A 52,389-nucleotide genomic window follows, 5' to 3' on the forward strand; every position below is an offset into this window, starting at 1 on the left:
CTCCTCTACCTCTCGATGGCGGAAGCCAGACTGAGGTGAGGATTGGAGGGAGAAGTGTCAAGCTGCCCAGCCCAAATTCCGGAATCGAGTGGTATAGTAAGTCGGCACTCTAACTTGCCCCTCCACTTCCCACCAGACCGCAGGTTTCCTGGGGAGACTTCCCCACTTGACGGTTGCAGTAGGCATTGGGAAATTCTGGTTACATAACCAAGCCTTCTACTCAGTGGTTAGATCTGTGGAGTCGGACAGACGTGTATTTGAATCCCAGTCAACCACTTAGAAGTGGACAAATCACTTGACCTCTCTCTGCCTCGATTTCCTCATCTGTAAGATGGAGATGACAGTGGTTTCTACCTCACAGGATTGTTGAGAAGATTAAATAAGGGAACGTTATATAAAGCTCTGAGCACACTGTCCAGAACATAGTAAGAGCTCAACAGATATCAGCTACTTGTTATTAATAATAGGCTTGATTCCATTTTGTAGAGAAGAAAACTGAGGCTGAGAAGGGGGCGTCTCTTTGAGCAGCCTCTGATAGCTGCAGAGTCTTTATGGCCCTCACCCTCACAAAGCTAAGTGAAGAAAGAAGATAACTAAACAAAAAAAATCAACCAAGCATGCAGTAGCAAGGAGCGAGCAAGAGCGGAGGCCAGAGATTAACCACAGAGAGGACTGGAAAAGGAGCATTTGAGAGGCACTTCAAAAGACGGATAGAAGACTCAAGAGTAAAAACTACCGAAGGAGGAAGGGCAATCCAGGCATAGGCAACAACTCGAGCAAAGGCACAGAGGTGGGAAACGGAGGCCATAGGGAGTACTTGCGGGCCTTGAGCACCCTAGCCAGTATGAGAGGAGGCCTATCAAGGAGGTCAAGTAAAGTACTGAGTCCAGTGTGGACTTCACCCTCCAGGCACTGGGGAGCTCCTGAATGTGTTAGGGGTGGGGAGAAGCATGATTAGAGATGTCCTTTCGAAAAATGGCTGTGAGGGCCAAAGTAGAGGAGGAGACAGGACTAGCGGCTAGGAGACCAGTTGTCAGACTTCAAGATGTGGAGGGATGAGGCCATGAGCCAGGGTAGAGGTAGCAGAGGTAGGGAAAAGAGATATTGAGAAGCAAAAACCAAGGAAATGGGCCCTGACCTGCTAGGAGAAGGGGACGTGAGGGAGGTAGATGTGAAGCCAGGTGTCTAGAAAGATGAGGCATCATTACCTGGGAATTTAAAGGCAGGAAGTGCTTTTAAAAGCAGGACGTGAGGCCAAAGGCCCCTGGAATAGGCCACCCCACTGCCCTCCTCTCAGCTTGATTAGGATCGATGAAGCCCTAAGCCAGAGCCATCTGGGAATGGGCCCTACCCCCAGGCCCAGCAGTTCTAGGAATTTCCACAATACGCATTTCCTTCTATGGGATGGTTCCACTCCATCCTCTCAACCACCACTATCTGATATTTTCCCTCCTGCCTACTGTGCTGCCAGCTGCAGCCAGAACCACCCCCACCACCCCCCAGCTACCCCATCGGGGCAGCCATGGACCTTGACCTGGAGATAGCAATGGGCAAGGGTGGGAAGGCCTGATGGGAAAGCAGGGAGGATTAGGAGTCAACATGGAGACCCTAAGCTTGTGCCGGGCCAGCAGTTTCCATTTCCATTTCCCATATACCCAGCACCCACTCAAAGTCTGTAAATACTCCTTGTCACACAAGATTTCAAATCACTGCCAGTCATCCCCACAGGGACACATACCACATATACACAGAATCAGAAACACTGCTGGTAATACAAAGGCACACACTCACACACACACACACACACACACACACACACACACACACACACACACACGCAGAAACAATTGTTTGCCACATAGAGAAAGTTATTGGACCCACAAAGATATTGTCCATATACACACTACTGGCCACACAGGAAACATCTCACACAAGTACCCATACTAGCTCTTTGTCCACAATGGGGCACGTCCATGTTCATACTCTACTGGGCAGGTTTTTGTGTAGGTTCTTCAATAGGAGAAACAATCAGACCCTACTGAGAGCAGACTTTGGGCCTAACTGTCCTGGCTTGAGCTCTAGTCCTATTTGCTGTCCTGCTCTAGAGGGACAGGCCAAGCTCCCTGGAAAACCAGACATAAGTGGAAGCAAGTCTTCCCAGTGGTAGTGAGGCTCAGGGTGAATAAATCTTAAAGAGGCAGGAGAGAGAGAGAGAATCTCCCTTCAAAAGCATTGACCTCATTCCATCCACTTTTCCGGGAGTGTTCTAGAAGCTGGCAGTGAAGGAGTTAACAGTGCCAGCTGCCACACCCCTTTCCATTGGGCCATGGGAAACTAGAGTGATGGGATTTGCCCAAGGTGAGTCAGGGTCGCTACCTTCCCGATGCCTTTTGGCTATTCCCAGGATAAGACTTCCCCGCTGAGTGAGATGGAAACCTAAAATGAAACTTTGTTAGACTTCCCGGACCCAAGCCTCATCACCAGTACCCTCAGCAGCAGCAGTAGCAGCAGCATCAAATCCATCACCATCATCACCTCTCCTGAGGCCTGGTTTCCCCTTGAGGGTGGAATGCACCGCTTTCTCATGGGCAACTCACCGTCTCCTCGCTGGGCCTCAGGCTCCCAATTTACCTACCTTGGAGGCTGTTTTAGGCACAAAATGAGATTAAGCATCTACAGAGCCTGGCATGATATCCGGCATGCTCGGGACACTCCGTCCCTACTACTTGCCTTCCCCCTTCCCATCTTTCCAAGTGTCCTCTTGTCCTTCTCCCATCCTGGAGTCCGGGTTAATTGGAGTGCAATATTTGCATAGACATGAGACCTCACCCGGGGAAATTCCCCCTGGTGACCAGGCTTCCTTTCTGAGGTCAGTCCACGTCATCAGACACTGCTTCTTCCTCTGGAGCGCGTCCCAGCCACGCGCTGGTCTCAGCCCCTGTCATCTGGCAGGTGTAGATCCAGGCCTACAGATTTAGCTCCCTCCTTTGACCTTAGGTGCTATCGAGGAGGGCAGGGGTATGGAGGGTGGGCTGGGGATGGGACCAAACACTGTGAGGTGTTCCATGATTGAGGAGTAGAAGAAAGGGCAGCAAGCAGAAGGTGGTCAGGAAGCCTGAATTGTAGTGCTAGTACAGTTAGCAACTCCCTGCCCGATCTTACATACCTACCTTCCCCTCCCTGGGCCTTAGTTTCCCCTTTCGTTAAGTGAGGGGGTTGGTCAAGTTCATCTCTAAGCTTTGTTCCAGCTCTGATGGGGCTAAGTCACTTCCTTCGACTGCACAGTCTTGCAACATTCATCCTTGGATCCTTTTCCTTTAACAAGAGTCTTGCAACATACTGCCCTGTGTCTGCTTCCTTGGAAAGCACAGTTTTGCAAAATGCATCCTTGAATCCCGTTTTTCAAATGCTGATGAGAAGTACATGGACCTCTTCTCCCCATAGTGACTTATTTTCATTTTTAATTTTTCCTTTCACATCCACTGTGTACGATGTTCTGTGACCTACAAAAAGTGGGATAGAGCTCTCTTCTCTCCATATTCTAAGATTTGTCATCCTCACGGTCTTTGCCCCTGGAGCTGAGAAAACACCTTCCCTGGTACAAAAGGGGAATGAGTGGAGGAGACCACAGTGGCACAAGAACATTGAGATCCTGGAACCACCTGCATCAGAACCACCTGTAAAAACAGCAGCATCTATGGCAGCGGTCCCCATTTTGCCCATTAGAATCACTTGGGGAGCTTTTTAAAATACCAGTGCCCAGGCCACACCCCTGGAGATTCTGATTTAATTGGGCTGGGGCAGGGCCTGGACATCTGTATTTTTACAAGGCTTCCCAGGTGATTCTAATGTGCAACCAGGATTGAGAACCACTAATCTAAGTGGCTGATCTAAGGAGCCCTGGTGGCATAGTGTGTAAGTGGCTGCTAACCAAAAGATCAGCAGTTTGAATCCACCATCCACTCCTTGGAAACCCTATAGGGAAGTTCTACTTTGTCCTATAGGTCCCTATAAGTCTGAATCGACTGGACGGCAATGGGTAGGTAGCACGGGTAGGATCTAAGTAAGGCCCCATCCAAAACCAAATGGATCAGATCATTCTCCTGGGCAGTTGGTGAACTCTTGGCCTGTGATATTGCTGATGAAATTATCCTAATGGCACCGCTTTTATACACACAGCTATTCCCAGTTTATATATGGGCAGTGTTCACAGATGAGGAAAATGAGGGACCAAGAGGACATTACTGTGAAGGCCGCACTGAGTGATGGCAGTGGGCCTGACACCCAGAAGATGCTTGTGGACTCAGTGTTTTTTTTGAAAATGTCCATCTAATTGTTCATAGTCTGAGAAGTGTTGCTTCCAGCTCTTCAGACAATTATTTGCAGGGCTGCCCAAAGTGTATCAATAAAACAAGGAGGACTATTTTGTGGATTCGAGGTCTAACTCTGTCACTAACTGGTCAAATCTCCTTTCCCTGGACATACTTCTCATTGTCCCCAAATCTCTTCTTAAGATGCCAGTTTGATCAGAGAATTTGCAGCCTCAAAAATCTTTTGTTATCGGAAATAAAGCCTTCTATGGCTCCCTATTGCTCACAGAATGAAGACAAAAATCTCCTTATCCCAGTACTGAAGATTCCTCAAGCTCTGCCTCTAATCTCTCCCCAGTCTCACCTCTCACTACGTGTCTCCCCAGTCCTCCAGTCTCCCCAGCCTAAGGGACACTATACTTTAGCACACTTGATGGAGTTCTAACGTTTTCTTCAATAATCCATTTTCCTCCTTCGGTGCCTCCATTCTTTCCTACTTCCCTTTCATAAGCATTTGTTGAGTGCCTACTGTATGCTAGGCATTGGGAAGATAGTGAAGATCAAAGAAAAAATAGTTCCTGGCCAGGTGGGGTTTGCACTCTAGCACAGTTTCTCAACTGTGGTCCTATTGACATTTGAGGCCAGAAAAATCTTTGTTGCAGGGATCTTTCCTATGCATTGTAGGGTGTTTAGCAGTATCCCTAGCCTCTACCCACTAGATGCCAGTAGCACCCCACCCCCCAGTTGTGACAACCAACAAAGTCTCCAGACACTAAGAAATGCCCCCAGATATTGTCAAATGTCCCCCGGGGGGAAAAATGGCACCCAGTTGAGAAGCACTGCTCTAACAGACATTAAACAAACCATCAATCGTCATTTTATTACAGTTGTTGTGAGAGAGACAGTGTGGAGGCCTTGAAAGTGTAGAACAAGGCAACTGTCATAGCCTGGAGAGGAGCCATAGGGGTGGGGAAGGTCAGAAAAACTTACTAGAAAAGGTACATTTAAGTCGAGACATGAAAAATAAGTAGACATCGGCCAGGTGAAATGCATAGTGAAGGGGAGAGTGTTGTAGCCAGAGACCAAGGCATGTGCAGAGGCCCTGTGGCAGAAAGGAGCTGGCACACTTGAGGAACAGAAAGCTGTCAGGCATGGTTGGTTGAAGTGAAGTTGGGAAGGGATGGTGAGTGGAGGCCAGACCACGCAGGGCCTTGTAAGAGTTTGTCCTAGGAACAATGAGCAGCCGTTGAAAGGAGGCAGATCTGAACTTTGTGTAAGTGAGAGCTGACTAACAATGCAATAGACCACCTGTGAGGTAGTGAGATCCCCATCATTGGAATTATATCAGCAGAACTTGGGTGACCACCAGCCAATGGGGAGGACACACTTCTTTGGGTGGGCTATTGAGCCAACGGACATTTGAAAATTGATAATTCTATGACCTTTTCTAGCTGCCTGCCCTCAAAATTTAGATAAGAAGGTTACTTTACTGGCGTGAGTGGGACTCTGCAAAAGTCATGAATTTGATGTCTGGGTGACCTGGAAAGTACAAGCACACTTGTTACCTCCCACTGGTTCATGGCAGTGAGTTCTCATTGGCTGCCTGAATATAAGCAGGTAATTCTCACTTTGGAGTTGGAAGATCCAACCCAGGGAGCTGGGGCTTCTCAAACTCCCCTGAAAACCAGTGTCGCCCAGAGAACTTGTTCAAAATACAGCCTCTAGGGTCCCACCCAACAAAGAGTCTGATTTCTTAAGTCGACTTTGGAGCCCTGCAGAGTCCTTGAGCTAGGTCCTAATGGTGTGAGGCGTTCTTGCCCCTGGGGAGCTTTCAACAGAATTGGTGAATCAAGAAACCCATGGAGTCCAATTCATTCATTCACTAAATAAATACTGAATGGCTGTTATGAGACCGGCCCAAAGCTTTTCCTGCAACATAAACAGCAATCCAGAGGTATCGGGGTAGAAGAGGTGGGGCTGAATAATTAAGTATCAAAGGAATGGCCCTGTGAGAATTTCCCTGGGTATATCCAAGTTTCATCCATCTTTTGAGGTCCAGTATAGGTCTCATTTCCTCCAGGTGAGCACTGGAGGCATTACCTGAGTTTGAACTCCAGCTGTGCCACTTATTAGCTGTTGACTTAAACCACTATGATCCTCAGCTTCCTCATCTGTTAAATAGCAGTATCAGTCTCATAGTGTTCTTATGACGAATGCATAAGGTAATACATTTAAGAGCACTTAGTTCTGTGCCTGAACATAAGAAGCTTAAAAATTAACTATTAGTGTTATTATTTCCTGACCACCTTGGCCCACCTTGATTTCTCCTTCCTCTGAACTTTTGAACTTACTTACAGTATCAGAATAGAAGGTCCCTTGGTGATCATCTGGTCTGATTTCTTCACATTATAGAAGGAGAAGGTGAGGACCAGAGAGGGGAAGGGACTTGCCTAGGGTCACACAGCACAGTGACCATAAACTCAGCTCTTTTGAGGCCCAGTCCAGGGCCTCTTCTTTCTTGATGTCTATCTCGTGGCCTAGGTAGGGAAGACAATTTCAAACGATCCATAGCTGGAAGAGGGAAGAGGAGGGAAAGAAGGTAGAAGAAGCCGATTGCTCTTGGCAGTTCAGCAGGGAACGCCCAGAACTAATCCCCCAGGATGTGCAAGTAAAGTGTTCCTAACTAGAAACTCCAGTCATGTTGGTCCAGCTCCTTGAACCTGCTTAGCCCTTCGAGATCCCTCCACTATTTAAGACTCATTGGACAGGAACTGGAGCCCTGGTGCTGAAGTGGTTAAGAGCTGCAGCGAGCTACAGCTGCTAACAAACAGGCCGGCAGTTCAAATCCACCAGCTGTTGCTTGGAGACTGTATGAAGCAGTTCTACTCTGTCCTATAGGGTTGTTATTAGTCAGAATGGACTCAACGGCAACAGGTTTTGGTTTTGGGGCAGAAAGCAGTCCAAGCCAGGCACCCTGAAATCACGGAGGGTCCATGATGACCATGGCCTCTAGAGAGAAAATACCACATTTAGAGACGCAATCGTAATCCAGTAACATCAGGGCTGAATTATACCTATGAAGAACCTGAAATTACGTTTCCTCAAGGAAGGGACAGTCTTAAATTTCACGGAAGGCTCTGGCTGACTCTGGGGCTGATCCCAGGCCACCAAGAGGCTTCACCAAGGAAGCCAGGGACCAGGTCTCTCTCCCTAACCACTGAGTCCTGCCCCCATTCCAAATGCTTGTTTATGAGCTGTTGGGGAGGGGAGTCAGGGAGGCTTTGGGACTTGGAATTAGAGGGCAGAGAGGGGGGCGTGCCGACTGTGTAGGTGTGGGATGGCATATTTTTACTCCCTGTGGAGAAGGGTCTATGCGCAGTGAAGTGGATCATGCTTTGCCTCTAGCCTAGCTCAAGGGTTTGTGCCATTCATCCAATAGAACTTTCTGCAATGATGGAAATATCTGTGTGGTCTGATATGTTAACCACCACATGTGGCTACTGAGCCCTTGAAGAGTGACCAGTGTGACTGAGGGACTGAGCACTAGACCGGGAGTCGTGAAGTCCCTCCATTTACTCACTTGATAAGTCACTTTCCTGCCTGGCCTTCACTTCCTTGTCTGTGAAGTGAAGCCTTTGGGCCAGGTGGTCTCTCTAGCATTCCCATGCAGTCCCAGTCTGAAGGCACAGAAGCAGGTGAGCGAAGACTGAAGTCGCTGTACACTCCCTCCCCAGTGCTGAATGTAGGCCCTAGCAACCTGGCCTTGCTTTTATCTCCAGGCCTACCTCTATTACTACCCCCTCACCCTGCTTCAAGCCCCATGCTCCACTCAGAGTGAACAATTTTCAGTTCCTTGAATGTACTCTCTCTTCTCTTGCATATTCTTTTCCCTTTGCTGAGAAAACCCTTCTTTATACTCTTTCTTGGCTACTCTCAGGTCTCAGCTAAGGTGTCACTTCCTCCAGGAAGACTTCATGGGTCCCCAGATGCTGACCAGATACCGCCTTGTCCAAGCTCCCATAGTTGCTCGCGTTTCTCCTGTCAGAGCACATCTCTACCACACTTTACTGCAATTACCTATTCATTTGCCTACAGCTCCCAGAGCAATGCTGTCCAATGGAACTTTCCTTGATGTTGGAAATGTTCTGTATCTGTGCAGTCCAATGTAGCTACTGAGCCCTTGAAATGTGGCTAGTGTTATAGAGGAATTGAATTTTTAATTTTTTTCAATTTTAACTAATTTATATCTATATAGCCACATGTAGCTAATGGCTACTGTATTTGGAAGCGCAGCCCCACAGTCGTGGGCTCTGAGAGGGAGGAAGCAGGTCTGACTTGTACATTCCTGGATCCTCATACATAGTTAGTTGTAGTTGAGTCAATTCTGACTCATGGTGACCCCATATGTTTAGAATAGAACTACTCCATAGGGTTTTCAAGTCTGTGACCTTTTGGAAGAAGATTACCAGGCCTGTCTTCTGAGGTACCTCTGGATGGGTTCAAACCACCAACCTTTTGGTTAGTTGTCAAGTGCTTTACCATTTGCACCACCCAGGGACTCTTCTGTATCCTCAATGGTCTATAAATGTTGCTGTAAGAATGAAGGAACTCTGGGAACCAAGGATGGTAAAGAAAGACCAGCTCAACCAGATGGCCCCCACCCCAAACCCTTCCCGGGCATTTTCTCAAAGGATAACGAACTGAGGCCATACGTATGTTTGTAAAGTAGTCAACAGTTTACAAAGGGCATCTGCAAACCATCATTTAATTGCCATTGCAGGAGGTAGGCAAAAAAGGACTCTTTGTCCCTATTTTACAGCAGGGGATTACTGAGGTTCAGGATGGGGAAGTGACTTACTCAGGATCACCAGCTGCTAAATGCAGAGCTGGGCCCGCTGCCAGACCCAATGGTCTCTAAGGTGTCACTCAACCTCCAAATAAGACCAGGCACAGAGGGAAGCAGGGAGTTCCTCCTTCCCTGCAGAGAATCCACGAGAATAAGTGGAAATAGACAGAATGGGAATAGGGGCAGGAAGATGTGGTCTGGGCATCTGAGGCGATTTCCTCCAGGCTGTGAGGACTGGAATCCCCCGCCTTAGGCAAAGGAGGAAATGGAGGTCTTCGGGAGAACCCAGGGAGGCAGGCTGTTTGCCCTGGCCCCTGCTCCTGGGCCAGTTCCTAGTCCAGCCAGGGATCTTTAGGCTTCTAGCTCTGCCCCAGAGCCCCCTCCCCTCCCTGGAATTCACGGAGAGTGACAGCAAGTCTGGGAGGTGACAGGTGGGGAACTGACAAAGAGGGGCCCTGTGCTCTGCTTGGGGGGCAGGATGGGGCCTCAGCTGGGCCTTCTGGGGCTGCCTGGAGGCTGGCTCCTCTATCTCGGGGAATTCCCCTCCTGCCTAAAAGTCAGCCCAGCCCAGCCCTCCTTCCTGCAGAAGCACAGAGGGCAGAGGAGCTTTCACAGGGACAACAGTCCCCTCTGCACATACCCGCCTTCTCCGTCCTTCTCCAGGTGAGTGACCCAGATGGGCAGGTGGGCCAGGACAGCGGGAAAGGGCCCCTTGCACAGGGGTGTCTGGCCACCAGACCCTCCCAGCTCTGTGCCAAGAGCTATCTGGCCTCCCCTTCTCCTGCCGGCTGGGGTCGGTTGCTCCTCAGCTGCTCCCCTAGCCCAGCTTGCTCCTCCCCACTCAGGTCTTGAGCCCGGAGCCCCTATCTGCTTGCCTGGCCTCATTCTCCTCTTTGCTCCTTGCATCTCTTGCTTCCTCTTCCCGCCCTCCTCTTCTTGCCCTGTCTTCTCAGCCAATCTTTCTCTCTCCAGTTGCTGCTGGTTTTCCCAAAGGGAAGGAAGAGAAAGGGCTATTTTTGTCTTATCCTTCGCTTAAGAGAAGACAGTAGGTTCGCAAGTGTAATTGTGAATGTGTGTGTGAGAAATTGTGTTTGTGAGTGTATGTGTCTGATTGAGGCATACTTGTGTATGTCTGTGTGAGTATAAGTTTGTGAGCGTGTTTATGTGTTGTGTGTGAGAGTGTGTCTGTGTGTAGAATCTGTGGTTGTGTGAGTGTTTGGATCATTATGTGAATACAAGTGTGTTTGAGTTTTTCAGGGTGTAGGTGTATGCTGGGCGCTTAAGAGGTCTAAAGGGAGACAGGAAGAGACCAGGTGGGCGTCCACCCCTGCCCACCTTGGGAACAAGATAGAAGGCTGGGACCTTGTTTAACTTCTGGATCTCTCCTGCTGTCTTCCACTGCTTTACTTCTAGGGCTGGCTAGGCTGGACTCTGTGGCTGAACCTTTAACAGTGAGCCTGAGGCCATGGGAGTGGGAGAAGGACTGGCAGACAGTGCCTGATCACAAACAGTCTCGATTTTCCAAAGCTGGTCACAGTGTCTCCCCAGGGAAGTCCCTGGCTAGGAGGGGTGAGGAGTGGAGGCCAAGCCTGCAGCTTCTGGGCTGGAGAAGAGTAGAGGGAGACCCAGGAGGGGCCCCAGAAGAGGGGAACATGGGAGAGGATTCCTGGAGACAGGTGGGAGGGGCTGAGAAGATTTCTCTCTGCGCCCTGTTAGGGCTTCCCAGGGTTAGGAAATACTCTGGATCCTTTGGGTCTGCCTCCCAGAGGGGCTGGGCTGGGCCTGGCTGACCTTTTCCCACCTCCACGAGGATGACAAGGGGTGTGCTTGGAACTAAACCCAGATCCAGGCTTGACACTCCCACCCAGGGACAGGGAGGCCAGAGGGAGAGAAGCAAGAGCAGGGGCGGCCCAGAGCTCCTAGGAACTGTGGGAGGGGCCTGGCTAGGCCACGTAGTCGAGGAGGCCGGGAATTCCCCCCAGTGTCACTTTGCCCTTTCCTCTCCTACAGCAGTGCCCTAGAAACCATATAGGAACAGGCAGGCCCAAGGACCCAGGGGGAAAGAGTTGGGATGGAGAAAGAGGAAAACAGGAAAGACGCTGCAGAAAAAATCAGGAGGAATGCCTTCTAGGCCTGGTTCTACCAAGAATAGTCAGGGAGGTCTTGGAAAACTTGCTCCACGGCACTGGTCTCCTCGGGGTCCTCATTGGATAAAGGAGATAAACAGTGCCAGCCCACCTCATAGGGTTGATGATTGTAATTATCATTGCTACCTCTCCCTCAGCACTTATTTAATTCTCACTACCCTGTGAAGAGCGTGGGGTGAGGGCGTGGCCCGTGGTGGTTCGGTGGTAGCATTCTCGCCTTCCACGAGGGAGACCTGGGTTTGATTTCTGGCCAACATACCTCATGCGTAGTCACTACCTATCTGTCAATGGAGGATTGCATCGCTGCAATGACGAACAGGTTTCAGCAGAGCTTCCAGACTAAGACAGATTAGAGAAAAAGGCCTGGCTAATGAAAACCCTATGGATCAAAATGATCTGATCCATTGTGCATTTGGTTGCCATGAGCTGGGGGCTGACTCCAAGGCAGCTAACAACGGTATCAACACCCTGTGAACCTGGCATTATTACAACATTCACCTTAATGAGGAGACCGAGGTGCGGAGCTGTCACAAGGCATAAATGTCAGGGATGGGATTTAAGCCCAGGTCTGTCTGGCTCCAGAGTCCACACCTTTAGCCCCTGTGGGACGTGCCTCTTGGGGAAACAAAGTGAGATTGTGGGTATAAAATGGTTTAATTTGCCACAAGGTGGTGGTAAGGCACTGAATGATGTTAATCTTGGTGTAGTATTTAGTTAATCAGGGTGTGCGTAGAGAGAACTAAAAACGCCTTCCCAAGCTGAGGAAGGGAAGCTGGGATCAAAGACTCTAATCATTTACTGACTACTTACAAAAAATACCATGACTACCTGGTACAATTTCAGTCAAAACCATGTGCTTGAGGTACATTATCTCATTTAACTATCACCAAAACATCTCTTCCATATACATACACATCCAACACCAAAAAGCACCTAGAGTCCACTCTAGGTTTTACATTCCTGAGATTGCCTCAGCCTGTGGAGAGCTGGGACCGGATCTGAGGAAAGGACCCAGGAGTGCTCTTTTCCTAGTTCATTAGAGGACACATCCTGAGTTTCATCCACCCCTAGCCACCCAAAAAACCCACTGCCATGGAGTCGATTCCAACTCAACGACTCTATAGCACAGAGTAGAACTGCCCCATAGGGTTTCCAAGGCTGTAAATCTTTACAGAAGCAGACTGCCACATCTTTCTCCCCTGGAGCAACTGGTGGGTTTGAACTGCCAACCTTTTGGCACCACCAGTGCTCCTTCCCCCTAGCCACAGCCCCTGTAAAAATGGTGGTGTGGTGCTATCTGACCTCCTCTAACTTCACGAAGGGGAGAAAGAATCATTTTCAGCATCAACAGCCCAAAGCTGAATCCTATGAGGTGAAACACATACCTCATCTCCTCAACCTCTTTACCAATTCTGACACAAGCCCCCCCTCCCAGGTACTCTCTACTTCTCTGCTGGGTTTGATAATTCGTTGCAATAGCCACACAGAACTCACAGACCATACTCAGAGTTACAGGATTTACTAAGGAAGTAACAGGTTACAATTTAGGATCAGAAATGATTCAGGATCCAGTTCTTTGATCAGCACAGCTTCTTCTCAGCCGTGCCCACAGGCACACCTTTCTTGGGCCTCCTGGGCCTCTGCTTCTTGAGACTTTCGGCCTCTTGGCCTTCTGCTTCTTGGGCCTCTGAGGCCAGCCCGGCCTCTGCCCTGCTTGGGCAAGTGTTACAAAGCTCTTTAGATCCACCTATAAGTGCCTGCAAGCACCCTACCCTGCCAGCAAGCCTCCTGCCCAAAGGCACTCAGCTTTCTCACTCTGTGGGCCGTGAAGCCCACTGTACCTTTTCCTGCCGATTTCCTGATTCTACTGCCTCTGCTGCCACCATTTCTCTGCTGCTGCTTCTTGCCATATCTTGCCGTCTCCGGTGTTACAGCTGTCTCTCTCTCTGGGTCTTCTGGGTCTAGGAGGTTCTCAGCATAGGTACCCCAGGTCCAAAGGACACGCTCCACTCCTAGCTCTTCTTCTGTGGTGTTAATGAGGTCCCCCTCTCCACCTCTGGGATGGCTCATTTTTAGCCTAGCAGGATAGCAAGGCTGACCAATCTCCTCACTAGGGTTCCACACACCTTATTTGCATGGTCCCAATTCCCACAAGGGTGCCATGCACCTTATTTATATCATTAGCCAGCTGTCCAATCCCGTTGGTGGGCAACAAACACCTTATTTGCATAGTCCCATCCAATCTTTTGGGAGTTACAAGACCATGGCTAGAAAGGCCATGTAAAAGCAATTCATTGCACCACAGCCTCATTCATGAATTCTCTTAATGGAACAAGGCATGTGAGCATTTGAATTAAGAAGCTCCATTTCCAGTCAGTGGGTGTGTGGAAATTGCACGGCTCTGGGAGCAGGTGACTTGAGTTCTAGTTCTGAATATTAGCCACGAACTCCCTGGAAGACCCCCTGCAAGCTCCTGGCCCTCTCTGGCATTCAGTGCCTCCATTCCCACAAGGAAAAGACTGCCTTTGGTAATTTCTAAGCACCCTTTCAGGAATGACGTTCTGAATTCTCAGTCTTGCTAGCTGGCAAGATTCCATAGCATAATATTTCAGGGCATTAACAGTTTAAGAGACTGGATCTTCATGCTCCAGGTACCCGCTGGCTGTAGACCTTGGGGCAAGTCACATAACACCTCAAATGGGGATGTTAATGGTGCCGACCTCATAGGGTTCTTGGGAGATAAGTTGTATAAAAGTGCAGACTTGGCACACAGTAAATGTTATCTTTTAATGTTTTCTCTATAAATGTTATCTTTTAATGTTTTTATTATACACTTGGTTTAGAGCACTCGTTTTTTTATGGTTTTTTTTTTTTTTTTTTTTTTGGTATTTAAAAAATTTCCCTCCAATATAGATTTGGGTCTGACTGGAGCAGCCTCAGAGGTGGTAGACGGGGAGGGAGTGGCAGGAAGGAGATTGGGAATTTGCGTGCTTTAAAACAAAACCCAGGCGGTTTGGTTCTCCTCCCAGGATGGGCTTTGTGAGGGTGCTTGTCATCACTCTGGAAGAGCAAGAGGTTCCCAGCTGCTTGAGTCACTCAGTTCCTAGTGTCAGGCCCAGCTTCCTGATTTGGAAATCCCCTGCCAGGCCTGGGGTGGCGGGGGTGCCAGGTTAAGGGCCTATCTCCCACCCCTGCCCCTGGGACTTTGAGTCTAGGGTCCCACAAGGGATGGGGATGCTGGGGGGTGGAACCTGGTGAGGTTGCCTTCTGGGTTTAACAGTGAAGTCCTACCCAGTGCATGCAACCCAGGTCTGTGTACCACTAAGTGTCATTTCTCCTGTGTCTACTGTGTGCCAAGCCTTGAACTTCGCTTGTATTATCTCATTTATCCTCATGATCACCTGAGGGTCAGGTACAATTGTTATTCCCATTTTTCAGAGAGGAACCTGAGGCTTAGAGAGGCCTCCTAGGTAATAAGTGGTTGAGCAGGGATTGGAACCCAGTTAGTGCTGGTAATGACTGAAGGTGCTGAGTTTCTGTAAGAAGGTGAGAAAAATCGTGACAATGTAAAGACAACACAGTGCAGTGGAAAGAGCTACAGGACTGGGAACCAAGGTCCTGGGTTCCGATCCTAGTTGTGTTATGCAATGTATGTGGCCTTGGGCAAGTCTTTTTCTACATTAAGACCTCAGTTTACCTGTCTGTCAAACAGGGGATTGTGATCAGTGGTCTCTATAGTCTCTAACATGGTGGAATGTTCTGGAACCATAGCAAGACTTAAAAGGATGGAAGGGATAGGGGTGCTCCTGACTCTGAAGAGAGCGATTTTCACACAACTGGCAACTATTAAGAAAAATTACCCAAGTTAGGAAATGAGGCAAAAAGAAGACTGTGTCATGTTTTTATGTTACGCTAGAACACTGTCTAACGAGCCCACCTAGGAGTCATCGGACATGTTGAGGAATGAAACTATTTGCCCAGTCCTCTAGGGTCAGACATTTTACCAAAATAGTTGAACTAGTTTGAAGACAAAATGCAAATAATTGGAGACCCTTCATTTTTAAAGCAAATTTCAGTGTTGGTGGGCAGGGGGTGGGGGTGGAAAAGACTTGGGTTGTAATTAGGAAGAAACCATCCCGGGAAAAGGCAAATGAGGACGCAGAGGCAAAGAGCAGGAAGAAAAGCAGCATTTGGGCTCTCATGGCTGGAGGTGATACCCGAGAGCAGCTGTGTGAACCCGGTCCAAGATTCCCAAACTTCCTCCCCCCTCCCCCCTCTGCTGACTGACGCTCAGTGGCGCTTTGTTTGGTGTTTGCATTCCTCCCTCTCTTCCTCCCTTCAGAATGCAAAGTATAGATGTACTTATTTTCATAATTACAGTGAACTAGGATTAATATTGTTTTGAGAATCTGACAAAACTTTGAAGAAATTAAGGCACTCTAAACCCGCTGCTGTTGAGCCCGTTCTGACTCAGGGCCACCCCCTGTGTGTCAGAGTAGAACTGTGCTCAGTAGGGGTTTCAATGGCTGGTTTTTCACAAGTAGATCCCCAGGACTTTCTTCAGAGGCACCTTTGGGTAGACTCAAACCTCCAACCTTTCAGTTAGCAGCTAAGCGTTAATCATTTGCACCACCCAGGAAAATCCCTGGTTTAGGCACACACTTGAATAGGTAGGTATATGTGTATGTGTGTGTGTGATCATAGTCCAGTTGATTATCAGGTCTCTCCTTCTGTAAAATGAGGGTGTGTATGAAATAGTTCCCCAGATCCTCTGAGGATGAGGGCCTGTCAATGACTAAGTTTTCAACAGTTCCAATGAGATGAGTCTTTTGCAATAGGTTTTTCATAAAGCTAAATTTACCTAGTTTATAGAGCTGTCCTTTATTCCAAGGTTATGTATGCCCTTCCAATTTCAGAATTAAAACTTGTCCTTTTTTTAAATAAAATGATGGGCTAAAAAAAGAAAAAGTGTTTCCAACCTTAAAGCAAGTTACTGCTCCTTGCCTGTCTGTGAATTCCCATAGCCTATTGGGATCTTCTAGCCCACAAATACTATAGGTAGGGGTAGGCGGCAGGCTCTGGATTTCCCCACTGGGTTTGAATCTTGGCACAGTCACTTACTGAGGTCATCTAACCTCTCTGTGCCTCCTATATTAATTTATTTATCCTAACAAAGGAGATAAAACTCACCTCACTAGGGGAGCTGTGTGAATTAAATAAGGCAATGAATACAAAGCACTTATGTCCAGAGCAGTATGTTTGCAAAAAATGTTAGCAGTAACAGCAATGAGATGGAATGACACAGTGGCTGCAACAATGGGCTCAAACAGAGCAACGCTTGTGAGGATCGCGCAGGACCAGACAGTGTTTCCTTCGGTCGTACATAGGGTCGCTATGAGGCGGGACCGACTCCACAGCACCTAGTAACAACAGCAATAAGGAGTCTGGGTGGTGTAGATGGTAAACACGCTGGACTGCTAACCTTGGCTGCTGACCAAAAGGTTGGTAGTTCCACTCTACTCAGAGGTACCTTGGAAGAAAGGCCTGGCGATCTACTTCTAAAAAAATCAGTCATCAAAAACCCTATGGTTCTACTCTGACACACACGGGGTCACCAAGAGTTGGACTCAATTACGTGGAACCGATTTTAACAGTAATATGATTCATTAAGTGTTCTTTCAGCTCGGAATTTCTTTGGGCCCTGCTAAAAAGAATCCAGGAGAGTCCTGGAAAGGACCCTGGGGACCTGAGCTCTAGCTCTGGTTTAGCTCAAATGCTTACGTGCCTTTTGGCAAGTCCCCTGCCCTCTCTGGCCAGTATCCCCCTAGAAACAGGAAGGGGTTGGGTGGTCGTCTCCGGCTCGGAAAATCATGGTTTCAAGTTGACCCCAGGGGCATGGGATTTCCGGCGCGGGGAGAGTCGCGAGGGGCTGCCCCGGCCCGGCGGCTGGCGACAGGGCTGGGGAAGTCGCTGCCCGAGGTAAACGCCGAGGGGCTGGGCTGCGGAGTGGGGTAACCTGGCGGCCACCAGGCCGGCTCTCAGGTCCCCCTACAACCTCTGGCGGCCGCTGTTTACCCGGCTCCGTCCCATCCCGGCGGCTGCGGGCCCGCCCGGAGGGTGCGGCGTGATTGGGCGCGCTGCCTGTCAATCGCCGGGGGACTTTCCCAGGGGTGGGGCGGCCCGGCCCCCAGTACTTCCTCGTTCACCGGCCCATCTCCCTCCCCCGAGCGGGAGCGCGAGAGGTGCCGCGGCCCCGGAGTTTGCCCCGGGCGGCTCTTCTCCCGAGCTCTCCCACCTCCACCACCCTCTGGTAAGGCGGCCTGGCCGGAGCGGGGAGGGAGGAGGAGACCGGGACCAGGGCCATTCAGAGCCTTGGCAGTGGCCGGGCGTGGAGTGGGGAGGTCAGGCCTGGTGAAGGTGTCCTGGGCCCTGGTGGCTCCGGCGCGCGGGCCTGTTGGGCGGTTGTCTCTCTGGGCCCGGGCCGCACCGAGGATCCCTGCCCCGCGGGAGGTGGTGGGGGGCGCGCGTGCGCACTGAGTGGGCAAGCTCGTCTGGGAACCGCGTGGGGGTGGCGTGTGCGGCGTGCGGACTGGCAGGGACGACGAGCGCTGTGGGCGTGTGTGTCTGTTTACAGTGTGGGACCCTCGTCTACACGGCGTTTGGAAGCAGTGTACACATGTAATGATGAGAGAAATAATAACTTATTGGGCGCTTTCCCACTGCTGATTTAAACGCTTTTCACATATTAAGCTCATTTGTCACATCAATCGTAAAAACAGACTATTATTGTTAATAATTATCCGTATTTTACAGTTGAGAAAACCAAGGCGCTTGGAGATGGGGATCACACAGCTAGTGAGGATTTGAACTCAAGCGTTTGGCTCCAGCGCCCCTGCTATTCTGTTTCTATTGAACATATTTTGCACACTGTTGGAGAAGAAATTTGTGTGTTTGTGCAGGGAAGATGTAGTGAACTTCTGGGATCGATTTCAGGGGTGGGGTTGTGTGTGTGTGACAGAGTGATTGCTTTATACATTAAGTGGGAGTGGATGGGAATTTTGTGCAGCTGGGTGAGAGAGTGTGTATTGGGTGGGGGTGGGGGCTTTTGTGGACGATGCAGAAGAATTAGCAGCGTTCATCCCTGCCCCCCTTGCAGAATGACAGTGCAAGGAAGTCTCTGGAATACTAACCAGGTCTTCAACCTGTTCATTCTGGTTGGACCTCCAGCAGAGAATCTGCATTTCCACCCCAGCTATACTGAATCAGAATCTCCATTTTAGCAAGATCCCCAGCTGATTCTTACGTGAGAATTTGCATTTCCACCCGAGTCTGAATCAGAATCTACATTTTAATAAGACCCTCAGGTGATCCACCCCAGATTCAGAATCTTGTTAAAATGTAGATTCTGATTCAGATTCTGGGGTGGAAATGCAAATTCTCACGTAAGAATCACCTGGGGATCTTGCTAAAATGGAGATTCTGATTCAGTATAGCTGGGGTGGAAATGCAGATTCTCAGCAGGGGGTCAAACCAGAGTGAACCAATTGGAAGCCCTGTTCCTAATGCATCACTTTTATTTCACGGTATCATCAAAATGGGATTTAATCAGCGCTTACTCATTTTCCAGACAGTGGGTGGTGGTGGTGGTGTTAGGTGCTGTCGAGTTGCTTCTGACTCAGCGACCCTATGTGCAACAGAATGAAACACTGCCGGCTCCTGTGCCATCCTCACAGTTGTCGCTATGTTTCAGCCTGTTGTTGCAGCCACTGTGTCAATACAAGTGGTAGAGGGGAATTCAGCATCTGATGAGATGTCAGAAAAAGGGACTCTCAACATTTTTTTTTTACCCCTGACAATGAATGTTACGTTAGGAGGGAGTAGTATTTGTTACTACAAACTCATAGCAACTCTGTGATGTTGTATTAATATCTATATTTTACAGAAAACTGAGGCAGTGAAAAAATCAATAATGAGCAAAATAACAGCTTACATTTATGAACACTTACCATGGTGCTTAAGGTGCCCTGGTGGCGCAGTGGTTAAGCACTCAGCTGCTAACCGAAAGGTTGGCGGTTCCAACCCACCAGCCGCCCTTGGGGAGAAAGATGTGGCAGTCTGTTTCCGTAAAGCCTTGGAAATCCTATGGGGCAGTTCTACTGTCCTACAAGGGTCGCTATGAGTCAGAATCGACGGCAACGGGTAACCATGGTGCTTTATATTTAGTATCTCATTTAATCTTTCCAGCGACCCTAGGAGGTAAGCACTATGAGTAATTCTAATTTTCAGATGAGAAAACTGAGTCCCAAAGAGGTTAAGATTTGCCCCAAACCAGTAAGGCTTGAACCTTGGGGCCTGTGCCCTGTCTGCTGACCAAGTCTGCTGTCCTGGCTGTGTCCTGGGGAAATGAATGTGATTGGGGACTGACACTTCATAGGAGCACTTGATCATGCCCCTCTGGAAGCTGCAACTGTGAGTGTCTTGTGTTGTACATACATCTGTCGTCATGTTTTCCCCCACCCTAGTGACCATTCTCTGGGTGTCCCATGGGTATGGCGTGGCACTCATGCTGAGGGTTGGTGCCTGCCCTTAGATGCCCACACCAGTCCCTTGGGTCCCCAGGAAGCCATGGGGTCAGACTCGTGCCATTACCCTCAGTGCTGCCTGTGACATGGGGCCTGGTTGTCCTGGGTTGGGTAGGGCCGGCCTGATCTGAGCACCACAGAATTGTAGGAGGTTGTCTGCCTCCCTCTCCGACCCACTGGTTACCAGTTTTACTCCTGGGCTCACTGTGATTTAGCCACGCCCCCTGCTTCCCCCACCCCCCAGCATTCCAAGCTTGTTCTAGCCTCACAGCCTTTGTGTCTGCTGTTCCTTCTGACCACTTTTCCCCATGTCTGGTTCCTCCTTATCTCTCAAGTCTCAGCTCAAATGTCACCTCTTCAGAGGGGCCTTCCCTGGCCCTCCTATGCAAAGTAGCCCCTTTTTTCACTTTCTGTCACATTACTGTTTCATTTTTTTGCATAGTATTTATCATGCTCTGAAATAATTTTGCTTATTTTTGAATGACAAAATATATGTAAAGAATTTAGGATCTGGCACATGGTTATCAGTGTGCGTTTGTTGATTGTCTTTTCCTAGAATATAAGGATGAGAGCAGGGACCTCTTTAGTCCTCATGTGTGTACCCATAATAATGGAGATGAGGGTCTGGAGTAAGGTCCAGGGTTTGTTGAGTGAATGAGCCAAATAGAAGAAGCTAGAATAATGGTGCATCTAACAGATGAGGAAACTGAGGCCTAGGGATGGGAAGCGATTGTCCCAGGGTGTTGTGAGAGTCAGCATGAGAACCAGAGCCTGCTGTCTCTCCCCGGCATGGTTTTTCCTGATGGCTTCTTGTGCAGAAGGTACATAGGTGCAGAGGGAACTGGCTATGCCCTCCAGGAACTTGCCGTCAGACATGGAGAAATGTGCTGTGAGCTCTACCTAAAAGGCCTTGATGCCCAGCAGGTGCCAGATGAGTCTGCCCAGCAGTAACTGTGGCAGGAGGGCAGAGCGATTGGGAGGCACCAGGTGATGGTGGTGGTGAGAACTTCTGGAGGGGCGACTTCAAGGCCAGGCCCTAGAAAGATGAGACGTTGAGCAGAGCCTGCAAGTCTTCTGGAATTTAGTAGACTGGGCAGAGGATTTGGGGTGAGGCTCTGTTGGACTGGGGAAGCTGATCAGCTGGGCTGGAAAGACTCTAAAAGGTTTTTTGTTTTTTTTTGTTTTTATTTTACTTTAGGTGAAGGTTTACAGAACAAACAGTTTCTCATTAAACAGTCAGTACCCATATTGTTTTATGACATTGGTTAACAACCCCATGGCATGTCAACCCACTCCCTTCTCAACCTTTTTTTTTTGGTGAAAATATACATAGCCAAAGATACACCATTTCAAAAATCTCTACGTGCACAGTTCGGTGACATTGATTACGTTCTTCCAGTTGTGCTCCTATTCTCACTTTAGATGAAGGTTTACAGAACAAAATAGTTTCTCATTAAACAGTTAGTACACATGTTGCCCTATGACAATGGTTAACAACCACACTACATGTCAACACTATCCTTACTCAACCTTGGGTTCCCTATCACCAGCTTTCCTGTCCACTTCTGCCTTCTAGTCCTTGTCCCTGGACTGCTGTGCTGCATTAGTCCCATTTTGTTTTATGGGGCTGTCCAATCCCCGGCTGAACGGTGAACCTTGGAAGTGACTTCACTACTGAACTAAAAGGGTGTCTGGGGGCCATACTCTCAGGATTTCTCCAGTCACTTTCAGGCCAGTAAAATCTGGTCTTTTTTTTTTGTTAGAATTTTGTCCTATATCCTTCTCCAGCTCTGTCCAGAACCCTTCCAAAAGGTTTTGAATAGCAGTGTTTCCCTGTTGACAGCAGTGGGAAATCATTAGAGCCTTGGTCTCAAGCTTGAGCATGCATCACAGTCACCTGGGGGGCCTTGTTAAACACAGCTTGATGGGCTGTGCCCCCAGGGCTTCGAGGTGATGCTGATGCTGCTAGTCTGGAGGTTGCTTCTTTGAAAACCACTGGTATGGTGCATTGGCGTTGGGCAGACCTGGGTGGGTGCTGCCTCTGCCGCTCTCCAGGCCTCTGCTTCCTCAGCTGTAAGCTCGATGTAATGTCAGTGCCACCTTCTACATTGATGCAAATAATGAGACAGTGAGCATCAAGTACTGAGCACAGGGCTGGCATGGTGTAGGCGCTCAGTAAGTGCCAGCTGCTGCTATTATTAGTGATAATACTAATGAGGATAGCAAAGGGTGTTCAGTAGGAGATGGTTCGGATGACCTGACTTTCTTTGTTTCTGGAGAACTTGCCTTCAACCTTCTACCACTCCCCAGTGCTGCATCTTCTCTGTATTGGTCATCTTTTGCTTTGTCGCAAACATCTCTCCGTCCTTGTTTGGAATAGTGGAAGCTCATATGAGGGAGGGCCTCAGGGTACATCTGGCCTCAATTCCCTCAACGGCACCTAGCCCCCCGGCAAGTGATCGTTCAGCCTCTGGTTGCCCTCCGTGCCCCCCAGAGTCAGAGGGTCCCTCTTTTCTTACTTCATTGTTTTTCCCTCAGCTCATACATGTCTATTCTCCTCAAGACTGCTTTGAGGGACAGTGGTGTGGTGGTGAAGAGAGTGCACACTGGCCTTCAGAAGACCCGGGTTTGCATCCCCTGTGTCACTGCTATTCGTGGGACCTTGGGCAAGTCTCATGCCTTCACCAGCTTTGGTTCTTAAGCTGGAAGATGAAGGAGTTGCACTGGCTGGCATCTTAGGGCATTCTCTTCCGGCTCTCATGCCTCTGTAACTCAGTGACTGCCTGCCCTCTCTTTGGCTCCAGCGGTTCCCAAGCTCTTCCCTCTGGGCCAGGCCTTTCTGTTCCCACCCTCCTGGCTTCTCACTGCTGCTGCTGCACCCCGTCTCCCTGAGGCATCTCGCTGCAGAGTCTGCCCCTCCTGACCATGAACCACTTTGCAGGGACGGTAGCTAGGGGCCCTCAGAGAGTTGCCAGAGGGAAGGCACAGGGAAGCAGGGAGCAACTCCCCTTGCTCTGCGGGGGCGCTAGCGCCCCAACCCCTAGAGTCAGGCCTTGGCAGCCACCATAGCCAGTTGCAGGAAGTTCTGATGTTTTTCTCAATGACTGACCCAGGACAGTCACTCTTTGGATAGGAGTTTATGACTGGCCTGAGAAGCTGGCTCTGTCTGAGGGCTGTCCCCCTCCAAGGACCTCACCATGAGGCTGTTCCTTGAGAGGCAGGAGCTCTGTGTCTTTGAGCACTTACGAAGTGGACAAGCCTGAGAGCAGACTGGGTGTCCGAGGCAGATATGTGGGTGCGTGCGTGTGTATCTGTGTGTGTGTTTATGTGTGTGGGGTGCTGTGGGTGTTGTGTCACCAAAGCGTCATGCTCAGGGGTCAGGGCTGGTATTTTTAGGGTGGCATGGGGGTGCCCTATGAGTCAGGGGCCTTTGGTTTGGTCTCTACCCTCTCTCGAGGGTGCTTGCTCTGCTTTCCACTGGCCCTCAGACCGCTGACGGGCCTGCCTTTGCCTTCACACAGCATTGTCAGTGCTTCCTCCCTGCCCTCTTCTGCCTCTGCATGTGCCATCCCTGGCTGATCCCAACCTCTGGAAAAAGAAGGCAACATGGACCTTCACCAAATATTAGAGAATCGTTCAGATATTGAGGGTAACACACAGACACCTGGGCACCCCCACATCTGGTTTAAGACACCTGAAATTTCTCCCTGATCACTTCCTCCCCTCCAGAAGTAACAAGTGTTTGGAATATAGCATTTATTATTCTTTTGCATTTCTTTATAGTTTTATTATAAATGCAGGCATCCTTAAACAACATGTAGTATTGCTTTGTATGTTTTAAAATGCTGTTTAGATGCTATCATACTGTCAGTATTCTTATGCAGTCTTCTCGCTTTGCTTCGTATTTGTGAGATTCAGCCATGTTTTTATCTCTAGCTCTAGTTCATGCATTTTCACTGCAGTGTAATATTCGTTGGTGTAAACTTGCTACAATGTATTTATTCACTTCATTCTTCATTTAGGAAGCTTCCAGACCTTTGCTGTTACAAACAAGGCATCTTTTTGGCTTTGATCTGTGTAGTCTCCCCCCGTGCAGCTGGTCCCTTCCTGGCCCTTTAACCATCTCTCCTGTTTGGGTAGCACCTTAAGGTTTATAGAGTTCTGTGGTTCCTAGTTGATTCTCACAACATTTCCATGGGGAGAAACAAGGAGAGTGAGACCTGCTCAGGGTCACCGGTGAGGGAGCGGAGCCAAGATCTGAATCGTTAAAGCCTCTTGCCAACATATTTTGTTATAAGGGGGATTCTCAAAACTTGGCATCTTCCCTGTTGGAGGGGATAGTTACAGGGACCAGTGTTGGATAAACCAGCTCCGGGCATGTTGGGGACTGTGGGAAACAGGACAGTCAGTCCCCTTATCCCTCGTGTCCCAAGGTTGGGCCAAGCACCCTTCGTCCTCCCCCCAGCTGACAGTTGAGACATCTCCTCCTGGGCTAAGTGAGGACCAGCTGCTGGGAGAGAAGCTGGCCTTTAAGCATGGAGTATATTCTACCTCTGGATCCTAGGAGCTGAGAGATGTGCATAGGGTGAAGGCCAGTGGATTAGGGGTTGTTGGGGATGGCTTCTCAGCTCTTCTTAGGGGGCTGTTGTCAGCCGGGGAGTTCAGGGATTGGACGAGTGTTGTGGTGCCCATGTCTGGGTTCTGCTTTGTGGATTTGGGAACTGTGTGAACCTGAGCCACGTTCTCCCCTGTTAGGTGTGGCTTCCTCGTCAGCAAGGCGGGTGTACTGCTGGGTGTGGGGGCCCTGGAGGCAGTGGGGTGGAGGCACTTGCTTTCCCTTGCTTACTCCTGAGGGTGGTTATCTAGGGTCTGGCATTCCGGTTCCTGGCTTCCTGAGCTAGATCCTTTCTGGCACGTTCCGGGTTGAAGCTCTCCACAGTTGCCAGCCTTCCACCCACCGAATTCCTGAACTAGAAAACTTGCCCGTGGACTTTCATTTTTTTTTTAAAATCAAATCCTGATAAGTACATAATAAGGAGGTTCTCAGCCCCTGCCCACAGTCCTCTAGCCTTGTGTGGTGCCAGCCTGTCTTGTCCTCCCTGTTGTTCTGACCTTGTCAAACCACTTGAGTTTTTTTTTTTTTTTTTAATCCCTCTTAAAAAAGTCACAGAATAACGCATGCTCCTTGGGGTGTCTCATAACCCCTCTTGGCCTGGACAAACACAGGACTGAACTACCCCTGAGCTTGCTTGCAGCCTGAGATCTTAGCCCTGGGGACTGCGGTGACCAGGGGCATCCTGGGGTTTGGTTTTGTGCAAAGTCATAGACACTGAAGGCAGGGGCTGGGAACTTGGGGGCATGTTCCTGGTAGCAGAGCAGCAGGAGTGGTTTCCACCCCCGAGTTCAGCCCCCTTCTTCACAGGGCAGGGCAGGGCAGGGCAGTGGAAAGAGTGTTAGAGTCTGCCAGATCTAGGCTGAATTATTTGTTCTGCCACTGACCAGCTGTGAGTCCTTAGGCAAGTGACTTAACCTCTCTGAGTCTGTTTCCTCATCTCAACAATAGGAATAATGCTATCTAGCTGAGAGGGTTGGTTTTCTTTCTGGAAAGCGGGGGTGATAACTTTCATTATAGTGAGGTGAAGAGAAGATGAGGTACTGTGCATAATGATGCACCCAGTGCCTGGCAGGTGATAGTGTTTAACAACGGTCTGCTCCTCTCTGGCTTTAGTTAGATGCTCCTTAGTCTTTGCTAATCTCCTGGATGGCAGTGGGCTTGGTAGTCCTCTTTGCAGAGGTTTTAGCCAGCTGATAACCCTCCACCCTACCCCCAGGATGAAATCTGGCTCTGGTGTTTGGCAGGTGGGGTATTGCTTGCTTCCTGGAGGCTAAGTGGCTTGGCAGTGGGGCTCCCATTGTGGGTGAGTGAGGGGAGGGGGGAAGAGGAAGGGTACAGGGAAGGCATGTGCCATGTTTGAGGGACACAGAGTCCTCAGGCTTGGCTGGAGGAGGTAAGGACGGGGCAAAGGACTGTGCATGTCCACCGAGGGTCTTTAACCACTCTTGGGGAGATGACAGCACCACTGGTGGCCCTTGTGGGAGGGCTAATGGTCCAGGAAGTCCACCTGGGTGTTAGGATGGATTGTAGCCTTCTTAAGGTCAGAAGGTTACAGAAGGGGGTGATGATAACTTGCAAATTCTAGAGTATTAGAACTAAAAGGGGCCTTAAAGATTGTCTAGCCCAACCCTCATGTTATAGTATTTTTATTGTTAAAACCCTCACATTTTAAGAAACTGAGGCCTAGTGAGGGGAGGACCCTGGTGTACCTTGTGGGTCAGGGTCAAGAGTAGAACCCAGGATTCCTGAGCCCCAGTTCTTTCTGCTAAACTTTATACCTACAGCCTCTTCGTTGACGATTTAATCACAGAGACTGTTAAGTCCTTGCCTCCTCCTTGGTGAGGCTGCCCAGTGTGGACTCCTTGACTGCCCACTTGAGTAGGTGCCGTGTCCTCATGTCCTCACTGATGTGTGAGCCCAGCGGCCGTCAGGAGGGCGCAGTCTGGTCCTTGATGGGTGATCCTGGGACAAGAGTTTCCCTGACCTTGAAATGGGTGGGGAGGACTGGAGATCATCAAAACAGTCGACTGTGGACAGCGTTTTGCCTAGTTTGCAAGTTGCTGTCATGATGCCTCGCTTCCTCTTATCCCTGGTTGGAATGACAATGGTCCCGTTTTGTAGTTGAGGGAAATGAGGCTCAGATGATTCCAGGTCTTTCATGAGCATGGTGCCTTGGTTCATAGGCTTCTTGTAGCTACATCTCCACTAGCTATGGGTGTTCTTCCCGGTGACCCTTCTTAACTGGGCCAGCAGTCAAACGGTTATTTGCAAGTTGTTAGAAATTAAGTGGAAGCCATGACCTAGCATACTGAGCTGACAGAGGAACCTAGAATACTCCGTTAAAAAGGGAATTTATGGCGGAGAAGCGTTGGCCTTTAAATTAACTGGGCACAGTTGTGGGGCCACCTCAGCCTTTTACTAAACACCTACTGTGTGTGAGGTACTGAGCTAGGTATAATACACTTTACCATTATTTTGGAGATTTTATTATAAAACTAAAAGATGATTCTTGTTAAATCAAATAATGTTGGTGTTGACTGCTGTCATGTCTCAGCCCCCAACTCATGGCAACCCCGTGCACAACCGAACGAAGTGCTGCCCGATCCTGAGCCAACTGTATGATCAGTTGTGTATAAGGCAGTTATGATCCATAGGATTTTCATTGACTAATTTTTGGACATAGATTGCCAGGCCTTTCTTCCTAGTCTGTCTTAGTCTGGAAGCCCTGCTGAAACCTGTTCAGCATCATAACAACACGCAAGCCTCCACTGACAGGTGGTGGCTTTGCATGAGGTACATTGGCTAGGAATTGAACCCAGGTCTCCCTCATGGAAGGCAGGAGTTCTACTACTGAACCACCAGTGCCCATCAAATTAAATAATAAGAACATGTAAAGTAGAAAGTGAGAACTCCCTTCTAACGCATAGGCATATTTCATTTGAGTACTTTAATCTTACACCAACCTTATCAGGTAGGTTCTGTTATTATTTCTATTTTACAGATGAGACAACTGAGGCTCAGAAAAGGTGAGTGACTAGCCCAGTGTCTCCTGGCCTACAGGTGTTGGTCAAGGCTGGTACTAGGGTGAGGCAAGTGCTGGTGAGACCTCAGGCACAGCACTGAAGGAGGTGCTTACTCTCAGGGCTGCACACTTGCACCCTGGGCACCTTGTTTGCCCCTCCCTAGTCCCCAGCCCTGATGAGACCCTTTCTTTCTGCCTCCATGGCTGTATTATCTCCAGTATGTTGGGTCTCCTGTCTTCTCTTGACCTGCTGCTGGCTTTCAAGGTGTGGCTCTCCTTCAAACCTTCCGCCAGTGTTAAGACATCACCCAGTTTCTGTCTAGTCCATGGTCCTCTCTGTACACATGGGGAGACTGAAATTCAGAGAATGGACTGGACTTGCTTATGGCCACCCACGGACAGCCGACAAGAGTAGACACTAGGACAGGCCCCTCTGACCTCCTCTTCTGTGCTCTTTGCTGGAGATCCCTTCCCTTCATGTCTCTGCCACCCCCACCCCCCAGCATCCCTGGCAACCCCTGCCTCTCCTGGGGAAGGTAGACAGCAGTCGCCTTGCCTGCCAATCCCAGCACCAGAGATCTGCCACGGCTTTCCTCCCTGAGGCAGGGAGAACATCACTTCCTCTAGGGTCGCAGGCCCCAGGATGACCAGCAGCATTAAATTGTGCTGATTAGGCCACTGAGCTGGGCCTCAATTTCCTCATCTGTCAAACCTATATCAACCCTGCCATCCTTCCAGGCAGGGGCGGATTAACCAGTAAGTATGGTGCACACAGGTTTAACTGTGTTTACTTACTAATCTGTACTGAACCATTTCACGTGAGTTTCATATCAAAGATGTGGTGAAAAACAGGTGAAATTGTGCACTACAAATGAGTAAGTAAACACGGTTAGCCCCTGTGTAGTACCTTGCTTGTTGGGTAATCCGTCCCTGACTAGGGCTGTTGTGACAATCAGAGGGGAACACAATACTTGGGAAACCAAGGATTTTTCAAATTATGCACATTGATATCATTTTGGGGTCCTGGGAAGCCTCCTCCCCACCACCAGCACATGGCTTATGGCATGACAGTCTTAGACGGGCGAAGCATTTCAGTGTGGAAGCTGGAATTTAAATTTAATTCTGAATCTGGCTTTTTTTCAACCCTATTCTTGGACAGAGGCTGCTATTTGGGCCCATGCTCTGCCCCTTTACCCCCCTCAGCTGCTCTCCGGCCGCTGCATCCTCTCTCTGGGCTGGTGGCTCCTTCAGTTTCAATAGCTTCACTTCCATCTACACGCTCTGTGGTCGCCGCCTGACCTGCCATCTGCCTAGGCCTCTTTCTGCCCCCAGACAGGCCTTTCTGGTTCCGGCGGGCAGCCCCAGGGCCCCTCCGGGGCAGACTGTGGGAGCTTCCCCCCACTCAGCTGAGGTCTTGTTTTGGAAGAAGCTCTAAGCTGGCTGCCTTTTCACCGTCTGTTTGTTTTTGACAAGGGAGGTGGTGTCCCACAGCTGGTGGGTGACCTGCTGATTTGTAGCTTCTCGAACTGGGCCCAGGTAGATCTGAAATCTGGAGCCAGACTCCATAAAGAGGTGGAAAGGGGCCCCTTTGTTTTGCAATGGCATCGCAGATGGGTGGGGTCAGAGGGGAGAATGGAGAGAGAGCAGGGCACTTCCGGCCCTAGCTCCATCCTGACTTTTTGTGTGATCTTGGCCTTTGCTGCTCTGGGCCACGCCTCCGTGCTCTGCTGCTGCTGGTGAGGGGGATCAGATTAGCTAATGCCAAGGGCTCCTGGGCTCTGAACTCCAGATACCACACCATGCAAGGCTAGGGCCAGGGCCCCTTTGTCCCTTTCTGCACACAGCAGGGGAGGAGGATAGGTTGTGAGTAGCTCTCCTGCATGTTGTGTAGGGGGATAAGTGCTGCTGGCTGGCAGGCAGGAGGCTTGGGCTCCGTGGCTGATGCAGCCCTGGTGCGCTGTGTGGCTCTGGGCGAGTCTGTCCCACTCGGGGATGTGGGACCTGCTCGTTACCCTCGGAGAGTCCCTTCCAGCCCTGTCATCCTCTGAATGTATTCCCTGTCCAGGAGAGGGTGAAAAAGCCACAATGACCAGGAAGAGAGTTCTGCCTGCCCTTCAGTCATCCTGGAACTGCCGTGCTGCTGACCATCTGGGCATGAGGTCAGCAGCCGTGGAAATTCCCTGTTTCTCTTTGTGTTTCTTTCTCCCCGAGTGCCAGCCCCCCGTTGGGTGGCACTTCTGACCTCCAGAGAGGGTTTTCTCACGGTAGCTATTACTGCTGGGTTCCCTGTGCCCATGGCCTGGCAGCCTGTGCCCCTTCCCAGCTCTGCCCACCAAGGCTGGAGTAGGGGAGAACAGCCCTGTCTACCCTCTTTTCTGCTTCCACAAGCCCCTGCTGCCTACCCAGTGCTGAGGCCTACTGAGTGTGGTGGCATGGCTAGGAGACGTAGAGATCGAGGTTTCCGTTCCTGGGTCCTGCATCCTGCTCTGTGGCTTGGCCTTACGTCTGGGCGTATCTAAGAGCATGTCTGTCCGGCCCTGATTCTAGAAATACATGGCTTTCCACAGCACCTCTGGTCTGGGTCGTGGTCAGGCTCTCTGTCCCTGATGTTTGAATGTGGCCTCTGGGAGGCAGAGGCAGAGCTGAGGGCTCCTCTGGTCTTTTGAGTCTTTCTGCTCTGAACTAGAGGTTTTTTTGGCCTCCTCTCTGAATGTACCTCAGTAAAGAAGATGGACTCGGTTGCTGCTCTCATGGAGCTTCTAATCTAATGAGTAAGTCAGACATGGGGTAAAAGAATGACCGAAATCATCATGTGATGTCAACTGTGAGTTCCATTTAGGGGAAGCGTAGAACAGTGAACAAATCCCTGGGTGGTGCCGATGGTTAAGTGCTTAGCTGCTAACTGAAAGGTTAGCTATTCGAGTCCACCCAAAGGTACCTCGGAAGAAAGCCTTGGTGATCTACTTCCAAAATATCAGCCCTTGAAAATCCTATGGAGCACAGTTCTGTTTTGACACACGTGGGGTTGCTCTGAGTCAGAATCAACTTGATGGCACCTTGTTTGTTTTAGAGCAGTGAACAGTAACCAGACTGCTGGCTACTACTTGATCACTAAAGGTGGCTACGGCCCCTCCCAGCTCTCAACCTCCCCCAGTTTGTGAAATCATTCAGCGTTCGATAATGGGTCACCTTCCAAGCACCGGACCTGTGCTAGTGACAGGAACCCAGAGACAAGTCAAGCATGCTCCTGCCTGCAGGAAGCTCACAGTCAGTGAGAAAATGCTCACACCAGTCAGATATATCCCATACAGGGTGGGAGGTGCTTTGATGAGCTGAAGGAGGAGCACACAGGAAGCCCCCCTCCAAGTCTGCAAACATTTATGAACACCTTACTGTATGCCAGGCATTGTGCTAAGTGCTTTACCCACACTATCTCTTTAATTCAATGAACACATCAGGGTTTTATTGCTCTGCTGGGTAACATTGACCTTTTAAGTTCAAAACAAGTCACTCCTAAGCTGAGTGATGACTTTTCTGTTGGGCGTGTGGGCAGCTGGCCTTTGCCTGAGCAGAGCCCAGCAGTGTGTGGGTGCCTCCCGCAGTGTGTGTTCATCTTGTCTTTGGAGGGGAAGGGACCCACTTGCTAGAACTTTGTTTTTCTTTCTGGTCTGTGCTGTCCCATAGTAACATAGACTGTCTTGTTATCATGGGACAACATGGATTTTGATAATCAAAATCTTTGTTATTTCTTATGCTGCAGGGCAGGGGAAACAGCCCAGAAGTTACCTGGTAGCCCAGTGTTACTCTCCATATGGACTCGCCCATCTGGCCTGAGTGACGGGGCCTTGTGTCACGGTGTGTGAGTGTAGCCGGGGTTCAAGTCTCAGTCTTCACAGTCAGGCAGAGCCAGATTTGCGTCTTGTCTTTCACAATAAATAATTGTGACTGAGTTACTTAACCTCTCTGAGCCTAAGTTTCTTCCCCTGTAAGTGAGGATGGTATTAGTATGTTTAAGAGTTGTGCAGCTTAGCTGAGAGAATGAATGCATCTGAAGCAGTTAGTGCCTGGCACATAGATGACTAATGAATGATAGCTGTTACTATTAATCATTCTCAGCCCTTTTCTTTCATCAAGCACTGTATGAGTTTGCGGCCTTTGGGGATTCCTGACAGTTTTCGCCTTGAAGGAGGTTTCCGTCCCCAAGTCCTGAGGGCCCCAGGTGGAGGCCTTTGGAGCTCTTTCATGTTGGTGAGCTGTTTGTAGGGCTGCAAGCTGGGACAGTTTTTCAGCCTCAGGTCCTTTGCGTTTACTGTTCTCTCTTCCTGGAATATTCTTCCTCCAGATGTCTGCATGGCTAACTCCGTCAGCTCCTTCTCCCTGAAGCCTTTCCTGAGAGGGCTATTTAAAATTAAAGTCCCCACCTCTCTCTGGTACTGCTTATCCTCCACAGACTTTTTTTGTCCATAGCCTTTTTTACCACTTGAAATACCATCCTCTTTTCCTTGTCCATCCATCCATCCCTGCCTCCCTCCCTCCCTCCCTCCCTCCCTCCCTCCATCCCATCCATCCATCCATCCATCCATCCATCCATCCATCCATCCATCCATCCATCCATCCAATCCATCCATCTGCTTACCACCTCTCTTCCCACTAATGGGGAAATGCTCCATGAGGGATTTCTGTCTGTTTTGTTTGCTGATAATTCCCCAGCACCCAGACTAGTACCCGGCACAGAGTAGATTCTCAATAAATAATTGTTGGATGGATGAATGAACGAATGATAGGAAAGAGAGTCGCTCTATTGGGTCACAGAACTAGGATTCTGAAATCACTTTGCAGGTGGTTTCAAATGAAATAAAGCAATGAAAGTGAACAGATTAATATAAAACATCTGCTGTACAAGTAGGTAAGAGTTTGATGGAAAATTCTTCTGCTCATTAGAACTGGAAGAGACAGATCATCTATGATATGAGGCTGACAGGAGGGTAACATATCAATTCATATATTAAATATTAGGCTTTTTTCTTCTTATTTTTAAAGAAAATAATGTAAATATAGATGGAACTCTGGATTGGATCAAGTTGCTTATTCCTTAGGAGGCAAGCACTTCACTTTAGAGATCACTGATTTAGCTTAAGACTTTCGTTTTACAAATGGGAAGACTGAATTCTCAGATTGCGGAAGGGGCTGTCCAAGGTCCCTCAGTGAGTTAATGGCTAGGCCATTCATTCATTTGGTAAGTGTTTGTTGGGCATCTTCTTCATAGCTAATTCTGGGCCACGCACTAGAGATTCAGTGATGAGCAGAACAGGCAGGGTCCCTGTCTTTCTGGACCCCACAGACAGGACTTGAGCTCCAGTGTTTTGACTCCAACCCAGTGCTCTTCATTGTACCCCACATTGCACCTCACAGTTGATTGCTGTTCCAAAAGAACCAGCAATGCAGTGAGGCTGCTACAACAAACTGATGCCATCTAAGGTTGTATTAACAGAGGCTGAGTGTCCAGATCAAAGCCTGGACTGCTGTGTTCCATTCTGGGTTATGAGGACTGCCTTCTGAGGCACTGACAGACTAGAGCTTGCCCAGAGAGGATGCCTGAATGGCCTGGCCAGCCCCCTGATATACTGCTGTTGTCCTTACAGCCAGGCGGGCACCACGGCAGGGGCTGAGCCACCCCCATGGAAGGGAGAGGACCCTACCGGATCTACGACCCTGGGGGCGGCGCGCCTCCAGGAGAGGCATCCGCAGCTTTTGAGCGCCTAGTGGAGGAGAATTCCCGGCTGAAGGAAAAAATGCAAGGGATAAAGATGTTAGGTAAAGCAGACCCTGCACCCTCCCTGCGAGCCCCCTCCCTGCAGCCTGGGCTGGCATACCTCCCTAAGCCATCCTTTGCCCTCCTGCCCAGCACTGGTGACAGTATTCCCCAGAGCCATGATGACAGGACACAGGGTGCCTTGCGGGACTGAGGAGGAGGAGATAAGTGGGGGAGAGAAAACTAGAAGGCCTGGTTTGTGGGCATGGAACCAGAAGGTCTTCATCTTCCAGAGGCAGCAAGAAATGTGGAGGGCTGGTGTCACCAAGGGAGCCAGGACATGGGCCCCCAGGCAGTAGGGTAGGGAGCAGGGAGCAGAGCCTGGCTTGAAGCGAGATGGGAGTAGGCCCCCTTGATTTCTCTTCTGGCTTTTTGCTTGAGCTGTCCCCACTGCCTAGCACAACCTCACCCACCTCCACATGACTGCATCATCCCCACCCATCAGCCCCCAGTTCAGAGGCCATCTCCTCCCCATGCGAGGTTTCTGTTGATTTCCCATCCAGACAGGGTCTCTCTTTTGTCCAAACTGCTAACACTGTCTGCCTTCCTGCTACCTTCTCTGGTCTCAGGCTTTGGGGAATAGCATAGTTCCTGATTTTCAAAATGCTTTCTCCTTGCTTGACAGATCACTGCTTGGGACCACAGATTGGAGTTGGGGGGCGGGGTTCTCCTTCTCCACTGGCTGGAGAAGGAAAATTGAGGCCTAGAGGGATTGAAGCAATTCACTCCTGGGTGGCTGGCATCATCCAGGGTTTCCACCCCTTAGACACCCCCTGACTCTGGGGACTTAGGCCGTGGGTAGCCCCCAGGTGCCCTGTTGGTAGGCTCAAGAGAGCCCCTGGCTTTCTGTAGAGCTCCATGGCTGGGTATGGAAGGAGTGGGGCAGGGAAAGGGTGCCAGGGGCCAGTTTTCCCTAGATTCTCACCAATCCTATTTTCCCCAATTGGTGGTCCCTCTTCCTTTCTCTGGAAACCCTGGTGGCGCAGTGGTTAAGAGCTACGACTGCTAACCAAAAGATCGGCAGTTAGAATGCACCAGGCCCTCTTTGGAGACCCTATGGGGCAGTTCTACTCTGTCCTACAGGGTCGCTATGAGTTGGAATCGACTCAGTATGGCAACAGGGTTTTGTTTTTTTTTTTTTTCATTTTCTTTCTCTGACTTGCTTCTAGTGGTGAGTAGGAATGGTACTTATACCACTCAGCCCTCAAAGCAATGGTAGGAGCGAAGTCCAGGGCCTGAAGCCTCTGAAGCTCGGCAGAAGCAGGCTTCAGGGCATGGTAGAGTTAAGAAAATCCTTTTTGCTCCTCCCTTCCCCCATTGTCTCTCCAGGGGAGCTTTTGGAGGAATCACAGATGGAAGCGTCCAGACTCCGGCAGAAGGCAGAGGAGCTGGTCAAGGACAGTGAGCTGCTCCAGCAACCCTCTTCCTCCTTGGCCTCGTTTGATCACCTGGCTGAGCTCACAGGTACAAGGGGAACCTTTCCCTATGCCCCCAAACTGCCTAAACCCTTAACAGTGGACCTCGTTCTTATTCTGAAACCCACAGCTCCCTTGTTTACCCTTAGGCCACAGACCTCCTCCCATTCATTTTTTTTGGCTACAGCATCCCTCAGAAAGTCAGATTTGGAAGGGACTTCAAAATAATCTTGTCCAAAAGTGGCTGGTGACTTGCTACCCCTGAGGCCCTGGCTGACATAACTAATGGATCACAATCCACTCAGCCCTGATGTGGCCGCAGGACCTTTAGCAGCATATTATTCAACAAATAGTTAATGAGCAACTAATGTGTGCCAGGTATAGTGCTCCAGGCAGCTACTTTCAGCCACTCCGTTGAAAGCTCTCTGGTCCAGCCCCACCTTCCATTTTACAATTGGGGTGGCTGAGGCCTGGGGAAGACTCTGGACTTGCCTGTTATCCCACCACAGTGTATTTCAGATGTAATGTCACATACACTTCATAGTAAAGGAAAGCATTGGCTGTGACTAAGGGTTAAAGTCCTGTGTGTGGCCGTTGTGCACTTACTCTGGCATGTCTGCAAGTCTAGGGCAAGGTCTGGGACGAGGGAAAAAGAGGTCCCCACCCATGGAGCTCAGATGCTTCGTGCTCTAGCCCCACTTATGGTCTTGGCCCAGGCCACATGGTGGACAGCCTTCCATTTGGCTGGTGGTTACCTTTGCTCAACGGATAGGTGGAGGTCAGGAATGATCTCAGAGTCCCACTATGCTGCAGTTGATGGGTATGTCCAGCCTCCACCTGTCCATTCAGCAGCGTCCCTGCTGGGTACCAGGCCCACTCTGAGAGTGAAATGTGGAGCTCCCCTCAAGGGGCTCCCTGTGACAAGAGCCCCAGGAAGTCAGGGAGGGAGAGCTGAATTTGAGAATAGGTTTTACAATTTCTGGTCGTGTAATTGTGGGCAAGCTGGTGACCATCCCAAACCTCAGTTTCTTTACCTTTAAACTGGGGGTACAGGGCTGTCACAAGAACTGGCTGAAATAAGAGATAAAAAACACTTTGTAAATTGTAAATCATCACCCTTATCGTTGAGGCAGGTCCAAGGTAGCAAGGAACAGTGGCCACTTTGGATTTTCCCAGTAAGTCCAGGGAAGAAGTCTTTCTGTTCCCATCATCAAGGGCCAGTCATCCTTCCAGGCCCTGGTGGGACCACCTTCCATTTTCCCAGACTCTTGTGGGAAACTGTCTGGGAACTCTTCTGGCCAGGGCTCTCCTAAGGGGGCGGTATGTGGGCTTCTCCTCGTAGCCTGCTGCTCATCCTCGTCCTTTCTCTCTTGATTCTTTAGGAAAGGACACAAATGTCCCAGCACCTCCCGCTGACGGTGCACACCCCAGTGACAAGCCAGAGCCGGTCCCAAAACCTCCATCCAGTGTAAGTTGCATTTGGAATCATGGCTGCAGGTTGCCTGGACCTCAAGGTCCTGCTGATCTACAAGAATGTGAAGAATGAGGGTTGAGGTCAAGCAACCTGGGTTCTGACTTGGTGGGTGATATTGGGCAAGTCAGTCTCAATCTCTCTAGGGCCTCAGTTTCCCTATTTTCAAATGAAGGTCATGGTTAAAGCTTACCAGGAAGACCTGATATGCAAAGGAATCCCTCCCGTTTATTAAGCTGCATAATGTTAAGTATGTAGTGACTGTGCATAGTGCTGGGAGAAGAGATGGACATGACACGGAGCTCACATTCTCAAAGAGGGCTCAGAAACAGTCTTCATTAGATGTGGCTTGGGAAGTTTCGCTTGGTATCCTAGGTGTCTTAGTTATCTAGTGCTGCTATAACAGAAATACCACAAATGGGTGGCTTTAACCAACAGAAATTTGTCTTCTCACAGTTTAGAAGGCTAGAAGTACGAATTCAGGGTGCCAGCTTTAGGGGAAGGCTTTCTGTCTCTGTCTGCTTTGGGGGAAGATCCTTGCCTCTTTTGAGCTTCTGCTCCTGGGGGATCTTCATGTGGTTTGGCATTTCTCTTTCCCCATCTCTGCTTCCTTGTTTAATCTCTTTATATCTTCAAAGAGATTGACTCGACACACCCAACGCTAATACTATCTCATTAACATAACAAAGAACCCTTTCCCAAATGAGATTATAACCATAGGTATAGGGGTTAAGATTTAGAACACCTATTTTGGGGGGACACAATTCAGTCTAACACCAGGGTTGGAGGGGACCCAAAGGATCATCTAGTTTAGCATCTTCAATCTGCAGATAAGTCCAGAGAGAGAAGGGCACTTTCCAAGGTCATGCAGGTAACTGGGAAAATGTGGAGGTGAAAGGCAGACTTTTTAGGGTCCAAAGGGCAGGGCCAACACCCAGACTTAGGTTCTTGGAGGCCATGAGGCTCAACTAGAAGCTGAACACAGAATTCCTCCCATCCATCCTGCCTCTTCCTGGGATTAGGGAAGGCTGAAATGGTCTTTGTAGAACAGGTTTAATAGGAATCCCAGATTCAGCTGCCAGTTTAGCCTGTCGGTTGGTTGTAGAGTCAGTGAATTCTACTTGGAGTGGTAGAGATACAAAAGTCTGGGATTCCTCGGCCACTCAGGATTTGGCTGTATCCTAAGAAAGTCTCTCCAAATTTGTTGAAGTATCTGGGATTTTTCTCAGATCAGTTCTCTGGGGCTGGGAGATGGCAAGGCCGGCAAAAGACCATGCTTGGTGGTGGCCGTCATAACTGCTGTCTAGGCGACCAGTTGGAGACATGGGCCTGTGAGATAGTTCTGGTGCAATAGCAAGAACTCTGGGTTTGCAGTCCTTTGGTTTATCCCCTCCTTATATATTTGCTTAACAATTTGACCTCAGTTTCCTCATTTGTCTAAAGGGGACAAAACCCTCTGACCCCTCCCATGGGTTGCCTTGGGAAATAATGGAGTTTGTGAAAATGCTAAGTACAAGGTCTTTTTAAAGAAAATGCAGTCCTAAAGTGTTAGGGAATTCAAAGTCAGTTAGTCCAAGATCGCTGTTTAACAGATGAGGAAACTGGGCAGAGAAGGGACGTGACCTTAGATCATGCAGTGAGTTATAGCAGGCTGTGGGGACCTTGCTTTGTGGTCTCATATGAAGTGATGTGTGAAGTCCCCTGTGAGCTCAGCCTAGGCCATCTCCCCTTTGCACAGAGCAGGCCACAGGGACAAACTGGGGACAAGAAGAGGTTTTCTGTCCTTCCATTCTCTGCCCCTCCCTGCTCCCAGCTTCAGTCTCCTGAGGAGAGACCAAGGTGTTTTCTCTTAGGCAGTCCCTAACTCACTTTCTTCACAGGGCACTTCCTCTGAATTTGAAGTCGTCCCTGCTGAGGAGCAGAATTCTCCACCAGAGAGTGGTGGCAGCACCAGGAACACAATGGTGAGTGGATGGGCAGGGCCCTGGGTCCTGTCCTGCCCGTGTGAGAGGCACAGGGCCCACTCAGATTCCTTGGGGACCCTGGAGTCATTTGGGACACACGAGGGCTGGAACGAGAGGGTGCGTCTCGCTTTCATATGCAAATCCCAGGCTGGTGACTTCCCCAACTCAGGCCAAACGGGCCCCTGGCCATTGTGAAAGCCTGGGCACTTTGCCAGCCCTGTTGGCCTCTGCCGAGCACCGGGCACCTCCACACACACTGTGACTCAGTCCTGTGGGCCTCAAGGCTTCTGGCCTGAGTGGAGTAGAAGAGGTCAGAAAGGCCCAGGGTGGTTTAAGGCAGGTGATTTATCCTTTTGTACAGACTCTCGGTTCCTCTCAGTCTCCCCTCCAGGGCACGCAGGTAGGAGGTTAAACCTTCTACTTATACACACGTGTGCGCACACACAAACACTGTCAGCTCTGGGTGTCCACCCAGCATCCTCATTCCACACCTTACCACACTTGCACCTTTATCTCAACTGTAGCTTCCTTCTGCTGCTACCTCTCAAAATGGCAGGCTTATTGGAGAATCTTTCTGAGGTCTTAAAGTCTGCCTTTTCCTCCTTCTCCCTCCCCTCTTGGAGATATTTTGTTGTTAGTCAAGCAGTACATGGCCTAGCCCTTTTCTGATACCTTGGAGCCCCACTGCCTCATCCCACAAAGGATTCAGGTGGCAGACATTGCCCTTGTACTCACTGATTGCTTCTTGTAGCTCTGAATCCACAGAGCAGTATCCCCGTCAAGTAGCTGTCCAGATTATACTAGCAAGCCTTCAGTGACGACTAGCATGCCTTGAGCTCACCAGGCAGCTCAGAGTATTAGAAGGGTTTTCTGTGTTTTGTCTCCTGAGATCTGTCCCTGAGGGCTCTGAGAAGCTGGCTGAGGAGGCAGGACCCCCTGCTAGAAGGTCTCTCTATGGCCTTGGACCAGTAACTTTATCTGGTTAATACCTTCCTCCTTAGCCTCTCCAATATGCCTAGCCTAGGCTGAGCAAAGAGAAGACAGCATCCCTGCCTTGTGGGAGGTTGTAGGCCAGTGGGAGAAATCAGACACGTGAAATAATCCATGAGCTTTACAGAGCAGCATTGGCCACCTTGATGCCTGTGTGGAAAGAGGCAGCAGGGAAATAAATGCAGAATTGAATAAGTAGCATTATTTCCTGATAGAATGAGGTGCTAACAATGTTAAGTGGGCACTAGCTCAATGCCAAGTTGTGATTAGAGGTCACTTCCATTGCTACAGTGGGAGGTCAGTGTGGCAGAGCACTGGATCGTGAGTCAGGAAACCTGTGTTCTAGCCCTAGCTCTGCCTGATTCGTGGGTGACTGGGCAAGTTCCTTCTTCCCTATACCTCGGTTTACCAGCTTGAACCGTGAGGCCCCCCGTAGCTCTGGTGGCCTGTGATTCCCACAGATTTTGAGGGCAGGCCCCCTGGGGGAGGTGAAATGTGGGTGGGGCCTGGAGGATGCACAAGGTTTGCAGAGGCAGAGAGGACACTGGGGGACGAAGCTCGAGGAGGCCTGGGGTGGGGAGGTGGGGAGCCCAGCCAGATGCCTCCTCAGGTGGGATCGGGTGCTGTGGGGCCTCACATGCCAGGCAGGGGAGCTGGGCTTGACACAGTCTGTGTGAGGCACCACCGCGGGTCCTTGGGCACCGTGTTGGCGTAACAAAGGCGGTGTCTTCAGGAGGAGTCGTTCTGGACAGAGGAGAGTGAGTGTACTACCTTGCCCCCGCTGTGCCTCATTTCCTTACTTATATGTTTACTAAACGGGGATTTTTGAAGTCTCTAGAGCCGTGATTCTTAACCTGTTTTGAGTCTTCGGCCCTCTCAGAAGCTGATGAATGCATGGGCCATTCCCCAGAAGACACCCACTTACACATAAAATTCAGACAGTTTTGGTCCCTGCGTGGCTTTCCGGTTAAGAATCCCTGAGCTAAAGAAGTAGTGCTGTATATATAGTACTCTGCCTTTTCTGGGCTCACTGCTTTCCTGTGTTTATTCATCCCCATAAGAACCCTGTGAAGTAGAAGGGAGAGAAGAGGGGTATGTACGTGTAGCAGATGAGGACATTGAGGCCCAGGGGATGAGTGATTTACCCACAAGCCCTGAGTGAGGCCCAGAGTGTGGGAAGATGGTGGCTCCCACTGCTGTTAAGCCAGACAGTGGCCTGGAAGCCCTGGGTCCTGCCCTGTGAGTCAGCCCCAGACAGGAAACCTGCATAACTGGAGAATTTCCCTGGGCTGAGCTGGGACCAGAGCGGGAAACTGATCATGAGGAATGGGGAAGCACAGGGAGAATGGACTGGCAGTGCCTACCCAGGCCTTAGTGAAGAGGGACCCATGCCCCCCCAAAGCAGGAGCTGGGCCCCCTGCCCCGCGAGGACGGCAACCTGATGCTGCACCTGCAGCGGCTGGAGACCACTCTGAGCGTGTGTGCCGAGGAGCCAGACCACAGCCAGCTCTTCACCCATCTGGGCCGCATGGCCCTCGAGTTCAACCGGCTGGCCTCCAAGGTGCACAAGAACGAGCAACGCACCTCCATCCTGCAGGTGAGGCCCAGGCGCGGGGAGGATGCCGGGAGAGGCTCTTCTTGGGAATCCAGAGGTAGCCATGGGGACTTCTGAGGGTGGTGTTGTGGGCCGACTTTGGGCTTCCTGCTCAGGGAGGTGAACAGGGTAAGGAAGTGGTGGGAAGGGAAGAGGAAGAGGAATGAAGGAATTGGGAAACAGGGGAGCAATGCAAATGTCATCGTTGGGGATACTCTCAGGGCTCACTGATGTCAGCAGATGGAGAGCAGTCCTTCTGCCTTTGTTCTCCACCTACAGGGTGAGGAAAAAGAAAGGAACAGAGGTCAACTCCTTGTAGTTACTGCCCCTGGCCCCCTAAGGTGGGAACGACTGTTATCCGCACTTCACAGGGGGGGCAAACAGCCCTCAAAAGATTTTTTTTTTGCCCAAAGTTATCTAGCCAGTAAATGGTGGTATTGGGATTTGAACCTAGATCTGTCATGTTCTAAAGCCCGTGCTCTTTTTTTTTATTATTATTGTATTTCAGATGAAGAACAAACTAGTTTCTCATTAACAGTATACATATTGTTTTGTGACATGGGTTGCTTACCCTATGACATGTCAACACTCTCCCCTTCTCGACCTTGGTTCCCCATTACCAGCTTTCCAGTCCCCTCCTGCTTTCTCGTACTTGCCCCTGAGCTGGTGTGCCCATTTAGTCTCATTTTGTTTTATGGGCCTGTCTACTCTTTGGCTGAAGGGTGAACCTCAGGAGTGAATTCAGTACTGAGTTAAAAGGGTTTCCAGGGCCATATTCTTGGGGTTTCGCCAGTCTCTGTCAGACCAGTAAGCCTGGTCTTTTTTTGTGAGTTAGAATTTTGTTCTACATTTTTCTTTAGCTCTGTCCGGGACCCTCTGTTGTGATCCCTGTTAGAGCAGTCGGTGGTGGTAGCGAGGCACCATCTAGTTATGCTGGACTCAGTCTGGTGGAGGCTTTGGTCATTGTGGTCCATTAGCCCTTTGGACTAATCTTTCCCTTGCGTGTTTGGTTTTCTTTATTCTCCCTTGCTCCAGACGAGGTGGGACCAGTGGAGTATCTTAGACGCAAAGCCCATGCTCTTAACCATCATTCCATCCTGCCTGTCTGATTGAATTTCCTTTTAAAAACCATCCCTGTGCCATTAGAATAAAGTCAGATTTCCTTCCTAGACCAGGCCAGACCTCAGATTTACATGCTTTTTAGTTCCAGTGGTGACTTTATCACTGTATGACCTTGGACACGTCACTTAATGTCTCTGTCCCTCACTGTCCTTATCAGTAACACGGAGCTAGGAATACCTCCCTTTTGGAATTGCTGTGAGTGTTAAGTGAGAGTGTACATGAAGTACTGAGTACAATGCCTAGAGCATCGGAAGTGCTTGAAAAGTTGTCACTGGTATGATTCTTTGATAATGGTCACCCATACTGGGCAGGGCATCTTAGCCTTGAGGGATTTGGGGGTAGGGAAAGATTCTCTTATAATTGGTGACCATTCGGCAGATGGAGAAACTGAGGCTCCTAGAGGAGCTGCTCAGGATCTGGGCACTGTCACCTGTTACAACTTGAAGTCTCCTTCCTCCCTCCTAGGCCCTCCTTCTGTGTCAGTCACAGGTGTGTGGCCTCAGTCATGTCAGCACACATTCAAGTGACCACTGATATGAGGAGGGGGTCCACCCTGTGTGACTTTGGGAAGGACTTGGGTTGACAGAGCATCCAGGCTGGAGACATGGCGTGAGGAGAGACGTGGGGATAGGCACAGAGGTACAGAGGACTTTGGAGAGCGCGGTGCTCCCATCCCACCCGGAGTGAAGGGGCACATTGGGAAGAAAGGTTGGAGCAGCCCCTTGGAGGGCCTGAGGGCCAGGCTGAAGGAGAAGACTTCATTCAGAAGATGTCAACAAGACTTTGAGGTGTCAAAGCTGAGTGTTGGGAAGGTGAACCCTGTGAGATCATGGGGTGCGATCACTGCTGAGCATTAATTTTTCAGCTTTGAAATGAGGATAGGTATCAGGCCTTGAAAAAGGGGTCCCACCAGCCTGTTATGTTTATGCCAGGGCCCTGTTTGTTTCCTTCTTTGCTCTTATCATAGTTTGTAATAATTTTATTATTAGGTGTTTATTGGTTTTTTCTTGTGCTCCCTGTTAGAATGTAAGCTTCATGAGAGGGGCAGGTACCTTGTCTTATTCACCACTGTATCCTAGTACCTGGTACGTAGTAGGTGCTCAGTACACATTTTGGTGAGTGAATGAATGAATGCACAAACGAGTGAACACGGGGACTCACAGGTGAGCTCCATTAATCCCTCTGATGGGAAGTGTGGATGATCTTGGTGACGTCTAAAGACCTGTATCCATTGGCCAGCTTGTTCCCAGAGTACTTACCCAGAATCTCTGAGGAAACAGACTAGAAGGGCAGGACAGAAGGTGAGGCCTCCCACCACCCTTGCCTTAGTGACCAGGAACAGGACGTTCTGTTCCTTGGAGGCCCCGCCCATGGCCATGGCATCCTGGGTATTTACCCAGCCTTTGGGTGGAGATAGAATAATCCTGTTCCTCTTCATTCACTCCTTTGTTTCTTGGTTCACTCAACAAACAATTATCAACACCAGGTATGGTGCAAGGCCCGCTTCAAGGCCTGAGGGAACCAACAACAATAGTACCTCGTGCTGATACAAGCTCTGTGCCTTTGTGCATTGTGTTTTCTCAGCCTAGGATCCCTCATGTCCAGCCACCCTCCAGTTCAAGGCTGTCTGCTCCATTCAGCCTTCCCAGGACTCTCCTGCATTAGTCAGAAAGGGCCAGGTTTTGCTGTGGAAATCAACAACTCTGAAATCTCACTGTATAACAAAGTGTTAACCTCATATTCTGTGTTGGCAGGGGTTTGCTTCTACTCCACAGTTACTTAGGGACCCAGGCTGACAGAGGCTGCACCATCTAGTACCCTTTGGAATATGAGGCATCCACTTTAGCCATAGCAGGGAAAAAGAGAATTGTGTATAAAAAACAAAACAAAACAAAGAAAAAAAACAACTGCTATCAAGTCGATCCCAACTCATGGCAACCCCATGTGTTTCAGAGTAGAACTGTACTCCCATAGTGTTCAAGGCTGTGACCTTTTGGAAAGGAGCTCAGGTGGCGCAGTGGTTAAGTACTTGGCTGTTTACCAAAAGGTCGGTGGTTCGAACCCACAAGCTGCTCTGCGGGAGAAAGATGTGGCAATCTGCTTTTGTAAAGATTACAGCCTTGGAATCCCTATGAGGCAGTTCTGCTCTGTCCTGTAGGGTTGCTATGAGGCAGAATCAACTTGATGCAAAGGGTTTGGTTGTTTTGCTTACCTTTTGGAAGCAGATCACTCAGCCTTTCTTCTGAGGTGCCTTTGGGTGGGTTCAAACCACCAATCTTTCTGTTAATAGTTGAGCACTTAACTGTTTGTGTCACCCAGGGACTCCTAGAATTGTCATACATCAGCTCAAAAGTGGCACTTGTCACTTAAGCTTATCTTTCATTGGCCAGAACTAGTCATGTGATCACCTAACTGCAAGGAACCTGGGAAATGGAAGGGTACAGACGAGTGGTTAGTAAATACCACTGGCTCTGCCCCCACCCCCACTCATTTGTTCAGGCTTCCCCATCTCTCCTGTCTCTGGTTCGTCATCACAGGGGGGAGACGCCAGTTGAGGGTCTGCCAGAAGATGGAGTTTACTCCCAGTGAGGATTCTTAACAGCTGTGTGACTTTTGCAAATTATTTTGCCTCAGCTCTCCCACCTTTAGAATAGAGATAAATTACTTAGCTTTGGGGAAGTTGTGAGGTTCCAGCGAGACAGTGTCTGGGAAAGTACCTAGCCGAGTACCTGGCACATGTTAGGTGCTCAGTAAGCATTTGTTGAAAGGTAAAACAACTTAGTCCTGATAACATCACAGTTATGTCATCAGCACCTTCCCTTCCCTACTCATCTGGGAGGCACTGAGTCTGGCTGGTCCATCTTCCATGCCCCCCACCTCGCAGCGCTTCTAACAGAAGTCCTCAGATATTATCCAGTGACTGACAGTTCACAAGGACTTTCACCCTGTCTTAGTTGACCCTCACAGCAACCCTGTGAAGCAGGCAGAGAAGGAATAATTGTTCCCATTTTGTCGAGGAGGGAACTCCGCTACAGAAGTGAAGCGTGAGCCACACAGTGAGGAATTGGCGAGGTCTCCACTGAACGCCCTGCCTTCTAACATTTTGTTTGACAACACTTGAAGCTTCCACACTCTACAGGTTGGCTAACCTTGTAGGCCTCCTAGGACTCACTTGTTCATTTGTTCATTCATTTATTCAGCATTCATTCAGTTATGTGTTCCTTCAACTAAGTTCAGTGCTGACCCTTTGCTAGCTCCTGTTGTAAGGGCTGGGGATCCTGGGTGTGTATGTGTGTGTGTAGGGTAGCTCACGGCCCTCTGGGACCTCACAGACTAGAAGGTTGTGAAGGGATCAGACATGAAGAAAATCATGACACCATTATGTAGCTCTGATTGTCACAAAGATGTCACTTTGAGGACTAAAGTGTGCCTTAAGCAAGCCATGGTACTTTCAGTTGCCTCATACACATTTGAAAGCTGGACAATGAATAAGGAAGACTGAAGGATTGACACCTTTGAATTATGGTGTTAATGAAGAATATTGAATCTACCATGGATTGCCAGAAGAATGAACAAATCTGTCTTGGAAGACGTACAGCCAGAATGCTCCCTAGAAGCAAGAATGGCGAGACTTTGTCTCACGTACTTTGAACAGTTATCAGGAGGGACCAGTCCCTGGAAAAGGACATCCTGCTTGGTAAAATAGAGGGTCACCGAAGAAGAGGAAGACCTTCAATGAGATGGATTGACACAGTGGCTGCAGCAGTGGGCTGAAGCATAACAACAATTGTTAGAATGGCTCAGGACCCGGCAGTGTTTTGTTCTATTGTACATAGGGTTGCTATGAGTTATAACGACTTGATAACACCTAAAAACAGTAATTGTCACGAGTACCAAGAAGGATAAGAGCAGGGTGCCATGAGTGAAGAGAATGGAAATGGCCTAACTTAGCTGAGGTGTGGGAATCAGGGAAGACTTCTCTGAGAAGATTGCATTTAAGCTACAACTTGAAGGAGGAGTAGAAGTCATCCAGGGGAAGGCTGGAGGGAAGCACATTCTGGGCAGTGGGAACAGCCCTGAGCGGGAATGGTGCACTGTGATTTGGAGGACCAGAGGACCATGTGGCAGATTCTTGGTCAGGCATTTCCACAGCTAGTCCCCGAAGGAGAGGACATCTAGAGGGCCTGGATGGTCTATTGTCTTGGCTCCCAGCTGTCCCAAAAGGGGCCCAGGGAGGGCCAGATCAAGGGGATGATCAGAGATGGGACGTGGAGCAGCTACAGCCCCTTCCCTGTCCTCAGTATGTGCTGCATTTGGGATGTACACCCACCCTTACCCTGCTCCTATCTACCTGTCTGTCCTGCAGACCCTGTGTGAGCAGCTTCGGAAGGAGAATGAGGTCCTGAAGGCCAAGCTGGACAAGGGCCTGGAACAAAGGGATCAGGCCACTGAGAGGCTTCGGTAAGTCCAGGCCTCAGGAGTGGAGATGGCAGAAGGAGGACAGGTGGTGCACAGCACTGATTTCTGGAAACAGAAGCCTAGATGAGAGCTGAGAGCCCTGATTTCTGGAATCAGAAGCCTAGATGAGAGCTGAGAGCTCTGATTTCTGGAATCAGAAGCCTAGATGAGAGCTGAGAGCTCTGAGGTCTTGTGCCAGAGCTCTGCTTTAGGTGCCAGGCATCTTGGTCCTTTTCCATGGCTCTTGATATTTCCTCTCTGTTTATTGGACAGAATAAACTCTGGCCTATTTAGTACCTTGGGGAGTGTCTGTAAAGTCCCTTGAGAGCCTCAGAAGAAAGTCCATACACATTGTACTCCTTTCTTGGGAGCTCTCTCTCTTAGCCTGTTAATAGCCATCCAACTAGCTGTTTGAAAGAGGACTCAGTCAGGACTTTGCTGCCCCCTGCTGGTTACCATTCTGTTCTGCTTTGTCTTCCTGAGAACAGCCAGGGCTCCTTCATCTGGGCTCATGGGTCTTGAACTCATTTGTGCATCAGAATCATGGAGGGTAGAGCATTAGAAGTTTCCACACCTGCCCCTCCCTCCACTGTCAAGATTTGGATTCAGTAGGTCTGAGGTACCTAGGAGTTTGCCTTTTACCAAGGGCCTGTGTGTTTCTGATGTAAGTGGGCCCAGGCCTTGGCTGTCAGAGCTAGAGGAGCCCTTAGAGATCCTGTAGACCAAACCCCTCATTGCGCAGATGGGAGGGACATTGTGCAGAGGCCCAGAGAGGGACAGAGACTTGCTTCAGGTCTCATAAAGAGAGCATGGTCTCCTTGCTTCCGTTCACTAAAAGGACCATAATCCCTGCCTACACTGTGGTCCTGGATGATTCAGGCAATGAATTACCTGGTGGGTACCAGCTGGACTCAGGTACACGAGGAGAGGTCTGGGTTAAAGCCAGGACTCACCAGTCCCAAGTTTCCTCCCTCCTCTTGCTTGTTAGAATCAACGGGAAAGAGAAAGAATATAAATGTCTTCAGTATGACCACAGTAATAGTTAACTACCTGAGCTCCTGTGCCATTTTGAATTAGCATGTGTTTATTTATTTTTGGATGGCCAAGTAGTTGGGGGTTTTATAGCCATAATGACTCAATTCAGGGATCTGAAAGCCCCAGGCTGGAGGAAAGACCCATGGATTGAAAAGGAAGAGCACAAGTCCCCACTGTGTGACCTTGAGAAAGCCATTTTACTTCTCTATTTTTCTATTAAAAAACCAAACCAAACCCCTTGCCATCAAGTCGATTCCAACTCATAGCAACCCTGTAGGACAGAGTAGAACTGCCCCATAGGGTTTCTAAGGAGCAGCTGGTGGATTCAAACTGCTGACCTTTTGGTCAGCAGCTGTAGCTCTTAACTGCTGTGCCACCAGGGAGCCTGTTTTTCTATTATTAAGGGGAAACCCAGCTGGCAAATAGAACCTAAAGAAATGGTTTCCATATTTCAGTCAGACCTGAATCCACTTTGCAACTTTTATTATGTCTCATATCACTTACCTTATTTTCTTTAGGTTTTACTTTAACTTGATTGGTGTTTTTGCTTATAATTATTATAAAAGGCAACTTTCACTAGAGTAAACGGAAAACGGCATTACCTGTAATAAATAGACCATAACTCTAAAAATTAATACAATGAAAGTGAAACCACGTTAATTCTGGCTAAGGAAGATCTCGTATACAGACATTCCATAGTTGGGGAAGCCTCCTGTTGAGGATCAGCCACCTCTAGGGAAGCCCACAGATTGCCAGTAAGGCAGCCTAAGGATACCTTTTTTAGTTCTGCTTGAGGTAGGTTTCAGGATTTTCCTTAATCCCAAGAACTCAGCCGCAGCTCACGTGATTAGTGGATCTGAGGCCCCACAGCCTCCTTAACCCAGGGTGGCATTGTAACTTCTCTGTTTGCCTCCAACCCAGGGAGGAAAATATGGAGCTCAAGAAGTTGTTGATGAGCAGCAGCAACAAAGAGGGTGCCTCCAGGCAGCCAGACTCCCCAAAGATGGAAGGCACAGGGAAGAAGGTGACGGCCGGCCAGCAGCAGGTATGTGGTCAGAAATTCTTCTCAGCACCCTTGATGCTGGTACCCAGCCTCTGTTTGTTCACTGTGGGAAGGTTCTGGTTGTGAGATGGCTTTTCCTTAGCTTGGCCTGACGTCCACCTCCTTGGAGCTTCCACTCCTCAGCCCTTATTCTGCCTTCAACCCCGTGGAGCATCCCATTCCCTGGCACCCATGCTCAGAGGCCGCTGGCAATGACCGTGGCTTCGTGGCCCCTGCAAGCCTCCTCTTCTTCAGACTGAACAGCTCCAGTCCCTTCAGCTATTGCTCAGAGAAGGTAGCAGAGCATCCTTTGCTCAGTCTTGGCACATTCCCTGAACACATTCCAATTTGTCAAGGTCTCTCTTAAAGGCTGGCTCCCGAAATTCAGTTCAACATGTCAGGTATTTCTGGCAGAATTAGGGTGGTAGCTTGAGGAAGTGCCTCAGGGGATCTGCTAAGCTCCTGTGATTATAACCATCCCTCCCCCAGCCCCGTCATTGCGCCCTGGAGCCTCTGAAATGCAGAGGGGAACAGCCAAGCCTACATCAGCATGGCTCTCTTCCCCCTTTTCCCTACCTTCTGTCCCAGCCCTGGCTGATATCGAGTCCCCAAGCAGGAGACTTACTGTGCGTCCCTTCCCTGTTCTTCACCTTTTTCTTTGCTGCAGAGCTGAGTTCCAGTTTCTTACACACATGTATTTCCCCTTTAATGGGATGCAGTGACTGCACAGCAGGGCTCAGTGTCTCTTAACAAACCCAGCACCTGTGTAATGGTAGTAATTAATAACTTAATTCCTTATCGCTATGTGGCAATGCAGAGTTTACTGAGGACTTGCAAATCCATTATCTTATTTGGGCCCCATCTCTGTGTCGGGTAGGCAGGGCCGGGACTATTATTCCATTTCATAGCTGTAGAAATAGGTTTGGAGCGGGCAGATGACATCATGTAATCAGGATTCATGCAGCCCCTGTTCTCAGCACGCATGGGGTGTGGCTGGGGAACACTTTGGTACCTGGCCAGAGTGGGCTCACCCCAGGCATCCTGAATTCCAGCCCACAGGCCTCTTCCGACGTTGACCCCTCACATTGGAGCCTGCCTGTCTGCCCTCATGTGGCTGTGGATCTGCTGATCCCTGTCATGTTCTGAGTCACTTGGGCATGGCATCCTCTGGGCAGGCCTCTGTGCTCAGCCGAAGTCCTTTAACATCAACCCATCTCCCCTAACTCCCACGAAAGCCAGATGCTCCTACCTCCTGTCGGAGAGTGGAAGTGACTTGCCCATCCACCTCAGGGTCACATAGGAGGCGTATTACACAGTGTGAGGAAGTGTGTGCCCTGGAATCAGATCTACCACTTAACCAGTGTGGCGACCTTGGACAAGTCACATAAGTTCTCTGGGCTGTAGTTTCTTTTTCTGTAAAGTGGAAATAATAACTCCTACCGAAAAGCATTGTTGTGAGGATTCAGTGATGTGATGTGTGTAAAGTGGGCTTAGCTCCTGGCATGTGGTCAACAGTGAGCACTAGCTGTTGCTTTTAATGGCAGACCTGAGGCCGGCAGTCAGGCCGGCCGACTCCAGAGCTCTCTGCCCAGCCTTTAGTCCTCTACGTTGACGCTCCTCTTCTTTATGGGGGTTAAGGGTGCACCACCCAGGAGCCCAGCAATGCACAGTTTACCGCCCTTTCGCCCTTCCCCAGTACCCCATTGATGCCCTTGGCTGAACAGAGTCCCCCTCCAGGAGGCAGCGGTTTCAAGGCACAGGTCCATCTCTCACCTTTCTCAAAGCTGGTGATGGCACCTGGAAGTCTTCCCCAGCCCAGTCCTCCATTCCTGTTACTGTGGTGTACTTCTACACTTTAGCCTGTAGGGGGCGCTGCGGCCTCACAAATTCTGCCTCCAGGCCCCGCCCAAGCCACAGGAAAGTGTGGAGTGAAACTGGGAAGGCAGGTGAGGAAATAGAACATGGGCAGTGGCCCTAGGACAAATTGGAGTCAGACTGTGGACGCCAAGCCAGTGCTCAGGGGAACATAGGGTGTCAGAGGTCCGGACGGGGCCTTCGGAGACCATCTTCTCATTGTACGGGGCCCAGAGAGGGCTTGACCTTGGCCTGTACCACACAGGCACTTGGAGACAGAGCCAGCACTCAATTTCTGGACTCCTAGCCTTGTTCTGTTGTTTGCTCAGCACTTTATTTCTTTCTTTTTTATAAAACTTCAAAAGTTTTTATTTTGAGATCATTTTAGACTTCTAAAAGAATTACACAAATAGTCCACAGAGAGTTCCTGTATACCCTTTCCCCAGCTTCTCCTCATAGTAACATTTTACACAAGCTAGCTTTCGATTGCTTCATATGTGTGTGAAAGCTGGACAATGAATAAGGAGGACCAAAGAAGAATTGATGCGTTTGAATTAATTGGTGTTGGGAAAGAATATCGAATATACCACAGACCGCCAGAAGAACGAACAAGTCTGTCTTGAAAGAAATACAGTCAGAGTGCTCCTTGGAAATGAGGATGGTGAGACTTCATCTCACATACTTTGAACATATTATCAGGAAGGACCAGTCCCTGGAGAAGGACATCATGCTTGGTAAAGTAGAAGGTCAGCGAAAAAGAAAAGAGGAAGACCCTCAATGAGATGGATTGACACAGTGGCTGCAATGATGGGCTCAAACATAGCAACAATTGTGAGGATGGCGCAGGACCAGGCAGTGTTTCATTCTTTTGTACCTAGGGTCTCTGTGAGTCTGAACTGACTCGGTGGCACCTAACAACAACAACAGTTTTCAAAACTAGAAAATTAACATTAGTACAATACTGTCAACCAAACTACAGACTTTATTTGGATTTCATCAATTTTTCAACTTTTTTTTTTTTCCTGTACCAAGACATAATCCAGAATTCCACATTGCATTTAGTTGCCAAGTCTTCTTAGTCTCCTCTCTAACCTGTGCTAGAGTTCCTCAGTCTCTCCTTATCTTTTGTGACCTTGACACTTTTGAGTTGTACTGGCCAGTTGTTCTACAGAATGTGCCTCAATTTGGGATGGAGGTAATGCATTTTTTGGCAGGAATATTATAGAAGTGACATTGTGCCCTTCTCAGTACATCATGTTAGGGGCATATGACATCAATAGGTCGTATTCCTGGTGATGGCTAACTTTGTCATTTGGTTAAGGTGGTGTCCGTCAGGTTTCTTCACAATAAAGTTACTATTTTTCCCTTTGTGATTAATAAATAATTATTTTGGGGATGAAACTTTGAGAACATGCAAATGTCCTGCTTTTCCTTCAGTGCCCTCTCACTAAGTTTAGCATCCATGAGCAGATCTCACCGACAGCAGTTGTCACCATGTGGTTCTAAGGGCGATTTTTCTACTCCCTTCGTTCCCACCAATTCTAAGTACACAGAGGTGCCCTACTCCACCAGTAAGCCTCGGCCCGAAAGTGCTCAGCTCTCTATCTCAGTGCCCTGAGGCACCCTACTCCACCAGTAAGCCTCCTGACCGAAGGTGTTGAACTCTCTTGCTCCGTGGGTTGGCACACCCACTGTAATTGCCTTGTTCTGTGGGCCAGGAAGCCCACCATGCCGTCTTGCGCGAGTCTCCTACTTCTGCTGCCTCTGTTATGCTGCTGCTGCTTCTTGACATCTTGCGCTGTCTCCAGTGTTACAGCTGTCTCTCTCTATCTCCTGGATCTAGGAGGTTCTCAGCACAGGGCTCCTGGGCCCAAAGGACGCACTCTACTCCTAGCTCTTCTTTCTTGGTGGTAGTGAGGTCGCCTTTTCTCCGCCTCTGGGATGGCTCATTTTAAGCCTCGTGGGATGGAAAACTGAGCAATCCCCTTGTTAAGGTTCCGTACATCTTATTGGCATGGTCCCACCTCCGCAAGTGTGCCATGTACCTTATTTACATTATTAGCAAGCTATACAATCCCCTTGGTGGGCTATAAGCACTTTATTTGCATGG

General features: G+C 49.5%; 1 protein-coding gene across 5 annotated transcripts; it reads left to right on the forward strand.

Annotated features, from left to right (window-relative positions):
* Window positions 1-17,507: 17,507 nt before the first annotated feature.
* Window positions 17,508-48,583, forward strand: LOC101345515 (TNFAIP3-interacting protein 1). Of its 5 annotated transcripts, XM_023726611.1 has the most exons (9): window positions 17,536-17,613; window positions 19,590-19,772; window positions 33,165-33,336; window positions 34,664-34,798; window positions 36,132-36,217; window positions 38,101-38,184; window positions 40,577-40,771; window positions 46,257-46,351; window positions 48,305-48,568. In XM_023726611.1, the coding sequence occupies exons 3-9, from the start codon at window positions 33,201-33,203 to the stop codon at window positions 48,510-48,512; spliced, it is 939 nt and encodes a 312-aa protein (XP_023582379.1). In that variant the 5' UTR covers window positions 17,536-17,613; window positions 19,590-19,772; window positions 33,165-33,200; the 3' UTR covers window positions 48,513-48,568. The 5 variants fall into 5 exon arrangements, with proteins under 5 accessions (XP_023582377.1, XP_023582380.1, XP_023582381.1 ...); XM_023726609.1 differs by lacking the exon at window positions 19,590-19,772 and having other exon boundaries at window positions 17,508-17,613; window positions 48,305-48,567; XM_023726612.1 differs by lacking the exon at window positions 19,590-19,772 and having other exon boundaries at window positions 17,508-17,613; window positions 40,580-40,771; window positions 48,305-48,567.
* Window positions 48,584-52,389: the final 3,806 nt, after the last annotated feature.

Source organism: Trichechus manatus, unplaced genomic scaffold, assembly GCF_000243295.1.
Source record: "Trichechus manatus latirostris isolate Lorelei unplaced genomic scaffold, TriManLat1.0 scaffold00011, whole genome shotgun sequence".
NCBI classification, from domain to species: Eukaryota; Metazoa; Chordata; class Mammalia; order Sirenia; family Trichechidae; genus Trichechus; species Trichechus manatus.

Bases quoted from the DNA above. Each gene is read 5' to 3' on its own strand.
- LOC101345515 (XM_023726609.1), top strand. From the start codon at position 33,201: ATGGAAGGGAGAGGACCCTACCGGATCTACGACCCTGGGGGCGGCGCG. The intron at 36,218-38,100 runs GTAAGTTGCATT...CTTTCTTCACAG, and splicing joins TCCCAAAACCTCCATCCAGT to GGCACTTCCTCTGAATTTGA. The intron at 46,352-48,304 runs GTAAGTCCAGGC...CCTCCAACCCAG, and splicing joins CAGGCCACTGAGAGGCTTCG to GGAGGAAAATATGGAGCTCA.